This window comes from Triplophysa dalaica, chromosome 13 (assembly GCF_015846415.1).
Source record: "Triplophysa dalaica isolate WHDGS20190420 chromosome 13, ASM1584641v1, whole genome shotgun sequence".
In the NCBI taxonomy this organism is placed as follows: Eukaryota; Metazoa; Chordata; class Actinopteri; order Cypriniformes; family Nemacheilidae; genus Triplophysa; species Triplophysa dalaica.
Genome location: NC_079554.1, coordinates 2,855,075 through 2,916,022, shown reverse-complemented (window position 1 = coordinate 2,916,022; position 60,948 = coordinate 2,855,075). Strand labels below are relative to the sequence as shown.

Genomic DNA, 60,948 nt, shown 5'->3' with positions numbered 1-60,948 from the left:
CGATTTTCTGGCACCAAAGTATTCCAATGCTTTTATAAGATTTCCTGTGGCTCAGTGGTAAGAACATGGCGCAAGCAACTCGAAGGCCATTGGTTCGATCCAGGGTATTGCACATAGTCAGAAACAAATGTAAAGTATAATGCAATGTTAGTCGCTTTCAAAGCATCTGCCAAATACTTACATTATGTAAATGTTCCGTTTGAATTATCTTGTGTATCGAGACAAAAACATGATATTTCTGTATGTTTCCTCACTGGTAAACATACTCCCTAACGAACTTATAGTTTTTTTTGTAATAAAACTGAAGTAATCACGTTTTTGGGGTATTGATAGCAAACCCATGGTTGTACTACAGTAACCAACTGTTGTGAAATAAGGGCTGTATGCTTCATTTCAATTAACTATTATGTCTGCCTTTGAGAATTGTAAATTGTTCATATTGTTTATTCAATGTCTTTGTTTATGTAAAATTGTTTATATGCTATTAATAATAAATAGTAACTAAATGATAAAAAATAGGAGTGAAGGCACGCCCGCAGACTACGTAACGTCACTGTGTAACTTCCTGCCGCTTGCAGAAAACACACCTGATCAAGCGAAAACAACACACCTGAGCGCTGAAGCAGGAATCAAATGAACGCGAAAATAAAGCGCTAATTTTGGGCAAATTTGACAGAACACGACGATAAGCGAATTTCCTTGATCTTTATAATTCAGTATGGTTGTTTAAGTACGGCTGAAGGGATTGACGAATTTTTGAGGACTAACACAAACACATCAGGATCTGTCAGAAATGAGTTCGTGTCGTTTCGGATTTCTCTTCTTGCTTCTCGTCCCGGCTTTTTATGTCGCAGGAACCGAGAGCGATACACCCGATATAGAACAAAAGTGTGATAAAAAGTTTATTTCAGGACGGGAAGGTTTTGTTTTGGATACACAAGCGTCGATCCGCAATGGTGCCACTTTCCTGGCGAACCCGAATGTCTTGGATAAGGATGAATGTACTGCTGCGTGCTGCACTGATGAGGAGTGTAACCTGGCCCTCGTAGAAGCCGTGGAAGAGCAGGAATTTGTCAACTGCTTTCTCTTCGACTGCTTATATAAGCAGGGATATGTCTGTAGATTTATCAAAAATCCGAATTTTACGAGTTATATCCAGAATTCAGTGTATGAGGATTACCTGAAGGGACGCAATGATGGTAAATTTCAAAGCTATGTACCCCTTTTAAGTCAGGGATGGTGAACATAATATGTTATTGCATTAGATTGAGAATTGTTTTTCATACCTGACCTATGAAAGCCTCTGCTGCTTGCATTGATGTATTTAATTCTTTAAATGTGGGAGGGATATGAAACGTTAATTCCCAACATTAGTAACATACATTGATGAACTTCACACTCTTACTTCATCTTTGTTTAATACTACTATCAAAGGAATAGATCACACTCAAAATGGAAATGTTTTCATTATTTACTTGTGGTCTTGTCATTTCAAACCCGTATGACTTTCTTTGTGGAGAACACAAAAGAAGGTATTTTGAAAAATAAGTTGGTACCGAAAACCGTTGGTCTCCTTTGACTTGAATTGGTTTTGTCTACATACATAGAAGTCAGTGGGGACCAATGGTTTTTGGTTAACAACATTTTTCAAGATATTTCCTTTTGTGTTTTGCAGAAGAAGAAAAATTACACAGGTTAAAAATGACAACAGTTTGATTAAATGATGACGAAGCCGAATCTATAGTAGCTTTATAGCTGCTGTTAAAGACATGGGTCTAAATTTTGGTTTATGAATTGACGTATTCTGATGAAATTCTTTGATAAAACACATTGAATCTTGAATTATGGAAGCGAATAGGTAACAGACAACTTACTTGCCATTAGTTATGAAAATATTCATACTTGAAATACCAAGGGGATCACAATAATACTCCTCATACTCATTGTCTTCAGGGCATAACATGGCATGTTTTCAAACATCTAACTAAATTATGACTTCCATTAAGCAGAAATATAATTTTAAAGAAACATTTCTGCTATGAAAATCAATTCACTGTTTTGATTCTCTAACCTATATCCAGTGGTCAATAATCGGTATAACACTAAAATTGTTACTATTGTGATTTCTAACTCTGCTGATAATACCACAATTTTTCAGGCACTTCTAGTTATAATTACCTAAAAATATTCAATTCTTCTTATTCAAATTCTCAGAGTAATTCTATGATCTGGCTGCATGCACACAATAACACTAATCTTTATTCATGACTTGGTCTTTATTGCCCCAGATGAGAAGGACAATCCTCCTATTGCCAATGGGGGGAAGGATGTGGTGGTGCAGTCTCATGATGAGGTCATGCTGAATGGCATAGAGAGTTTGGATGATAAGAAGATCGTAAACTACACATGGACCCTCGTTAAGGGAAACGCATCTGTTGTGATGAAGGTATTACACATACTTTTGGAATATGAGCAATGATTTGGAAGATGACCTTTTGTGTGTGTTTTTTTATAATACGGTTTTCTTTGATGTGGAAGTGTAAAATGTTGTTAAGATAAAATAGGATGCTGTTAGAAAAGACAGAGTTTCTCTGTCATCTTAAAGAAATTATAATGTAATTTAAATGTAGTTTGAAACTAGTTTTGCTTCTTGGCCAACCAGCTCAGTACCTATGATGTTTATTGTATAAATCAAACACGGAAATGCGGCCAATATTTTTTTGTGGCATTAAAAGAAGGGTAAACTTTTTCACAGAAAACAGAGCTGCGGGATCAGATAAGAGTATCCAACCTGTTTCCTGGGCTGTATGATTTCAGACTGACAGTGACTGATTCAGCACAGCAGTCTGATTCAGCTCAAGTCACTGTGCTGGTTCTTTCTTCTGAGCAGTCTGAGCGTGAGTATTACTGTTTGTTTTCACAGCAGCTGGTCTGTCACACTCATAATCATTATAGATGTTATTTCGGTAAACCTTTTATTCATTTTGTGTTGATCACCTTGACAACCCAGATCACTTCACAATGGTTGTAAAGAAGTTAAGAATTTAATGAGCTGTGGTTTTTGCTTGATATCTTTGTGTTTGTAAATAAAGACAAATGAAAGTGTTTAGAAAGGCCATAGTCAAAATGGTTTTATCACTACTTGAAATAATAATTTAAAATTTCACGTATCAAACGGAAGGTCAAAGCTACACAGGAAAAAAACTGTATAAGAACGGCAGCTGGGGCACCCGCCACATGTTATTTGTAACATTTGCTGTATTTTCTAAAATACGTTAAAATTTGGTATGATAAAACGGTAAAATTTTGCAAAGTTACTTACTTTTGCTTACAATATAGGTTTGTTGTCAATTTGTCATTTCCAGACCTTTACCACATGCTTTATCATACAAATGACATTTTAATAGACCGTTTCAGAAACAAACACATAAACAAACGTTATGTGGCCCAAACTTAACCTTACGGTAGGTCTCCGCAAAGAATCGATAACTGTTGAGTATTTTAATTTAATACAATTACTATACAATCAAATAGTAATATAAATGAATATACATATGAATTAAACATAAAATAAATTGTTATATTTCTAGCCAGACGGATAACCGAACACCGACCCGAAGTCTGATGAAACGGTCTATTATTAAAGGCCCCATTTTCCCTTTTTTCAAAGCCTTGATTGTGTTTTTTGGGTGTTTAACAATGGATGTTCATGTTTCTAGTTTAAAAACCCTTTATATTTCACATATTTCGAGTCTGTCGTCCACCGCTGTCTCTCTTCTCAAGAAACGACTGGATTTCTTCCAGTTTCTTCAAAGTCCCGCCTTTCGATACAAACTGATTTGTAAAGCTGATTAGGTCTGTTGTGATTGGTTCCCCTCTTAGAGTGTGTGTGAATATGTCCAACCCATACCATATTGGCGAGTTCTGCTCCACAAGCTGTTGTGATTGGTCGGTTCCCCCCTCAGTGCACGTGAATTCATAAACATTGGCTTTTAGAAATTCACAGTAACAATGGCGTCAACTGCACTTCATCTGTTAAAAACATGCAGATCGATCGGAGTGTAACGAAGGTCTGCTAGTGCATACACAAATTTCAATCTTTATTAGAGATTAATTTTTTTCTACTATGGTGAGGGAAATGACATCAGACCGAATGGCATCAGACCGGTTATCACTAATAACAGAGTTGGATAATAAAACAAACTGATTGACTAGAAGACTGCAAGCAGGACTTCAGAGGACGTTTCATAGACGTGTTTGAGACAGAGGTATGCGCACACACACACACACACACAATATCAGTGTATTACACAGAACAGTTTTCACAGCTGATGTTAAAGTCATCGAAGCTGTTATGTGAGCGTTGGTTATCTTAGAATGTGTGTAGCTGAATTCTTAATACCAGCCGTAGGACTGTGATGGAAGTGAAAGTAGTCCAATGTTTACAATCTCTGATAACCGAACACTACTCCAGTGGCTCTTTCTCTTCTCTGAGGAAGGTCTCGTCCCTTTTTTGGCGTATTCCTTTGGGCAGAGGATATTAAAAGCACTCGGAATGGCGACATCATGTACCCGGGAAATAGAGGGCTGTAGTCCGATCCAGCCGTTCTCTGTAGTCCTTAAAAAACTAATTCTGTTAAAGACAATATCTCGCTTGGCTCTGAACTTTGAGCATTATCATTTTGCAGGTGTTATTTATGCTCTTACAGCAACATTATACACTAACTAAAGGTTGAGATCGCGGGTAACGTGGCCTTTTAAATATTTTTGGATTGTAATAATAATTTGGACACTTTCTTTTTGTCAAACATCTAAAGTTTTTGTGATGTAACTATACATGTGTTTACTGTGATTGAACGGCAGTTTAGCAGACACTATCTTATAGACCTCTTCGCAAGATGTCAACACTGGTACAGAAGCACTTCCGGTTTCATTATATCATTTATTTAAATCTTACATATATACTTTAATCTAATAGATATTCATCTTGATTTGGTTACAAATGTTCTGTTATCCTGTTCAAACGCTTGTGTAGTGTTGAAAAACTGAAACAGGAAGTTGTTCTGGACCAGCGTTGCATGCGTTTTCCGAAGTGGTCTATATCACGTCAAGAACAACTTTCAGACTTCTACTGTAGTCCTTTGTGAGTAGCTCAGTTATCCCAGGAGTCATGACTTGAGGATGGCTTCTATCCCTTTTTAAGCATGTTGTAAGACTTACCGCTCCCTTCACAAATGCGTTGAACCGGTTTGGCACGTCAAGGCAGTGAATCACTGGAGTTTCAGTCTATGGAAATAGTGCCATGTTTGAACAGACAACACCCCCTAAAGACTAGTGACAAGTTACCTCATGAGAACCGAAGACAACCTAGTGTATGACAGGGAATTGCAGTGTAACAGATAAAACAGATTGAATGCATTTTTTTAAAAAGACCCGGCTGTCTGTGAATCATTGTGTAAATGAGGTCAGTTTTAAAAGCCACTGAATCAGTGCTGTTTGGGTGTATATTCATGCTCTCTGAGAGACATTCAAGTCTGGTTTATGACTAAAACATCACATATTCAGTATTTGATCAGCTTTAAAGCATGAATGCTTTGGATACACAATACTTAAGCTTTTGACATAAGATCTTTTCTGGTGTTCTCGTCATACACCAAGATTTGGAAAGTCTTTGTGGGACAAGTTCAATGCAGCAGGAAAAAACAGGCTACCAATAGTATCTTGGTACTAGTAGTAAATCAATCATTTTGTTTCACTTTGAGAAAAATTCCACCTGACCACATAAAATAAAATTCTTGGATTTAGGTCTCTTTTTTTGTATTTCTGTTGTTTTGGATACTTTATTGCAAAAGTTTAGAGACGCAATAATAAATGGGAAAGATAAGAGAGGATGTCCGGTGTGCTTGTACTGCTCCATAATAGATCATATGTTGTGATGTCTTACATCCCTGCTAAAACAAATAATAGAACCCTGTGGAAAATCACAATAGACCTTAATGGATTTAATGGTTATAATGGGAGTTTTATTGGTTTTGATGGAAACTATAACAGTGTCTATTGGTATGTGATGGATTCTATTGCTGGTATGTTAACCATTGGAACACCATTAAATCCTGTTGGAATTATGTCCAGAACACACCAGAGAAAGGAATTTTGTATGGTTTTAATGGAAAAAGCTAACGGTTCATAATTGTATTTTAATGGAAACCATTAGACTGTTTCATTTGGGTCTCTTTTGATTTGATTGCCAAAAAACATATTTTGATCAGCAAAATAATAGCTGGGCTATGTCTTTTACATTGTTTTGGTCTGGGTTTTCATGGATGAGGGCACGTCATGCGAATTGTCCATGCATGCATCTGCCTTATCTGGCTGGAAATCAAGTGGCAGCTGAATTTGTTTGGTTATGCAGCCCTTGCTGTCAAAGAAAAATACATGTAATCTCTCTTTTCAAACCCTGAGCTTGATTATTGTGCTACTGTTATTGCTTAACCACACTAAAGTATGCAAATATGAATTCATCCAAATATTTTACATTGGGGTCAGGTGTTAGAGCATTGTGATTATAACTTTAGTCTTTTGCTTTTTGGTCTTTATACAGAAAGTGTGGAGATCAAGATGTTACTGTATGAAGGATTCTTTAAGGTTTTCCTTTTTTCACTCTTGAGGCTGAATTTTCAACACTATATGTGTGGCGGCACTGTGGGTTTAAGGATAATGAGATTCTCACTGCCCACTTAGTCGAACATCAATTCAGACAATCCCAGAGTCTTTTACAATCTTTGGTTCTGCCCCCGCAGTTTGAACATGTGCCAAATCAGTGATCCCACGTGCGTGATTTCAACAAAAGCTTTAAAATTCCAAAGCACTAACTGAATATGGGGCTTGTCATATCATGCTAACTAGATTACCATATACTACATACTATTTATCTCATCCCGTTGCACATTTATATTTATTTTTGTTAAAGGAGAGTGATATCTATTTTTCCATTGTTGTCTACTCACTATTATTGTTTAGTTAGGGATCTGATTATAACCTTGATTTTAAACTTTGGCATGCATGTCAGAGTAAGTTCACACGATGAAAAACTGAAAATTAGTTACTTTGCGTTTTTGAAAAGTTTCACGCACACACGTCAGCGTTGACAGAACTATCTGCAATTACATGGATCTGGGAAAACAAGGAAAAATTCTGTATTATGCATGCCAGACCAGTGGATGGCGCTGTCTCGCTGTTCTGTAAAGAAACCCCACGTGCCTGCGCACATACGCATACCTTCTTTTAAGCCAAAGGCGGTTTAATACACTTTGTCAGCGTTTATGTGCATTAATAGTTTGTGTATTTAAATATTATGTCTCCACTGGTTGTAGTGGTGCAGTAAATATAGTTTTTCCTGGAGAAATTATAATAAGTTTGTCACACAGTACAACCAAGCAGCATGGAGGCCGCCATTATTGCTCATGCATGCCTACAGACGCAAAAGCGTAACACGCATGGGTATGACATCATCGTTTTTGGAAAAGATCGCCTTCAGAGATTACATAGAAACGATAATTCTGTCATTTTCAAAACTTGCACTTTGAGACCCGTTTTCAAAAGAGCGTTTTCAGTCCCCCTAAACGCTGTTGTCATGTAAATGAACAGCCAAAACGCATAAAGTTTTCGAGTTAAACACGGTCTCGTGTAAACAGCCTCGTAGTCATGCTACAGACATGATTGAGAGATCATAATCTCATGGGAGTTATGCTAAAGTTTTATGGTGCTTTCATCAAATCCATTTTCCTTTGTGGCTCAACTGGTAGTGCATTGTTTTAGAAAAGAAATGAAAAATTGACTCAAATTACCTGACCATCATAACCGTGAGTCTACACTTTATGCGGATCTACACGTCAGGTCTTGTGTCATGAGCAACTGTAAGGCCCTTTAAAGCTATGCATATTTATTACAATTTATTGATGATGTTATTTCTTCACTTGACCATTAAAAATAAATGTTAAATAATTTCACTAATCAGAATGGAGATAACTTACCACGGATTGTTTCCCACTAATAGGTCACTGTCTGACCCCTAAAAAGGTGGGTCCCTGTCGAGGTTCTTTCCCACGTTGGCATTACAACGCTGCTTCCAAACTCTGTGAGGAATTCATGTTTGGAGGCTGTAAGGCCAATAGTAACAACTATCTCAATAAGGAGGAGTGTCTGGATGCCTGTGAAAACACCACGGGTAATGCACATTACATACACTATAGTGTGTGTGGTGATTGAAAAGTTGTACGGACTTATGTTAGTTGATGTTGTTTTACTTAATCCTCAATATGTCGCAGACTATATAATGTTTGTAATGATCGAATGTTGTCTGTCTACAGTGACGGTCAGTGGTGAGGCAAGAAAAGTGTTTATTGAAGGTAAAGTCAATCTATTTGAAAGGGGGATCACATTATGGCCAATGTTTTTCTCCATATACATGCACAATTATTGCGAATTGTTAGGAACACATTGATTCAGCATCTATTTTCCACAATATATAATATAATATATAATACTCTACATATTTATGACATGGGCTGTATCATGCAAACATTACCCCCATCTGACGTTGAAATGTGAGGTCGTGATTGATCGAGGCGTTTGAGGCAGATCTGGATCAGACTTCTCTTTTAGTGAAGAGTAAATCATTTTGTGTAAAACTATGAGTTTTGAGACTTTGGATGACTCTTATAAATGCACAAACTGTTATATAACACACTTAATCAATCGCAAAACATGAAATATTTAGTCATTTGGCAGACGCTTTTATCCAAAGCGACTTACAGTGCACTTATTACAGGGACAATCCCCCTGGAGCAACATGGAGTAAAGTGTCTTGCTTTAATACAACTGAATGCCAAATGAAGCTGTTATAATTGAAGGTTGATGATATCAGACATTAAAACCCTCAAAAATGACATTTTAACCAGCAGTCACTTCTTGAAATTTATAAATGAGTTATAACCATGACATCGTCTGACTAAATCATCATACACCTATGTTAAAGAGTAGATTTTGGTCGATATTTCTTCCAAATCTTAAATAAAAATATTGTTTCTATTTGCATTTATTTGCAGAAAATGAACAAGTCAAAATAATAGAAAAGATATTTCACTTTTCAAACCTCAAATACTAAGAAAATCAAAAAACAAGTTCAATTCACTTTATTCACTTTTTAGCAATACAACAGTAATATTTTTATATGATAACCTGAATTTGTATCTGACTTTTCATGTGTCTTGTCATGCTGTCAGTCTTTTACATTGCTGTTGGATGAATTTGTCCCTCCTGAGGTTTGATTTTGTTGAAATTCAACAGACACTTGACTGGATTTTAATTTGGTGTTAAATATAAATACCTGAATATTTTGTGAGATTTATGTACAGGCTTCTTTTTTTTTCAGATACTGTTTGTCATTCTCAGTGTATGGAAGACCAGTTTCAATGCTCTAACGGCTGCTGTTTAAATGAAGAGATGGAGTGTGATGGCGTGGAGCAGTGCAAGGATGGTTCTGATGAGGCCAGCTGCACAAAATGTGAGACCTGCAGTACCATAATCGTAGACACGCGATAAGATGAGGTTTTACATTAACAAAAATTTTACATTTGTCTTTAGCGAAAGCAGGCCTATCCCGACTTCTTGAAATTAAAGGAAATAGTAAAGGTGAGTTTTAATCACTTCGCCGGAGAGTATAAGCATTGCACACCAAGTCAATTCAGTTATATTTCCATTGCTCTTTTTGCAATTTTGCATTTTTGCAAAGCAGAGTTACATGACTAAAAAATATGTTGTTTAAAAAAAGAAAATATTGAATATTAGATTGTGTACTAGGAATGTTCTTGTAATTATTATGTTTATAAAATATTAATTTGTGCTTCTATCCAAATTGTCATTCTAACCCATTTCATTTCTTTCATTTCATGGTATTGGTATAGCTCACTGTACTGAACCACCAAAGTCAGGCCCGTGTCGAGCCAGTTTTAAATTCTGGTATTATGATGCCTCTAGTGAGAAGTGTCATCAGTTCATCTATGGTGGCTGTGATGGCAACGACAACAAATTTATAGACAAAGATGCTTGCATGGAGGAATGCTCCGGTGTCACAGGTACTGTATGAGTGATGCTAAGTCTAAGGTCAATGATGTTTTAGTAATGATGGGCTGCAGTAAATTCAGATTTGATGTCCGTTCATTCCTTTGTAGAAAATGATGTGTTTGCGAGAGGATTATTTAGTGTAAGAGAAGAAGATCTAGGTGAAAGCCAGTCAGGTAATCTTATAAATTACAAGTTTGCAATAACAACTCGTACAATAAAGAAAAGTCATAAGGCTATGTCCATATTTATCCAGATCAAATGCCAAGTTTAAATTTGTTGTTTTAGTGTCCAAAAATATTTTAAAAGGTTTGTCTTGTTCTTTCAGCCTCTACTGCTTTGGCTGTGGTTTTGGTTGTGGCCATCTTGGCTGTTCTGGCTGTGTTGGGTTATTGGTTCATCAAGAACAGGAGGAAGAAGCGTGAACATCAGCCTGTGGCCAATAGTCCTTCAGTGGGCTACACTGATGATCCAACTCAAAAGCACCTCCAAAGCATCACTCCTTAAAGTCTTTCTGCCACATGGTCTGCTGCTCAGTATGAATGATAACTGACTGTGGTGACTGGTGGCTCATGGCAACTTGAATGCATGAAAAAATTCTCAGAAAACAAGATCCTGACTTCAACATGAAACCTAATTCATGCGTCTTGAGTCACTATTCTGGGTGTTTTGTCTCAGCTGTGTAAATGCTAAAGGCATTTTTTCTTCGCGTTTTAAATCAGGGCCCAAACACTATACAACAAAAGTAAAGACAGTAGTGTGTTCGTTGGATGAATGTTGAGAGAACGAGTGAGAAGATTGTAAAATGTTGAGAATTTTAAATCCTGCTTTTCTAGGAGAACTCAGGTGAGAATAAAGCCATGTTCAGTGAGGTTAAGGCAGAAATGTTCTTACGGTTGTTGACCGTTTTTTTATACAAAGATTTGTTTAACTTACAGCCATATTTTGGCATATTAACGGCTTTTAGGGGGTGAATTTCTTGAATTACATGTTAATGTTTGTGTTGTAATTTTATTTCCATGACAGTGATACATATATTATGGCGTGACTTAATTATGTTTCATACGAAACACAAGTAATGTGTTATATTTGAACCACAAGCACGTGTATCTCAGAGAAGTTGGCTGTGGAGTTGTTTAATGTTGTGTTCTTGATGGACTTGTTTTGAAAATGTCCGTTTTTCTCTATATGTGTAATAAAGATAATCCATTTACTAGTACCTTAATAATATTACAGTGATATATGTTTTAAACGTTTACTTTGTCAAATTAAGCATATGGTTTAACGTGAATGTAAAACATCTCGAGAGCAGCATCTATCGGCAGGACTGATGAACTGTATGTCTCCCTCAATTCATCACCGCGGTTACACAAATGTTGCTGTTTAAAGATTACACGAAATACTAAGTAATTCCTTTAACCACAAAATATAGCATTTTTATTCCGCCGATAGTCTAGATGTGATCCTTTAGTTTAAGGTTCACTATCCCTTTTCAAAGTGGGCGGAGCTATGCATTGTGCACGTTCTGTTTAAAAAGTTTCAAGGAGTTGTCATACAATATAAATTATCCCTGATATTATTCCTATCCATTCACTACGATATCTAACTTTTACGTGTGTTTATTACAGTAAATGTGTTTATTAAGCTTTTGGTGAATTGATGTGTATTAACATAGTTTTACTACAAATATCAAAATACGTGGTTCATTTTCGTCGACGGATAATAAACATAACAGATGTTTTGGAAAAAGAGATGAAAATTATTTTAAGCTATTTGTTCTAGCCAGTCATAATAAAATCACATAATATCACCTCAGCAACTTATACAAGTCACGATACCTATTTTTGTATTTAGCTCTATAATTACTCGACAAACATCTACTCAAAATGTGTCCATGGTAGCGGCTGTTACTTCTAATGTCTGGAATACACTGCAAGACTTTTAAATCTGAACAGATTTTTTTTAACTAGACATCATACACTCGCAAACTTTAATAAAGTTTCAGATAGAAACACACTAACTGATCTAATCTGCAGGCTGGCAAAGACTTTCTGGAACAAGTCCAGACTGAAAATATGAGCAAAAGTCTTGTATTGTATTTTAACCTTAAGCAAGTTCGGTCTTGTATGAATATTTTAGTTTCGGCCAATCAGCTCTTTGAGGGAAACTACTGCATAACAAAACACCTTAGCTGAGGGGGGAAGTTTGGCTGTCAACTTAAATTTCAAGGTTATGGCTCCACCATTCATAGGCTGTGTCCGAAATAGCCCCTATACCCTAACATATTGCACTATTTGAGAGGACATCCATTAAAAGTGGCGTCCGAATTCATAGTGGACATTATAGAGTGTACTCATTCAATCTCACGATGCATCCGATGTACATTCACGGCTAGCTGTTGCTAGCAATCTATCGTGATGCTCGCGCTGAATGAGTTCCCGCGTCTCGGCACAAGATGGCGCCCGCACCATTCCCAGTGCACCGACTGTCCGAATTTACTCACTCGTTTTTTACCCGCTCCCTGAAGTGGACTTTATTAGTGAACTAATGTTGGGAAGAGTAAACGAGAGTATAGTTGCGATTTCGGAAACAGCCAGATTGTGTGTGAACCAAACTGCGCCATTTGTAATGCAAATAAAGTCGTTGCGAAATTGGTCGATCTGTATTGTGTTTGACAAGGAATGCATAGCTGTTCCTTTACTGAAACACGAGTCTATAATCTCGCCCATTCTGTCACAAGGAGAACAATGTCTCTCAATGGCTTTCAGCATAACGTTAGCTGGTTCTGGTTAGGGCGGTGGTATTGTCACAGATAACGTTACCTGTCGTGAAGGTTGAGTTGGGTGATCAGGATGTCTATGGCATGTCTTTGCATGTTTTGTTGCAATCTTGATAATGGCAGGTTTGTGGCAACGTGTGAAGACGTCTATATTTAATACCTGTTGCAATGGTCTCGTTGAATATGTATGAAAGCAATCGTCAAACTAATTTAGTATTCTATTTGAAATTTTCATGAATTCCGATGCAATATACATATTTAATTTTTTAACCAAAATGTATGTCGGACGCAAACACACGCACGCGCCTGCTCACACACAGGGAGGACCGAACTCATTGCTGCGCATGCGCACTCGCTGACATTCGAAAAAAGCGGTGGGTTGTAGGAGAACATGATCTTGCCTGTCATAATGACTGCAACAAACGGCTGCGTTTGAGCAGAACATTGTTTTCATTGGACATTTTTAATGCTAGACTGACTTCGCTGACATAAATGCATCTTTGTCTGGGACTGCCGCTTTTACGTCCTCTGAGGTTTTAAACTGTATTATCTTGTCTTGGTAAGTGCTTGCTAGAGTTAACGCTTCTACTTTATTCCAGTTCAAAAGTTTACTCTTTGCATCTTTTTGTGTGCGTGTAAGTTAAATGACATGCATGCATAATGTTTTTGGTGGTGGAATGTGAAGAATTTGGACACTGTCTTCACAAGCAAACTATAAAAGTTTAAAGTTTGAGCTAAATACCATATAACTTAACTTACCCGTCATCTGGACGCGACGCGGCAACTACAACGCTACCAAGCTGTCAGTCTCGTTTCTTGCTGTATTTAGATGAGAACTCAACTACCCCTATTCTGTCTACACTAAATGCAAATACTAATTGATAATATAATCAGATCAACATCTTGTTAATGGCTATAAATCAAATAGCCTATATAGGTATTTAGTTCTTCCAATAGAATTTAACTTTGTTTTTAGAGAATACTTGTAGGATTCCATTTGGATTGGTTCTAAACTATGACAGAAGCATTTCATTAATATTCAGGTAAGAGTTTTATTTGTCAAAACAAAGTCACTTTTTCTGTTTTAGTATCATCTGTATGTTAACCAAAAGGAAAGAGGCAGAATGACGACTAACCACAGTCTGTATTTGATAGGGTAAAAAATAACATGTTAAATGCAGTGGTCTGCTTGCAGACCCTCGATGTTATAACCAATGTTAAAGCTGTTATTCAGCTGAAGGATTGTGAAAGAAGCAGGAGGATATATGACTTAATCTTTGAGGAATGTTTCTAGCTATTAGAACAACTTTACAAAAATAAAGTTCTTGCCAGATGACATATCATGTCACTACATGCTTAGATTTCATCAGGCTTTTATCTAACGTACACATACACAAATCTTATCTAAAAATCTTGTCAACTGACTACCGCATTTTTAAGAAGCACGGATGTGTTCAGATCAAAATGAGTATGAGGTTGGTTACTCTGAATCTGTTTATGAAGTCACCAGGGTAGGATTTTGTATATGCAGCAAGCCTCTGATTGTTTGGGAAGTCATTAGGTCCCGTGTGAAATTGATCCTGAGATAGAACACAACACACCCAGTTCCTTTTCCAGTCAGGCCTGTGGCCAACCCCTCACGAGGTAATTTCCTGATCTTAGATAGATAAGGAAGAACCGCTTTTCTTTGAAAAATGCCAGATTTCTAAATAAGGAGTCATGTTTTTTTTATGTCAATGTTTGTTTATATTTCAAGTTACCACTTCATTGTTGCCAGGCTTTCAGCATGGGACCTTAAACTAGCTATGGGTCAGTGTTCCAGATGATGCAGTCCTTGGTTACTTATTACCAGAGTTCCTGTTTTGTTTTAAAGGAGACTCAACTCGGCTCACAGACGCAAATTTGCCTTAGCCTGATATTGGAGGCCGGTTATTTGACTGTTAAATCTGCTCCTCTGGTACACACAACCAGTCAAACATTTTGGACACACCTACCCATTATGTATTGTTACTTATTTCACATTTTAGAATATTAGAAGTTGCTCTACGCATTTTCTTGTGTGTTCTAGAGTCTTGTTCACCAACGTTTCCATTTTAAATATTATTGTAAAAAATCAGTCAGTTTATAACTGAGCAATTCATTCCATCATTATGGATGTGACGTTTTCAATGAAACCTCCAATATAAATTCTCAGATGTATGTCTTATCAATATATTGAACAATTTGGTTTTTTTCGAAAATTGCTGATAGAGTCCATTTAAACCACCAAATATTGACATCTGACCTATCAATACTGCAAAACGTGTTTTTTTCATCTAAGGTTAACATTTGCATGGATTTGCCCATCTGTAAAAATTTTTTTTTAAATAAATGAATTCAAACAAGCATTTAACAATATGCTATTATTTTATGTATATTATTACTGTAAGTAAATTAAGTAAGTAATTAACTAAATTGATTAAATAAAATTGTATCCAAATATTTGACTGGTAGTGTGTGGATTTATCATTCATCTGTTTAAAGGAAAGAATTTCACAGTACTTTGACATCTCTCGGATTCCTGAAGTGTTTTTTTCTAGGTGTTTAGAGCAGTCAAAAAAAAAGCAATTTTTCTCAAACTGTATAAAATATTTGTCATTATCAGTAGAATCAATAATGACAGCCTAACACTGGGTTCACACCAAACGCGAATTAAGCATTGATCGAGAGTAAATTACATGCAAAATCTGTGCAAAGATGCGTATGGACGTGAGCTCGTGGCAGCCGGTGCAAATGTTGAGAATCGGGTGGCGCCATTGCAGGAACGCGTGTCAATCTCGTCTTCCGCAAAGGTTGAAAATATTTGTCAGATCACATCACTCACGCGAAAATAACAAACTTTTCCTGCAAACAATGAAGAGCTTGAAACGCGATTGTTCTTGTTTGGTGTAAACCCAGCATAAGGGGAAATCAGACAGAACGCTTTTTTGCTATTATGCTGGGTTCACACCAAATGCGAACAGTTGCTTTGTATGTAATTTACTCAAGCAAAACGCTTAATTCGAGTTAGGTGTGAACCCAGTGTTAGACACACCTCTTTTAAATGGTTTTCAGTTGGCATGGAGCGTTTTGCGCGCTGCTTAATGCGCTATGGGCGCCTCGCGTTTTAAAGTTTAACTTTACAGTTGCTTGAAATGTCCGGAGAGTCCAAATGCAAGGATGAAGTTGAAACTTGTGCCAACGCGGGTTAACCAAGCATGATCAGAGCAAGAGCCTTCTGCTTGAACCTGTTTTAGCTAATATGATAGTTAACAGCAACTAGAGAGCTCGCGCTATAATCTTTGACTGACTGGTGGTGGTTGACTGACTGGTGGTTGCATTGCAGCGTAAAAAAAAACACAGCAAGCTGCTCTTTTCAAAAGGTCAACAAACAAGGCAGAGCAGTGATCTGTGTTTTCAAACAGAAAAAGTGCGTTGTGTGTGATCGCTCACTTACTCTTGCACCAAAGGAAAGATGTAATTTATTTAAATACTTAATTAGCTTTTCACAACTGGGAGTTCAGTGATGAAACTGTATAACAATGAGAATAAATGGGTACCCCCTTGGGAGTAGTTTAGCTGACAAAAATAAATGTAGGATCCTTTGATTTATGGATTCATAGTAATAAAGTTATAGAAGTTATTAGTGTGCATCTTATCATTTTCTTCGAAGCAGCAAGCTCATCTTTATAAGCATGAAGACAGATGCGAATCGGTGCATTTTCAGTTATCGGTTTCAATTTTCTTCTTCAGTAAATCCTTCCTCTTGTAGTCATCATCCTTTCAATGACTAGACAGAGTTACTTTGAGATGCTTGCAGATGCAGACACACCCCATGTGTGCCGTCTGCTGTGCTTTTAGACTGTGGAATGTTAGTGATTAGTGAACTCTCTTATTTCAGCCCCACAGTAGGGAGTGAAATGGGTTTGTCATGCTCATACAAATGAATGTTTACATGCATATTTTTAAATATGAAATAAAACAGACTTCAAATTATAAATGTATTTAAATGTTTTCCCCTAAAGTGAATTTATAATGCTAAAATATAAATATAATGTTATAGTGTGAAAATGTAATTGAATACGGTAATATTATCATTTTAAGATCTGGACGGGATGTTTTTATCTACACTCCAAACTTTCAATTTACTGCCATTTCTTGTGTCCTCCAATCACAAGGCTCAATTCTGATGTCACAATGCTGTGCCAAAACAAATAATAGGCAACGGCATATAAATTGAGATAAATTGAAATGTCACTATTTGGGTTTGTTGTTTGTTTATATTCATAATGTGCAAACTTTTGTGTGCCCAGCCATTGATTGGTAACGCCTCATCTATAGATGCTCTCAGAATAGGCCCTCTTGTATCTTTGATATGCCTGGTCATGTGATGTAGCGCTGGGCTGTGAGGGGCTGTTTGTTCATTGTTGTTCTCCAGCTGTGCCATTAAACACCCTTCGTTCCTTTAAGCTTAGTTTGAGAGCAAGATTTTGTTTCTTAAGACACGATGGAATCATGGCTACTTTAACAAACTTTATGGGACATTTTAGCATGGTGAGTGTTGGAAACTTTTTTTATTGGCTAGAAACTGTATTATCTTTCTTAGTCAACTCATTTTGTTGTATATAAATTATTTGTCTAAGTAGAAATTGTTGTATAGTAGCCTCCATGGTTTTTGACTGATTTTGCTGACTGATAACACATGTAATACAGACATTTGTTATATAAATCTGTGCAAAAATATGGTAAAATGAAACCTTGAATATACCAAGAACTGTATAGGCCAAAATTGATAAAACGATAAATAGAAAATTTTACCATTTTAGTTTCTTAATGTATTTGCATTTTACTGGATTTATGTGGTCAGCTACTGCAAAAAACATTTACTGGTCAATACAATCGAAGCTTATTATTGTTGTGAGCTAACACATATTTAATTTAGACGCATTTTTGATAATGAGACTACTTTACATGTTTGGCATGGTTTGACACACCTTGCGATACAAATACAACCCTATTGAAAAGTGTTACTCATTTTATTTTCTAAGAATTCTGGTTGAAACATCAATTATAAAGTGATGTGTTCTGAATGAACACGGAATTTAGTTTGGGTGGATTCGAGAGGGAGGTTTGCATTGTCGAAATTAGAGGATGTCTAAACGGTACAGCATGAAATCTTTTATTTGAGGAGAGCAAGACAGATCCTTCTGTTATTCAGTATGTCTTAAAGTCAATACACTTACTGCTGCCTGAACGTTGTTGTAGGATAAAACAAGAAAAGCTTTTTTTAACATGGTAAAAGATGAAGTTTGGATGCACTGTTGTTATAAATAATATTATGAATCACTTCCCTTTTAGCTTTTGAGCTTAATAAGGAAAGGGTGTTAACAGTGTCTGTTTCTGTAGGGTTCAATTCTTCCAGTATAATAGGTACATTTGGTTATATTGCTTGCACTTCTTGTCCAGGTGTTTGTTCTTGTTTATAAAACAAGATGATAAAATTTGTTTGGTCTCACTATGGCTGGGTATGATGGTATATCCACCCATAAGATACTGTGTTGTACGTCAGACAAATGAATTGCAATATCATCAGGGTTTTTCCTGGATCAAAATTAGGCGGAGTTGGTGCCACCCTGATCTTGTACACACACACACGTAGGCCTACCGCACCTTTAAGTGGCCTAACCAAAGTGACTTTGACAAAAAGTTCTAATAAAATGTGATGGAAATGACATTTATTAATTTATATAAAACATTCATTTTATTCAACCAAACAGAAATGTTTTTTTAATCAAATAAAGCTTTTTATCATTTTCAACTAACTTTTCAGCCCACTATAGCCAACTGAATTAACCAGTCTTACTAAAGGACTAAAATGTTCAGAGCTCATTCACATCTTGCATTCTCTGTGGTTCACTTTAAATGATTCATTGATCTCTTATATTCGCTAGTGACTGAAAAGTTCAATAGTTTAAATGAATTGGTTAAATTTGAGTCATTCATGTGCGTTCTTACTGGCGAACACGCTGTGTACATATTTTATACAGTCTATGGTCACGACACATGAGCGGGGTAGTGCATGTGAATAAGAAGGGTCGAATGCGCGTTTCATACGTGTTCTAAATCTTAAAGCAACAATGAGCGGTTTTGGTGCATGGTTCCCCCATGTGGTTGATAAGCGCATTTGTCTGTTATTAATGTAGTAAATATTGCCCCTGTTTAAGCTTCCATCTGGGCAGCGCAATATATGTGTATTTGTTGACTAGGCAGAAACTGCTGTTACATCATGTCACTTCCTAAACCATGCATGTACTAAAGCATTCTTTTGGCTCCTGCGGGTTATAATACTGGGCTATACTAATAGTTCATACTAGATTCTGATGTAGCATCTGGTTGAAAGCCATTAGTAAAAGCGTGCTAGCTACATAGCAGCTAACTTGCTAACGTTAGCTACATAACACATTTGCAGTCACGCAAACACAGCGCATGGACGTGAATGTGTTAAGTAACCAACGCAAAGAATTTTCTGTAGTTATATTTTTGGAAACACACTCGCGAACTGGCGTTGCGCTTTTTGTAATGGGTGCAATCCATAACTTACACTCAACTCGCTATGGTAACTTGCCTAGCATAGTAAGTATAGATACCAATAACATTAGTCTACGTGGATGAACTAAGGAATCAGCAACTTTGACCATAACATTTTTTTTGTGGTTTGGTAGTCATCATTTACAAGCATAACACTAAATTTGCACGATCATGCTACATAAGCTATTGAGACCCGGCAACATTACAGTATCTCTAGTCCTCCATTCGGTTATAAATTGTGAACCAGTAACGTTATTGCTCCAATAAACAATCTGATCACATCAAAATTACTAATAAACTCAAAAGTACTGGACAGTAAGAAAAAATGTACATATAAGACTTTCAAATTCAGTAGCAGGAAGGCTAACGTTAGGTCTCCATCCGTTTTGCAACCCGTTTCCTCTTGCAGCTTGAATCGCAGAGTGTAAATCCGTCAGATATTGATTTGTGTCCGGTCACTCTCTTTTTCCTCTTTGTTATATTTGATGCACTGGTTTGGAGACATGCGTAGAACTAGATCGTTCCATCTTATTGTTAGCTGTTGGCTAATTTCTCCCAGGCTACGAGTAAAACGTGACGTATGCCGTAAAGCAGGGAAAGGCGGGGCTTGTACCGGCCCGAACACCAAAGTTACCCGAGGCTGCTTAGGTAGCAATGGCAGTAAAATTTGTCCAGTTAAAAGTTGTCCTACCATTAAAATAATTTTAGCGACATTAATTTAAGGTCAAAAAGTTGCTTGTTGTCGCTTTAAAATCAAAGCGCACCCATCCACGCGTCGGCTGTATGGACTGTATGACGCTAAACCTTATTTTAAAAAAATATAGATGGTAGAGGTTGAACTATCGATACACTAAAAAACATATTGCGATAGTTTTTGCTGTATTGATATAGAAAGAAAATTATATGGTGCTGGAGTTACATGAATGCAAGAAAATTATTTACTGAATAATTTCTCTTTACTTATTTCATTGGTACCAAAGTGTTGAATACTGAAGATAATCCAAGAATAAAAGAATCAGAGAAATCTTCAGATTAGATGGAAGTATTGTAATGGCATAATGATTTTTCATAGCCTGGAACTTTTAGTTGGCAGACGATCATGATGGAAGCTTTTGACCCTGATTATCCTACTCCAATGATAGAACGGGAGGTGAAAACGAAATAGAGACTCGGTTTATAGTAGTTTAAAGCATTGATAGTACTTGAGTGGAGAATTTGAGGCAATGAAATACCCAAATATGTCCTAAAAGAAAGAGACTTTAATGCTTGGGTTGTTTATTTTATTGGCACACTTGCAAATGAGAAGTTAAATGCGTGGACTCATGTAAAAGCTTAGTCTTTAAGACACAATGTGTTAAGTAAAATTATTTATTTACACCCAGATTAAACAAACAGAATGTCTTTCTTCCATCACTGCTGTGTCTATTGGTCAAACAAAGCATGGCACAAAAGGATGAATGATGTTCAGCATTGCTTGGCAGGAGAATTTGTGACTAAGGAAACACTGGCTGGGTGTGGGCTCCTAATGATCCCTTTGTTTTGTGGCCTGTCCTGAATCAAAGGAAATGGATTTGTTTTCATAGGTCCGTCACAGGGTTGGTTAGGTGTGCTCTGTGTTGATGCATTTATGCTTGAATAAGTGCTCTGTCCAGCACTTTTCTCTTTCTGTAATCATTGTTAGCATATATAAAAAACCCAGTAAGACAAAATTATAGTGATTCGAATGTTGAAAGACTTAAATGCTGCATGTTGATTTGAGACCTCAAATAGATTGACAGCAAAACAATATCTATAAATTAGTGGTGGAAAGTCTGTGTGTCATTCCGGTCTAAAAGACATTTGTCTGTGCTTGCACTCTCTGGGCACAAATAAAAATAATTCTTCATAGGCCCACTATAGAAATCCGAACAGAAAATAGACAGTAATATTGCAGATTTTATGTGAGGGAGCTCAGATTAATTTAATCTTTTTCTGATTCACAGGAGTGAGCCCTTTGTGACATGCCAGAGAAATCCCACAGCCCGACCCATGACATCTCGATGGGTGAAGGTAAGACCCCAAGTCTCCTTTGAGTAAATTCTCTATCTCTGTGTCCGAAATCGCCTACTTCCATACTATATAGTAGGCGAAAATGAGTTATGAATAGTATGTTCGAAACCTCAGTATGCAAAAAACACTAGAAGAGAAATACCCGGATGGTCTACTACTTCTACCGAAATTCATGAGTGTGGATCGGATGGACACTTCTCTATCCCATGATGCCACGGGAGCCGAGCAACAGTTAAATTGCAAATTTAAATCAAATAAATTTTCCGGAAACTTTTAGGAGGATGGCGATTTTTAATGTAAGTGCCACTAAATGATTTTCTAATGACTAAATAAGGTTTTTATCGACGCTTACGTATAGGTTGTTGTTAATACGTCATAGGTCAAAGAACATACTGGTCACATTACCATAAAACATGGCGGACGCAGTATGTCTAAAGTGTATTCATACTACTCCCACTCATACTAAATAGAACGTATCGGCCGATAGGTAGGTACTTATTCAAATTCAGTACTGTTACAGTATGCGGATTTCAGACGCAGCGAGTATTTGTGCTAGCTATTTAAAATGTAGCATTACAATTAATATTGCAATGATTTTAATTAGAGATGCACCGATATATTAGCCGATAATCGTTAGCGGTTTTGCACACTTTTTGCCATTGTTTTGAAACATCAGCAGTTTCAAAACAATACAGTCAAAATTAATTGTGGTTATATGAATAATAACAATCAGAAAGTTAAGAAATAATAGCTATTTAACCTTTAGAATTTTAACCTAATATAACCACCAACTATCGTTATCTGTAGATATCACTCTGAGAAATCGTCTATCTTATCGGTAGAATTTAGTATCAGTGCATCTCAAAATTTTTATAGTAGTAGATTATCCAAAATCATCATTCGAGAGGTTTGTAATAAGTGCTAGAGCTCTGTTATTTAGGCCACAGGAATGTGTCATTTTGAAGAACCTCTTTGACTTCGACTACAGGGTATATGAGTAATGTACAATATGTTTCCGAATCTTTTGCTTTTTGGAGGGGGGGTTGTCTGTGAAAATAAGATAGTGGGTATGTTCTAAAGGTTTGATTGATGGACTGCGTTCAAAGGAAGTGAATTTTGTAAGTGATAGGCTCACAAAACTCAGTATAACACTGTCATTGGAAAGAATTTTCCAGAGCATTCGCTTTGTTCTTTAGTTGGCCATGTTTATGACTTTTTGGCCATGTTGAAGAGTTTTGCAGTCACAGTTCAGAATTTGGGACAACACATGTGTTTAAAGGTAGGGTGGTTGATTTGGAATTTTGCTAACTTTAGCCTGCTAGCATTGGATTTATAATCCCACACTCTATGCAAATCGCGTTCCAAAGCCGTGCTTTCTTGAAACACATTAATGTATTTCGTAAATCCACGTAACAAATTACAAACTAAATCCATTAAATTCTTCTCGAAGCATGTGCATACCTGTCCAAAAGATAGAGATCAACCATGGTATCGTCTTTCAGACCCTTTGCCTGCCGGAGCTGTCTCCATCGTGTAAAATCTGAACCGATTTTAATTCCAGTTTTTCCTCATTCATGATCCAGACATTTTTCGTCACTGTTTTTGCAAAAACTGACTTTCGTTTTTTAGATTTACTTGTTGTCAGTTCCACAGGAAAGGTTGATTGTTTCTGATTGTCTGCCATTCTCCCTACATTGACCTAGATGATTGCGTGAACAGGGTGTGCAGTGGTATGCAAATTACATTGGCTGAAAATGTACAAATGACCAGTCACATCGTTCGGCCAGAATGTTTTGATTGGGCGAATCTTTTTTGGTCCTAGGCCTTTCACAGACGATATATAATTATAAAGATATTATTTGACCACTATTCTTCTTGATTGCTATCAGGATGTTAAGAGATTTCCAACCAACATGACAAAAACATTTCTGGACAGGATCGACCACCCTGCCTTTAAGGCGCAAGTATGCAGGAATTTTGATATCCTCGTGTTGAAGTGCGTTTTTTCTAGTTAAAAAAATCCAAAGCATTTTCAAGGCATTTAAACTATGTTAAATCTGCCTTCTTGCAGCCAAAATGAACATTATTCATGTCTATAGGTTTAGGAATGTTTTTGAATGAACAGAATTTGACCCAAAATAAATCAGGGTCATTACTTTTTCTAGTTCAGTTGATAAGGAAACCATAACAGTGATGTGCCATCATGATTGGTTATGAATGTAAGAAGAATATCTGTTTGGTAACCTGTATAACCACTTTTAATTTTTCTAATTTGACAGTTGACGTTCAGTAGTACACTTTGAACTTAACTGTTATTAGTATCAAATACAGGACACTAGCTTATTATCAATTCATAATAAAAAGCAAATATTTTAATGTCCTGTCTTTGTGGCAATGTTCCTGCAAATACATTGTGTCCATTTTGCCTGGATTCAATTTAAAGGAATAGTTCACCACAAAATTATATCCTCATACTTGCTATAGTACATTTGTGGTCACTGTGGTTTTACTACAAATGCTCAAATTTGAAATAGTTCAACTATGGTTACTATGGTAAAATCATGGTTAATTTAAGGGCTTTACATGTGATATCGCAAGTTAAGACATGCACGTTCCCTTAACTCTGGCTGAGTTCACTGTAACACAAATTATGCTTTTTCTCATGTAGCTCAAGGTTTTTGTGATGCCTTTTTTACCATTCAGCCGTTATGCTGATCAATTGTCATCTTAAAAATGTCTTCTGTGATTAATAACAGCGGTTGGCTCACACAAGATGATCGCACCACTCTAAAACAAATGCCTGTTTGGTCTTTTATTATCTTATTTGCGTTTAAGAGTGCTTTCTGCTGTGCAGAAGCGCAGACGTTTACATCAGTTTAGCAGGAAAGGTTGCCAGATCTCCATGTAAAGTCAACCAAAGGGGCATTCAAGGTAATCCAGAAAACTGCACACAGGGAAAAACTGAAGGACTCGCCAACACTGGAATGTCCTGGCAGATCACAGGCCAGATCAATTCTGTGTTTTCAACACTCCCTTTTCTTCCAGATAATCACACTTAACTCACTCCATTGGTCGAGTCTATGTTGTAATGCCCAATGCCCTGTCAATATGCTCAAATATACAAATTGCAATTACATTTAATGCCAGTAGTGTAGCAAAAATTTCACTCTTTATCTTTATGAAGACATGATGATTAAAGTCGAAAATTTGCTCTCCTCTGAGCCTGGTTTTTCATGTTTTATGGAGCAAAGGACATTTGGTATCTGTTTATTTTTATAGAACACTTGTGTATGTTCAACTTAACATTGAATTACAGTATTGAATGCAAACACAAGGGGTTTTATCAGCACAAGATCAAGGGGTAAAATAAGATTAATTTATGATCTTTACCAGCCAGACCTTATGAAATTGGTATGTAAATGTGCACTGTGGTGTGAGTGCGTGAGTGAATGAGTGAGTGCGTGTGCCCTGCGATGGGTTGGCACTCCATCCAGGGTGTATCCTGCCTTGATGCTCGATGACTCCTGAGATAGGCGCAGGCTCCCCGTGACCCGAGGTAGTTTGGATAAGCGGTAGAAAATGGAATGGAATGGAATGTGCACTGTGAGCCGGTTGAAAATCAACTAATAATATGTGAGGATTGAAAGCGTTGAGATGTTAGATGAATCGCAATACATGTTTTAAACAGCAGGGGCCGATGTGTTTACTACAAACTTGGTTCATTTTTTAAAGAAAAAAAAATTCCAAGTTAGGAAAACCACAGACAAAGTCTTAGTTTTTTTAAGTAAAGAAACTTTTGTATTATTCATTTTCATTTGGAACTTGTTTTAAATTTGCAATTTAGTTTTATTTAACCCAAAACATATTTTTAATTTGCAAAGGAATGTGCAGCATTTGAGACAGAATAAAAGAGAAGTTTTTCATTTCTATTTGTCTCAATTTATCTTATCTAATCTATTCAGGTGCTCCAAATGTTACGGATTTATTCAACAGTCTTCTGACTTTGTAGTGTGTCAGAGCCTTTGGCATTTATGTTTACACCAGTTACATTATTTGTCCTGAGAAGTTTTTGTTGACATTTGATTTGCCATGAAACTAGTTTCTGTCTTCAACGGTAGATGTAATATGTTCTCTTGGGATTTCCTGATTTTCAGGTCCTGTAGTGTCGCAATGTTCATTTTTAGCTAAGCAGCCTACAGAATTATGACAGACATTTTTAGTGATCTAAAAATCATTCAATGCATAGACTATTTGTGTAACATTTAAAATGATGAGTCACACTGCAAAATTGACAGTAGAGACTGTATGTGTCTTATGTTGCTGGTGTGTATATCTGTTTTGAGTTCTGCTGTTCTGTTTGACAGACTCTGTTCTGTTTCTAAGGCATGTAAATGGATTAACTAGTTAGATTAGCTGGAGGTGAATGGAGAGAACTTACCCGCTGTCACCTTTGGTCACCCTTAAGCCAAACCCTCACATGGGAGTGCCAGGAGTGAGAAGCGGTAACCCTGTCTGTACTATGTTTTTGAAAGCGGTTCACAAAAAATAGTACATGAAGGCAAATATTTTACAGGAGTTCAAGCTAGCCATTCATAACGTTTGGTTTTGAGACAAATGCATTGCAAAAATCAAGGCAGGAACATAACGTTTTTGAATGTGGCATATTTATATTTTTATGCTTGATGTCACATGATCGATAAAAATTTTGTCTGATTAAAAACATTTATGTCACTTCCTGTTGGTGGTACCAAAGATTTGATCTGAGAGGCTCTTGTAACAAAACACATTAACACACGACATGTGTTGCAACAGAACAGTTTTAATAGCGTTATGTTAGCATATTGAAGTGTTAATGAGTTCTCAGGTGAATAGGGAGTTGTCCCTCTGTGCTGTTGTTATGCTTTGTGTTGTCAGTGTGAGCGTGCCAGGGGGCCATGTTGTCACTTCTGCACAGCTGAGCCGTGAGTGATGTGTTGTTTTGATAGGGGGCGTGACAGCGGCAACTTGAACTAATTGAATAGATTCTCTGTGCAGTCTATGTTCCTGCTGTGGAACATAGCAAGATGGATTTACTTCAAGCTATTAGATTTGTCAGCCGTATGGCAGGAAAGGGTGCTTGTCCGTAGACTTTCTTGGATTTGTTCAGAAGGATTTTCCTTGTCCAGTGTGTACCTTGGAATCTTGGAAATCTTTAATTTGAAAGGCAAAAACTTCACGTAAAGGTGCGTGAACATTTGTTTTTGGTTTATTTTCACTTTAGTCAGGTTGGAATCTTCCATTTATAATCTCTTTATTTGAAAACCGACTCTGAATACCTAGGTGTAATGTATTTATTTTATATTTAAAACGACAAATGAAGACTTGGAAAAAGTGCCATAACTGTTTAATAAACAATTATTGAACATTGCAATGATGTACAAATTAACCATGTCATATCCTGTCCTCTTTTCTTTATCCTGTAATCATAACTGTTGCTTTGAGGTATAGTTACTTTGAGATAGGTCAAATGACTTATAACTCCCTCTTATAAAATAAAAAAACAGTACCAGCTGGACCTTGACAGAGGTAATATCTATTATATTGTTTAACTTTCTCTTTATTAAAGGCCCGGAAAACCTATCATTTCAGACAGTCAGGTGACCATGATAATATTGACACAATTTTGCTATTGCAAAACCATGATATGTATAATATTGTCACATCCCTAGAATGAAGATATTGCGGTAAAAATGAAGATTATGGTTAGATCTGCTCTTTTTTGTCCATTGTCCACAAACAATTTTATGTTATGCATTTATTTTTGATTCTGCGTTTTACAGTATTTTGGGTTGCTGTGAAAGGATTTTACAGACAATTTTAATACGTTTTGCATATTGTATTGTCTATTTGTCTTAAAATGTTGACATAATGATTATGTACTGATACCGATAGCTGATTGTTCAGAGTGATCTCTGCCAATACTGATTCTGAAGATGAATTTAATATTTTTTAACTTTCTGAATATTGTTAATTTTTATAATGACTATTAATATTGAAAATCAAGCTGGTGATGTTTTGTAACAGTTTCTAAATACGGAGCACAAATTCATTGGATTATCCTGTCCTCTTTTGATTGTCAGAATATATTGGCCCTGATCATCAACTGTTTTTAAACTATTGTATGAATGCTTTTATCAACCAATAACGATTATTGGCCGATATATCGGTGCATCTCTAATTTAGATGCTTTTTACACAAACGTCAATGTCTGCCAAATTTTTTATGGAAAATTCCCTTTACATTTGCCTTTTAAATGCCTTGTTCAAAAACCCGTCAATCAACGTTGGGAGTGGGATTTTCATTTTTACAAGTATAAAGCACAATCGCAAATACAACCTGCAGTTTGTTTTTAAAATGTTTCGCAAAACTATTGCGATTCATTTGGTTTGCGATTCATTTATTATGTATAACATTCTGTTGTCATTTAGGTCATTCCAGGGGTGTTGATCAGCCAGTAATGTTCTGCCTTGAAAACAATGCCGTCTCTGTCCTTTCTAGGCAACAATGAATTACTTTAGCAAGATTACTGTGTGCTCTTCTGATGCATAGCAAAAATGTAACCATGTCACCAATTGTTAATTCTAGACGATGACAGATGACTGGATGAGGACAAATTCAGTTGCATCTGATAGTTTAAAAACAAGATCATTTCATTTATGCATTTTTTTCTATTTTTAGGATTCTTAGCTGTTGTTACTGGCAAATGCCCATCTTAAGATGTGTAGCTTGTCGCATTAGAGCAAGGCTGTCAAACTCAATTTAGATTGCTTAGGTCAGATTAGTAAAGAAGTCAGTTTATAGGCAATTCCATCATTATGGATGTGACAGTTTTAGTCAAAACATTAAATAGAAATACTCCTGATGATAGAGTCCAGACACCAGAAAAATATCAGTCTATGCAGGTGTTTTCAAGCAATAATAGCCAACACATGGAGAATGGATGGCTCTTCATAGACCACATAGGCCTATTTTATTTGTCCATTTAAAGATTGTTAATGAAAAATATGGTTTAAAAACTTCAAGAGAGCCATCATTTGGGTATTTAAACCACCAAATATTTACATTTGAGCCATCAGTACGGTAAAACTTTTGGTAGAAAATCCCTCTTTCGCTTATATCGTACATAATGATTGAAATCTTTATCACATACACAAGACACATTATTCTGAAGCTGCAACTATCTATGTTATTTCACTGTAGACATCTGCTCTACCATGACTTCCATTCACAGCCCAGGAATTTGAAGAACTGCTGTACTTTGGCCGTGCTCAGCATCATAGACAAGCTGACTGTTTCATCTGCCCCAATATTTATGAAAAGAAATACTCTAACATCCAAAAATGTATTGCCTATAGCCATCCAAACTCTAATAAGACATGTGCTCATTTTTTAAAAACTGTATTTTGTAAAGTTTATGCAATCACACATCAAATACCTAATCAAGATACTTTATAGAACTTTTTATTCAATGTATTAAAGGGGCCATTCGCTTGCTGTTTTTGAAGCTTTGAGGATGTCTTTTGGCTGTTTAACAGTGGATGTTCATCTTTCTTGTTTCAAAAAACTATTTCAAGTATGTTGTTCACCGCTGCCCCTCTTCTAACAAAACGACAGGATTTTTTCTCGTTTCTATAAAGTCCCTCCTTCAGAAGCGCTCTGATTGGTAAAGCTGACCAGGTCTGTTGTGATTGGTTCCCCACTAAGAGCGTGTGTCTGAAGTTGTCCCACCCACACCATATCAGCGAGCTTCCGCTTCTCAGGCTATTTTGAATGGTAGGCTATTTTGAATGGTAGGTTCCCATCTCAGTGCATGTGAATTCATAATTCGCATTTGCAAGCAGGACTTCAATGGACGTTTCATAAAAGTGTTTTATAGGTATGTGCATGCACACACCCAATACCAGTGTATTACACAGAACAGTTTTTACAGCCGATGTTAAAGTCATGGCAGCTGTTATTTGACCGTTGGTTATCTTAGAATGTGTGTAGCTGAATTCTTATTACCAGCTGTAGGACTGTGATGAAAGTGAAATTAATTAAGCTCAGTTATATGTTTACAATTACTGATAACCGAACACTACTCTTCTCCAAGGAAGAACTTTCCCCCTTTTTGGCGTATTCTGTTGGGTGGAGGTTATTCGAAAACTAGGAATAGTGACATCGTTTACCCGGGAAGTAAAGGGTTGTAGTCCGATTCCAACTGTTCTCTTTAGTCCTTGAAAAGTGAATTCTGTTAAAGACAATATCTGGCTTGGCATTGAACTTTGAGCTTTATCATTTTGCAGATATTGTTTATGCTCTACATTACACACTAACTAAAGTTTGAAAATTGGGATCACGGGGAATAGCCACTTTAATACATAATTCACTGCAGTTAAAGGGGTCATATGACGTGGTTAAAACTAATATTATTCTTTGTTTTAGATGTACTTCATCGTCTATACACCATTTAAGGTGTATTTTTCAAATACTATGCATGTTCGTATCTCCTCTTTGCCCCACCTCTCTAAAACACACATATTTTTTACGAAATGTATCCCTCTGAAAAGAGAGATATGCTTAGATTGACCACTTAATCAGTGCTTAGTGAGGTTCCAAAGCAATTGTACCGACATCAACCAACTTACTTTTCGTATACATTTGAACGGTCTTAGTCAAATCATACGACGAACTGACGTAGATTGGTTGGGGTTTGGTTACACGAGACGTTACAGGCAGCTCTGGGTGAGCATTCGCTTTTAGATAAAATGTTTCTTTTGTTTCTACTCTTTTTATAACTTATACAGTTTTACATGTCTAATTAATGCATGGGCAACTTGTAACAGACCAAAGACACAGAAAAACACCCAATGGCACCATATAACCCCTTTAAAGGGATTGTTCAACAAAACTGGAAACTCTGTCATCATTTACTAACTCTCAAGTTGTTCAAAATTTGTATAAATTTCTTTTTTTTTGTTGAACACAAAAGAAGATGTTTTAAAGAATGTGAAATCAATCAGTTTTGGGAACCAATGAACACCATAGAAGTTTTCTCCTTCTCCTGTTTTTTTCACAGTTATGATGTGTCTTGTCATGCTGCCAGTTTTTCAGATTGCTGTTGGATGAATTTGTCACTGCTGAGGTTGAATTTTGTTGAAAATCAACAGACACTTGACTGGAATTAGCACAATACATCTATAAAGTGGTAGTTGACGAATAAAACGTACACGTGTCCTTTTTTGTAACATAGCAAAATATAGAAAACTTTTAATATTACATTGTTTAATATGATAAATATTTATATTTATCATATAAAACAGCATGAGAGATATTTATCTTCATTGTTAGTTTTTAGGTTTTTTGTGCAACTATTGGACAAATTAGCATTTTTAGTCTGTCAACTACCCAAATGCTGATTTAATGAAAATGTGTAATGGTCTCTTAATTTTTTTATGTGGCTGTATATACTGTAGGTAACACCTTGCCTTTTTGACTCCAATGCCCCATCAAATTCCACCCCCCTGCAGTATACACCAACTCACAAAAACATATAATTTTACCAAATAAAATATTTTAGAGCTTGTCATTAACTAGAAAAAAGGTTTATTTCCGTCTAAAGTCTGGTTACATTTCACTCGAGTGGATGCAGACAATACTCATTGAAACAAGTGCAACAAGATTTTTGCTTGTAAGAGCGGAAACACAAGCAATCTTGCAAAACATCTTTCAAAAGTGCTTAATGTGCAGACAGAGAAATGCAAAGTTTTCGATTGCCTAGCTACTCGTTCATCATCCACGTCCTCATGTACGTGTATACTAGCCTAGCAGTCTTCCTAAATAACCCCGACATAAACATTGCATAAGGTTTCTTTAAATTAGTACGTAATCATTTAATAAACACACATCACATTAAAAAATAGCCTACATATAAATCTTTAAAGTATTTTTTTCTGCAGTAGCCCAATTAAATCTTAAACATTAAAAATGCTTTCACAGTCCATCCATCCATTTTCTACCGCTTATCCGGGGCCGGGTCGCGGGGGCAGCAGTCTAAGCAGGGATGCCCAGACTTCCCTCTCCCTAGCCACTTCCTCCAGCTCTTCCGGGGGGACACCGAGGCGTTCCCAGGTTTCTTTCACAGTACTGCATTTAAAATGGATGAATAATAATAAATTATGCTTAAGAAATTATAAAGCAGAGCTTACCTAAAAATTAATTTGTATTAATGAAATACATAAACTTTTTTGTGTGTGTACTATGCAAGAGGTTCCAAACCTGTATAACTTTTAATCCCAAACAGAGTTAACTACATTATGTGAATGTAAAGCTCCAGTTACAGTGAACCAATCCACTCCAGCATCTGGTCCAATTATAGTTATTATTAAACAACAACAAAAAACACCAACAAACTTAGGCCCACATCCACTTTATTTTAATTCTCTATGAATAATAGGCGGGTATCAGTTATCTTTTACCTGCATTAAGATATGTTAGGGTCAGTAAAGAATGTTTTAAATAGTGAAAACAACTCCAGCTTTAGTTTTGTCTTTTATAAAAATACACAACAAAAAGTACCGGTAAAATACCGGATCGATAAGTCGGTATCGATAAAAGTAGTAATACCTTTAAAACCTTAACGATACCCATCCCTATCTATAGGTTTATCTTTTAGTAACAGCTGGGTGGTCAGCTGCAAAAGGTCATAGAAACGATTGCATAATCCCAGTATCATATCAATCATTAGAACCGAAAACCTTAACTGCACTTTATAAGCCACTTTGGCACTTTATAAACTACATTACCCTCGTAATGTTTTTGTCCCCATATGTTTTTGCTTTTATAGAGCAGGACACTGGATTACACAACCAGTTTTCTCTAATTTCTGTTCCATAAATTTCACTGTAATTTCAAAATAATGTTCAGACAAGTTTGCTGAACACACAACCTAAAAATGTAATCATTTACAATTTTTTACCTTACATGAGTGATTGGGCAAACAGAAAATCCCACCCTAAATTCACAACATTGATTTAGCCATGCGGTGATAAAAAACAGTTATTTAGAAGAGATAGGAGGTGATATTACATATATGTTATATTTAAAGCAAGAGGAAGTCTGGTTGGCATCTGAAACATTCAGTCATCATAATTTTTACAGATTTTGCATCAAATGTTGTTAGGTGTGATATCCAGGTCAGGTGAGGTATACTGTAAGAGCTTTTGATATAAGATTGTTCAATTTGTACAGTTGGGGTTCAGTCAGACTCCTGTGGTCTTCGTGATGACACATTTCTGTCTCTGTTTTTAAATGTACTTTCATTCTCCATCAAATGGTTATATTTACATACCAACACATGCCTTAAAATGTTGAACTTTGCAATACAGGACGACAGTGACATTGGACGATTTTTTTCGACGAACCAGTTTTGTCATGGGTGATAACTTGGATCATGGATTAACATAAGAAAAAAGATTTCAACATGGGTATTGTGGAGGAGGATTTGAAGTATAAAATATTCTAGAGCCTTGGTACCTGCACTGAAAATACCCTATAGTTCATTGATATAAATATGAGAATCTTAAAATTATTGATGTTGTTTTTATTTTAATTTGACACGTTTGACTTCCCTCACGTAGACTGCCATGAATGAACAGAACTTGGCCAAATCAGGTCTTAGCGGAATGGCAGTGACCTTTTAACCACCTACATGTGGTCCACATGCCATTTGTGCCCCTAGGGGCAGCTAGACAGTTCAAAGTCTATTATAGGTCACTAATGACGTTTCTCTGTCAACCCATTGGCCCCAGGAAAAGGTTATTATATAGAAAGCTTGCTTTTAACTCGGAACAGGTGAACGTTACAGTATGTGTCCTACATGGAGAAAACCAGGAGCGTACTTTTAGAGGTTGACTGTTATTTAATATTAGGCTTCATGTATATATATATGTACATTATTTTTTACATTATACATTTTTTAAACAGATATCAAACCCCTGTCCAAATATGAAAATGCAGTGGTTACATGTCATGTCACCACGCTGTATTATTTGAGTCCATCCGCCTATACTTATCCTTGACAAATGTACTATGAAGGGAGATACTGAGACCGGTTACGTACTGCTCCCTTTGCATTCCTTCTGTCTTACTGAGCTACAAATGACGTTCTGGGTTTCTCAACTCTTTTATGAGTACAGCCAAACACAAACAACATACCCTCCCTCCTTAAGAAAGGAGGCGTGCTCTGTGTGTTCACATGAAGGCGTGTATAACAGAAATCAATGCCTTGAAAGCTCACTTGACTTTCGGTCACAGGAAAAGCTGGTACTAGAGCTTTGTGGGGTTGAAACAGCAAAGATGATGACAAAAACAGAGGGAAAACAGATGATATAGAGCTCATTTTAAGCTAGAATCATTGATGAGTTTTCGGGGACAGAACAAGGACAGCTCTTTGGGAATGATTCTCCAGCCGAATGTGGAGGTGGACACTTTTAGGAGTATTTGGGAGGAGAGAAGCCGGTTTACTAGTCTTAATCGGAAGTTATCTAGATGGTTTGGTGAGTCTAGGGGCACTTTTCTCTTATCTATGGGGTGTGGTCATTTGGAAGGATGAATTGTTATCAACAAAGTAGTTTCTGTTCGAAAATGTGACATCTGAAGCAAAAAGTCCTAAGAACTGCATCACCATCCAGGGATGCCAATGGTCTGGAACTCATAATATTGAAACCTACTCCTGTATATACCTGAGACTGGTCATTTTGAAAACCAAACCAATGTGTTGGCGAGCAACTGGTATTGGGGGCATGTCAGAATATCTTAACCATGTGTGGTTCTTATACTACAGAAGTAGTTTCATCTGTCCAGGAGGACCACTTTAATTCATTCTGCTGCAATGTTTTATGGTCTTACTTTAAATGGTTCAAGCATTGCAGAAAGGCGGCACCCATTGAGTTCCATTAATGTTGTGTCCATGCAGTTGACGTGAATGGGTACTGCCGTTATTCAGTCACTAACATTCTTGGTTCTGTTTGCATACAATATTTGTATTAATATCTTGGTATGATTATATTGGTTTTTCTGGCATTGTTTATTTGGGATTTCAAACCTCATTGGCGTATCTTTTTTAAAGCATGTAATCATCGACCACCATAAAGTTTAAAGTCCAGTGCAAATGGGGTGGACCGGCAGTAGACTCCAGTGAATTTGAAAGTGTTTCCTTTTAAAATGCACCCATGGAAAGAAGAAGAAAATGAGTTTCTTAGTCCATCCAGCTTTTGACTTTTGCTTTTAAATGCTAAATGGTAGATGAGACACACCGGCTGTACTTGTACTTTTATTAAGGTTTAAAGTTGTGTATCACAGGCCAAACGGTTCTAAAACGTCTGTTACATGAGAAAAATATACACATAAATATATTATCCTATAAGTAGGCAGGTAACAGACGAAGTTGGGTAAATTAGGGATTTATGATTTAGATTTTCCAAGTACCTTTAGTTCTGTTTTAAGTTCTGTGTTTTCCATTTTTTTACTAAACAATAATAATATATTCGTCCAGGTATACTTTTATGATATTTACAATGGTAAACTGCTGTAAAATTCCTTCTTTTGCAGATACAATGGTGTTTTTGAGATAATATTATATACAGTATGTATATAATGTATATATATATATATATATATATATATATATATATATATATATATATATATATTATAAATATTAGTTTAGTAAATATACAGTAAGTATACTCTAGTGTTTTCAATTTACTGCTAGAATTATAAAAATTACTATAGTAAATATTAGAGTACATTGTTTTTAATCTGGATTTTCAAGTTAAACTAGACTTTTATTTTGACGGGTCATCACAAAGAGTGTGTGGTTAGTTGATTATATCTTTTCTCTAACAGTGAAATGTTTATGAAATAAACTCTCAGATCTGCTCTGGAGATGGAGTTCATGTGTTAATGTCCTCATACAGAGATGCAGACAAATGCATGAGTGTCACATGCGTGAAATAATGCGTTAAACTGTGCAGCTCATTCACATTCATGCAAAACAGGTAGTTTCAATCACTACAGCAGGAAAACAAGTTTTGAAACCAAAAACAACCAAAATATTGATCCAACCATTATTAACAACACACACAAACAAGCACCGCGACAAACACACCTCAGACAGACAAAGATATGTCTAAAATATGTGCAAAACTGTATAATGCTACACTGTTAAATTTATTCTTAGCATACACAGATTTTTTCGTAGCATGTGTGACATATGCACCGTGCAGCCCCATGTATGGATTTATTTCTTTTTAGAAACCATACTGGAGAAGGTGGTCTAGTGGGTTAAACCACTGAACTGGTAAATCAAAGGTTGCTGGTTCGATCCCAGCAGCCACCACCAGTGTGTCCTCGAGCAAGACACTTTACTCCATGTTGCTCCAGGGGGATTGTCCCTGTAATAAGTGACACTGTAAGTCGCTTTGGATAAAAGCGTCTGCCAAATGACTAAATGTAAATGTAGAAGCAAACGAAAATTTGATCATAAAATTTGAGAAATCAAGCCAGTTGAGATGTTATTTGAATCACAATACATGTCTGAACAGTAGGGGCCGTTGTGTTTACTGCAGACTTGTATTAGGTGGATATGCTGATATTTCTTAAATGTAAATAAATCAGATCTGGAATTTGTTTTAAAATTGCAGTTTAGTTTTGTCATTTGACATAAAAAATTTCTTGGAAGAACTTGGAAGAAATTTTTATTTTACAAAGAAACGTGCAGGATTTGGGAAATAATGAATGGGCAGTTGTTCATTTCCAATTTGTCTCAACTTATTTTGTAAAAATAAATTGTGAATGAATCGTACCGTGAGAACAGTATCGTGAATCACATCGTATCGTGAGCTGAGTGAATCGTTACATCCCTATTTATAAAAAATGAACGTTTTAATAGGGCAAATTCACCATTGGATAGGATTATTTGAATTTGCTTTTTTAGAGGAATGCCCACTTTTGGTAGGGTGTTTTTTATTTAATTTAAATTTACATCGCAGACTGCTCCTGTCCCCAATCCTTTGACATGCATGCTAAAATATATGCCTTCAAGTCGCAGCCAATTGATGTTTAATTTTTTTGATTTAGGGCATGCCTTGTTGTGTCCGTGTATATCTACAACTCTTTTTAAGCTGTGTGCTGGCATGGTTTTGTGTACTGCTTTTGCATACTTTCTGATCATTTGAATAGGCTGCTGTGCCTGACGTAATATGGAAAGAAGAGTCTATAGACCATACCGGACACATAGTTAAAATCATATATATTTACTATTGTAAAGGCATTGGTTTATTTTTTTTAATCTTTTTTCTTTACATGTGCTGTGTTATGTAAGTTATGTAATAAATATTGTATCGCAGTCAAGTGACAGCGTCCCACACATTTTGAGAGATGTCATAAGATGGGTGTGTATGTAACTAAGGGCTTGACAGTAAGGACCGCCCGGGGTCAGCATGGGAGATCTTTGGCCAGTTGACAATTGGACATTTTAATTTATATAGTGAAAACTATTACTGTATTTCTGTACCTGATAACTAGTAGTATACCATCCTGAAAGACCTGAAAAACAATTATTACAATTTTACAATTACTTGTGCTATATTGTCTTTAACAATATTTAATATTTCTGTAAGACAGGCTAATAGTTTTTATGGTATCAGAATGATGCTGCATAGTGGACCCAAAAGGAGCTTTAACCAATTTTTTATATTAGCTCCGAATTGTTTTGATAAATCGTAGTTAATTTGAAAAAAAACATATGGTTGTATAAATTATTTTATTTGATCTTTAACAATGTTTGATATTTCTTTGAGTCAGAATAGTTTTTATGATATGATGCTGCATATTAATACCAATAAGTGCTTGAACCATTTTTCTTATATTAGCTTCATATTATATTTAAAATTTAAATTATTTGATGCCTCCAACTGCAAATTCATATTTTCAAACAATGCATTTAATAAAATACTTTACAATTTAAAGGTACTTTATCTTTAGGTGTCGTTCTAATTTGTCTGAATGCAACTCAAAATAATATGATTAATAAAATGCAATAAAAAATGTAAGATATTTTTTTTAGTTTATAAAATGAACAATTCAAATATAAGTCTGGTATGAATGCAATAGCAGCTGGCCTTTATTTACTTAACACTTTTAACGAGTTAAACAAACAAAAGACTCAAAATAATTGAAGTCATTGTATATAGTTGAGATACACACACCTGTGGCTCCATATCAGTTAGATTAACTATTAACTTTTTGTTTATACTGTGTGTATTGTGAAATTTTTTTTTTTAAACATGTGTTTCTTTCTATAATATGACGTCATTTTACTTTGTTAACAAATGTCATTTCAGAATTAAGCTTTTGGTTCCACACTTGGTTCATTTGGTTCCATAATTTCAGTTTATACTCATACGTTGTTTGATTCACACCTTTCTCCCATAAAACAATCGTCGTTTTGTTGTCACCATTTGCAATTGATGGCTCATTTATTGCTGTTCCAATGGAAAAATAGCTTTAAAGGCAATTGAGTGCAGAAGTGTAAGTGTGTAAACATTAACAGACGTGGGAAACATGGCCCTAGTATAATCATAGCTGTGACGTTAAAAACAGTAACCAAAAATCAACACTTTAAATAATCATATTAGTATAATGTCTAGATTAGTTTTCAGTCATTTTTAATGATGTGATTTTACAACCATCACTCCAAACGTTAATATAGATAATACACATAATAATGTGATAAGCAAATCGAGCAGTTTCAGTTTGATAAATTGATAAATTAATAAAGTTTCTCTTTCTCTTCAGAATCTCCTCGGTTGTCCACTGTCTCCGTCGGCAGTAATGACCGGTCCTCCACGGCCACGCTGTCTGATTGTTCTGACTTCCCAGATGTCAAGAGACCCGTAAGTGGGGTGTCCACCATCTCATCTGGGTCAGGTTCCTCTCGGGAAGACGTTCCACCCTCAGGCATCTCATCTGCTGGTGCAGCCATCGAGGACAATGTGGATTTGGAGTTGATGCCTGCTGGGAATCCGAGTGAGACTCGGGACACTCGGAACCTTGGCCAAGAGTCCAGTCTCTACTCGGGGCAAAATAGCAGCAACTCTATTAACAACATCCATAATTCTAAACAGCCCTTCTCTCCATTTGCTGCTCAAACCATGGCACCCAACCCTGAACTCACCTACTTGGACCGTGTGGTCATGGAGATCATTGAGACGGAGCGCATGTACGTGAGAGATCTGCGAAGTATCGTAGAGGTAATGAATTACGTTAATTGGCAATTAATTGTTATATATTAATATTTTGATATTTGCTGAGAAAGACCCCTATCAAAGAAAATGTTGACTATGAAACAAAGAATGATTGAGAAATTGAAGACAGTTGTTTGTCTCACTTGTCGAGTAAGAATCAGTTGGTGATAACAGGCAGAATTTGCTGACATATTGGGCTAGACGGACACTTTGTTCAAACAGTGAGCTGTCACAGATCGGTCGTGATGGAGCAATGCCAAAAAGGGCTCTTTAGAAAGGAAAGCAGATTACTGAAGCTTTGGAACATGACAGAGTTGAAAGTAGTTTAGGACAATGAATCGTATAGCATGTTAAATGTCACCGAGAGTGTTGATTACAACCATGATCCGGCAAGTTTTACTATATCTGGTGAACTGTAAATGTAGGTGAAGGCTGAGTCATTAAGATTCTGTTTTCTACCTGAAAGAAAAATCATCAGGAATCTTCCATGAAAGGAACAATTAACCCAAAATTTAACCAAACATTTACCCTCAAGTTGTTTCACACCTGTGTAAATATTATTCTGTTGGACACAAAGAATGATACTTGGAAGAATGTTGGTAACCAAACAGATCTGGGACAGCATAGATTAACATAGTAGACAAAATACTGTGGTAGTTAATGGTGCACCAGAACTGTGCCGTTAACAACATTCTTTAAAAGATCTACTTTTGAATGTATTGTAATTTTACATTGTTGCAAGTATATCCTTAATGCATCTGTATATTATCACTGATTTTACTTTGAGAAAAAAAAATGAAAAAAAAATATTTCACTACATTATAAAAGCATATAATTGTTTTTATCTTTAATACTTAATACTTAAAAATGTAGCTCTAATTTTTATGATGTTGTTAGTATAATATTTGTGTAAAAGTACTAATGTAAGAAAATACTATATTTATTATTTACCTAAGTATTAAAGGTAAAAAACGACACATATAAATGTATTGGAGTAAAAAGTGTGATATATTCAATTTTATTTTATTTAAGTGATATATTTTTTCACAGTTTTGCATTTTTGCAGGGCAGCTATACATACAATTAGGCAGTGGTTACTGTAGTAAAGAGAAATTTTAAGAAATAAATAAATAAACAAACAAATGACACAACTTACTGTATTATATAACAATCCTCATTTTCTCAATACGATGTACACTGAAAAAAATTTGAGTTAAAAAAATACTATGTTGAATTATGCTTGCTTTATAACGTAGTGACGTAAAAATACTATATTGTGCATAAAAGTAAAAATGCTTCACTACTCGGTTAATTATTAGATGGTGTTTATGCTATGTCTAAGCTACTTTTGATACAACAGTTGAAAGTACACTTCAATCGAAACTTCGATAAAAAAACCTGTATTAATTGGATGACTTTGACCAAATAATAAACAAAATACGGAAAAAAGGAGCCCAGAATACAGCAGTGTGAGCTCTTTAAGTACTCTTGAAAAAACATGCAGGGTGAGATTCTAAAGGGAAATGATAAAACTGTCATTAATTACTTAACCTCTACTTTATCCAAACCTTGTACATTTCTTTGTTCTGCTGAACACAAATAAAGATACTTGGAAGAGTGTTTGTAGCCAAACAGTTTTGGGGCACCATTGACCCCGATAGTTGGAGATAAAACTTGTTAGCAGTCATACATCCAGTGTGCTGAGATTATAGTGTTATGTAACATCAGGTTTGACAATTGGATTTTGTCCTGTCCTCCAAGTACAACACAATGTCACAGCTTGAAGCGAGATTAAGAACAGTCATGAGGTGTAAATAGACATCAACATGTGTTTAGAGGGGGAGGCATTTCATATTTGGGTGAACTGATTCTTTATCAAACCTCAGATTGACCCTTTAGTGAACAATTTTAAGTGATTGCATTGCATTTGTTGCTTTAAGGAATGTTTTTTTGCATGAGTGTATCGCGGCACGACACATGGCTTGTTCTATTGGGATTGTCTCGTCGTGCTGCGCCCTGCATCCAGTGTGGACAAAATTTAAAATGATAATGGTTTTTAATACCTCCTTTTGTCGCATCGCCCCACGCTGCGTCCGGTGTAGACACAGTTTGATGAGACTCCTGTGACATCCATTCAATACCTCCTTCTAGCTTTTCAAGACTGGTTTGTTTTAATAGTTGTATGAAGATATTTTGTATATTTGATGTCTACATGTTTTGTTTCTATTAAGTGTTTAGGGTGACCGCATTCCATGACTATTTTTAGTTAGTATCTGTAAACAGTGGCGCAGGATTGATATGAACTGTGAAATGTGAACTTATAGTCGGCTTTGACGGAAATAGACTTTCCAAAGTTCTAAATTGTATTACAGTAGCGAAAAAGCAAATGTTATACATTTAGTAAGACAGGGTTAAAATATTATGTAATTTCTAGTTGATCTTCTATTAATCAGACAGCATTTGTTTGTTTCTTTATAAAAAATAATTTTTAAGAACAACATAAATGATAAAAAAAAATGCTGTTTAACGATTTATTGGCTCTTCAGTGATTACTTAATTCTGAAAGTTTGATGAGAATGTGAGTGATTTGAGTCCATATAAAATTGAGAATGGTTGCTAGGGTGATTCAGTGCAGTTGCTAAGGCATTCAGACAGACTTTTAATCATTTTAGCAAATAACCAAATGCGAATTAAGCGATTTGCATGTGTAAATTTCATACGGTACAAAAGGCAATGGAAAAAACTTGATTGCCACGAATGTGCGTTGATCTTATCTTCCACGCAAGTTGAAAATATTCGTCAGCTCACGTTACTCACGCGACAATAACAAACCTTTCCCACAAGTAATAAAGAGTGTAGAAAGCAATTGTTCGCGTTTGGTGTGAACCCAGCATAAATCTCTTTTTTTCTTCACTATGCAAAGTAAGAAGTGTAGTTAAACCTTATTTGAACCTATCTTGAATCAGGACACTAGGCATCTAAACTCTATGACTGTAATGTTTGTGTCGGCACATTTTCAGCCCTGTGTCATTTCAGTCGGCAGGATTACACTTCTGGAGTAACGTGTGTCTGTTGCCATTGAGGCCTTAAGCACCTGCCAAGAGAGTATTTTACATTGAGACCTGCTTGATGACGAATAGCATTAAGGGCTTGTGTCAGCTCTACTTATAGCCACGGCTTATTTCTGTTCACAGCTTAAAATAAACAAGAGCTTTTTAGGTGGACTAATGTCAGTCGTAGTGATGTAATTGCTTGTATTTGTCATGTGGCATTCATAAATAATCTATAAGAGATGTCATGATCCTTTTCATAGTGCAGTAAAAGAAAAGTAACATAACATGAAGATATGAAACTGGTATCTGCTTTTTGTCACGATTGGTTAAAGAGCCAACATAATGCACCCCTTTTGTTTTAACTGTGACTGACATTCTTAATGATATAGAATTTATAGATATAGAATACTTTAATATTGTTATATAAGCCAGGCAACTATGTATTTGGTCATACGATTTTTGACTGTTGGTTTATCACAAAAAGATAATTTTATGAATAGTTGGGTGAAATCCAACCATAAACACAAAAGCAGTGATACTGCTTTTACAAGTTTATATGTTTTTCATTCCGTAGGACTACCTTGCTCACATTATAGACACTGATGATCTTCCCATCAAGCCAGAACAGGTGTGTGGTCTTTTTGGAAACATAGAGGACATCTATGAATTTAACAGGTAAGAATTAAATTATTATAAACCAACACTGGCACCCTTTTATTATATGGGTTCAACTTAAAACACTGTAACTTACTGACATTTGATTTATTTTAAATTGTTATTGATGACAGTAGGTATTACCAAATTGTTACAGTTTTATTTTATAATCTGTATGACAATTTTTCAATGGTAGTTAGTGTTGTAGAAGTTCAGATAGGAAAACCACACAAAAAAAGCTGTTTGGCCTTCAAGTTGATGACATCATTTTAATCTTAAAATGACTGACATGTTTTTATTGATTAATTAAGTCCAAATTATAGATTTATGTGCTTGGTCATTTTCTAATAAAAGTTGATTTGCAGCTCAATATTCTGTTGCTACTTATGTGTGCCAATATATTTTCCATGATAAGATTATTTATTAAAAAAATGTATCATTTTGGCATCAGTTCAAATACTGTTCAGTATTTTCACATTAGTTACTTCAGTGCTCTCACATGTAAAAAGTTTTTTAAAGGCCCCCTTGTGGTCGATCATTTTATCCTGTCTTTAAATAGCTTGAATGTTACTCTACATGTCAGCTTCATTAAGTATACACAGACTCATGAATATGCGAATTCACATGGTATACTCTTAAAGCACATTAAAAACACCACATGAACATAAAAAAAATATCAAAAACTAGATTTTTACCACAGGGAGTCTTTAAGCAGCATACATAAATATGCATTAGCATACATTAAATCATAAAAAAACATAAATAAATATCTTCCTTAGCTATTACTCAGTCTATTATATAGTCAAAATCAATCAAATATTATTTTGTTATATAAGGGAAAATAATAATAAGTACAGCAACTACAAACCAACATTTGCTCCCTAGCTCCTTTACATGCTTGTTTATGTAAAACAGGACAGTAAAATATATTGCTAAAATAATAATGGCACTATATGGGAAAACGCTATATTTAATGCTGTCAGCCCACTAGTTAGTCTATACATTTGAGGGCCCTATTTCATTTAAAGTCTGTTTTGTTAGCTTTGACCACATTTGTTGTGTTATGTTTCATCCATTCACACGGCGCAATTTTAGTATGTACAAAGGCCTGTCTGTGTACACAAGAGTGTCTTTGTTAGATCGTGTGCTCCCTGTATCTGCAAGAGAAAAAGTGAAGAGAGAAACCCTGAAGCAATCTTAAACAGTAGCTTATGTCCACCCTAACAATATGCTTTTTTGTTTTGTTCTTGAACTTGATTATCATTTCACTAAAAGTTAATAATATAAAATTCTTCATATATTTTGTTAGGAATCAGTTTCCTAATTAAAGCCAACCAGCTGTCAGCACACAGACATGTACAATCTCTCAGAACACCTGTGAACAAATAGGGACCCTTTAAATACCTAACCTGTCATCTGTCGATTATTTTAAACATTGTTTGCTCATTTGTTGTCAGGTGTATGGCTACACCAGAGATAACCTTTTACGTACATAAGGTTCATTGCGTAAGTGAGGGTAAAAATGCCATGGTTCTGTTTGGAGTGGTTTGCCATAAATGCATGACAAAAAATTAGGGATGGGCACGAGTACTCGGATGCGTGTAATCCGTCATTTGGGTCTAAAAATAGTTCTTACATTGCTGATCTATTTATTTAGTCGATTTTGTCATTGTTTAATCAACATAAATTTTCGTATCAGTGTTGTAATTAAAATATTTTCATTATCGCCATGACGCACACGCCCACCAGCCCAACATTTTTTAACCATGTCCAGTACAGTAAAAATGCCCATCCCTACAAATAGTGTGATGTTCATTTCCTTGTTTGCTGTGGTGTATTTTATGTCAGGAAATAAATAATTTTTTACATACAATTGGCATCTGGTGAAAGCCAATTCATTATATCGTATTGCTATTGCTGCCATTTATAAATGGAATACCTATTTGCTCTTGTAATTTTGACAATTTTTTAAGCCTAAAGTATACTTTACTTTTTACACGTACACGAGGGTCAGTGTACAGTGCATGTGTCGCAGATTTTTTTTGTCATCAGAATAGTACTTTGTACGCGCAGGTCGCACATGTGCATTTAACTTTTTTCAGTTAATAGTTTATGCACAAAGTAGCCCATGTGTTTGTGCCACTCATTACACCGTAAGACCTGCTTTGTAATCTTCTTAAGGACCCCTGTAGGCCAATAGAGGTATTGCAATTTGCATGCTCGGAAAAACGCCTGTGTACGTCTAAGAGTCAAACAAAGTACAGTCAAGCTAAAAAACCAATATAGGGCAACCAATTACAAAGCATTGCTTAATTTGTTCAGTCCTGGGTGTAAAAAGTTTACATTAGCATATGAAGAAAAAACACTTAGCAGAACATGGTCAGGTCAAAGTGTGTGTATGAAGAATTGTTGAGTATATGTCACAGTTTATCTATTAACGATATCCTCACGTATATGGACTACAGCATCCTGCACTCACTAGTAAAATAAATAAAAAATGATATCTGATGTCTGAAAATGTTTGGTTTGACTGTATACTTTGCAAGGATGTGCGTTCGACTGCCCACGTAGGCACTCGATTGCTTTATTAGACACAATAATGTGCATTGATGAACCTGATGCTAAAGTGTGCGGACCATGTGACATTTTTATGCTCATTATTTAAATGACACATGTTTGAAATCTGTGTGCATATGTTTTCTTATTTTATAGTGAGCTGCTTCAGTCACTGGACATGTGTGACAATAATCCGGTGGCCATCGCAAGATGCTTTGTACTTAAGGTGAGATTCGGTATTTGCTTAGGAGACTTGCATGTATCACAATATCAACAACCCTTACCCAAGACTTTTTTGGGCGTCAGATCTGATCATATTTCAATAATATTATGTTTATAGATCTAAATCTAAAATATCTGAACACTTCCTGAAAATCTAAATGCAATATCGTAAACAAACATTACTGCGCATACACGCGTTCGTGGACTGCCTTTAACTTCCAGTTCACGTTTGCAAATAATAAGATGTGCTCGTTTCGTTAGGCTGCGTCCTTGTGTCCATCCTCTATCCTCAACAAGTTCCAAGTTGACAATACATTGCACTCGCTAGGATTTTTGGTTACCCTAAGATAAATTACCCTAAACAATGCCAAAAGGTGTAAAAATGTTTTGCCTTACTGTTTTAAAATGATAAAAAATCACTAAGAACTTGCAAACCTATTTAATACATATGCCTGCTAAGATTGAAGAAACATGACACAAATTGTAAACTGTTTACTCATTCGCCGCCAGCCTTTTTAAAAAAAAGTTGCCCGCCTACACCAGCATTTTTTTTAACATTTTGACCCAAATTTAATGGCTCACAGTAAATTTTCTGTAAAGAATGAAAGAACAGAGTCTCAGCTTTTAAATAAAAGAAACCGTATTCTTCTATCTTCATTTGTTCGTTTTTTATCACTCCGTATATGAGGGTAGGTTTCTACAAAAATGCCTCATTTTGATTAAACAGCTGAGATAATTAACTTTTTTGTCAAAGATTCTGCCCAGATTACAGTCAGAACATCATTAAAAACAGCTAAAACATATATGTTGTAGATTTTGGGATTCTGTACTTTTTCCCAAAGGTGTGTAATAGCGCCACCTGCTGTATAACAGTACAAACACTGATTGCCGTAAAAACTTGTCTTTGGCGGGGAAGCGTTTTATTTTAAATGACGAGATAACTCGTCAATGGCGCTGAAAGAGTTAACATGTAAACACCACATATTGGATTGAATGTGCAGCTGCTGCCATTTATTCAAACAACAGATGTTGGCCGATGCAAAAAATTGTAGGTTATCTCCAGCAACGAAGGATACATCTCATGTGTCCTCCGGATTCTGGTAAAGTAGGTCGCATTAGAAGGGTGCATACGGAGTGTCCTACCTGCTTCTAAGAAACAAGACCCTTGATGACTTAGCAGGATACAAATGAGACCTCTGGAGGAAGCAGCCTTCCGAGACACAGCCATAGAGTGCCCGTAGATTATTTCTGTTAACAAGCGAAAGAAACCGTAAAGGACTGTTACTTGGCTGAACTTGCTTCTCCAATATTTTGAATTTAGACCGCGATACCTAGCTAAATGTCCCATAGGGTTTCTTAAAATGTGACAAACCTACAGGACCCATTCAACAAATTGTATATTTAATAAAGTTTACATACAACAAAATTAAACAAATATTTTATTTAAAACAATTATTATACAATAAAATAATAACATAAATTAATGGTAACATAAAGTAAAGAACATATAAAAAGTTGAATTACAAGACACTAGCCAGACCGATAAACAAACACAGTTTACTGCAGTCCAGGCATTCACCTCCTATGAAACATTCTGTAGAATTATTTGCTTCCAACTATGTGGCGAACATTTGGGAAGGGTCTGTCTGTTCATACCAATGCCCCTGTGCATTCATAAATAATATTTACCAATTTGACTGTATATGTTGAAGCAGAACAGAGGGGCGAAAATCACAAGTAGTTCCCATGTCTTTTGGTGTTTGCATATATATATCATTAAATTCTTTAGTATTTAAAAACAACTTGATTATACTCAAAAACGTCTTGAATAATAATCAATGATATTGATTCTGTGCATGGTAAAATGTGACTGTGTTGTTGGGAAAGGCATTACTAACTTTAGTTTCCTCCACATTTTAGCGTGAATATTTTGAAATCTACACACAATATTGCACCAACTACCCAAAGTAAGTATAAACTTAACAGTACGGTGAAGAGCTTTTGTATGGATTAGGCCTGGCATGAATAATACAGCATTTTTATTCATTTTCTGAGGCCTAAGAATCTTAGAAGATAGAACATCCTAGAAACATGAAAGCAGTGGGGAAAACTTTCCATTGGTTAAACCCCTGTTGCCGTGTCGGAATGGTCAGAATACTCAGACAAACAAAGTGACGTTTTGATTACACCACAGAGCCACAATGTACACTGATTCCCCCATTAAGTGTAAACAAATGATTTGGTTATAGTTGTATCTGATACATTACCTCTGTGGGGGTGAAGTGCAAACAATACATACAGTTGAGTCTCTGTTTTCAACCTCATTTGAATGTGAACTTTGAACAACAGGAATATAGATATTACACGTATACAGGTTCAATGTAGAAGTAAGACTTCTTTGTGAATGATCCGATTAATGTTTAAAGGGGTCATATGCTGCAAATACATGTTTTTCTGTGTCTTTGGTGTGTTATAAGTTGCCCATGCATGTATTAGACATGTAAAATTGCAAAAATGTAAGTGTCGGAACAAAATATTTTTTCTATCTAGAAGTGAATACTCACACTGACCTGCCTGAAACGTCTCGTTAAACCACACCCCAACAAATCTAGGTCAGTTGGTGGTCTGATTTGACTAAGACCGCCCAAATGTATACGCAAGTAAGGTGGGCGTACCTGTCAGTACAATAGCTTTGAATCCTGATTTTCCAAATTTGGTAAGAGGCGTTACATTTATGTCACACGCTTACAGTATTCGACCAGTCACTACGCACTGGTTAACTGGCCAATCATAGCACACCTCGCTTTTCAGAGTCATGAACTTGGTAAGAAATCTGTGCGTTTCAGAGATGCGGGGCAAAGAGAAGATACAAACATGCACAGTATGTGGAAAATACAGCGCGTTTGAACCTTAAATCGTGTATTCACATTGCATTACGTCTCAAACAAATGATAATTTTCATTTTAGCCATGTCATATGACCCCTTTAATGTTTTGTTAATGTAAAATCTTGTATACCTATGAGTTTTGACCGTTCATCTTCTCCTGTCAGCTCTGTGGCTGCTCTTACGGACTGCATGAGAAACAAAACTCTGGCCAAGTTCTTCAGGGAGAGACAGGCTACACTAAAACGAACTTTACCTCTGGGATCTTACCTGCTCAAGCCCGTCCAAAGGATACTCAAATATCATCTCTTGCTTCAGGTTAACCAACTGCTACATGAACAATTTCTTTTCTGGGTGTACAAATCACTTTTTTTATGGTATTTAATGTGTAAATAATTATTTCTATACTGTTAGTTTGGATCACAAACATGACTCATCATTTCACACCTTGTTTTCCGTTTACTTGAAAATGTTGTCATGAGAAAAATGTTTGTGTATTTCTCAATCTCTGTACTGGTTAGATCCAGTTTTACATTGAATAGGCTTCACCCAACACAATCTCATGGCAGTTTGGAGCTATTTTACATGGTGGTTTTGTACAATCTGCTTTCACCCTAGTGATGGTTAAGTTTGGGGTTGGGAGTTTATTCTTGCTTTTTTCTAATAATCATATTTTTTAATCAGACTGTACAAATAGTTATGTCTTCCCATGAGGTCAGATTGGTTTAATCTTTTAAAAGAACATGAAACGTTTCTCAAAAAACTGACAATTAGAAGTGGTCGGTGCTTTAGCAGCTAAAGAACATGATTGCATTGCATGTTTTCAACGTTATTAAATAACATGTTTCAACTGTCCAAAGATTGACAAAAAACTATATCATCTAAATGATTTCAAATTTATGAAGGTTGGTGTATGATGAAGCTACTAGTATTTGTCTTATTAAGCTTATGGGCATGTTGTTTTGTAGGAGATCGCCAAGCACTTTGACCAACGAGAGGAAGGGTATGAGGTAGTAGAGGAGGCCATATACACAATGACAGGTGTGGCGTGGTATATAAACGACATGAAAAGAAAACATGAGCATGCAGTGCGTCTCCAGGTAGGCTAACAACACACATGCAAATGTTGTGTGTGCAATATGTGGACGACTGAGTCTCTTGATTACATTCTGTTCATAATTATCTCAACAATTTGACTATATCTGTACCTTCAACTTCTATTGTAGGAAGTCCAGTCTCTTCTCATTAACTGGAAGGGTCCTGATCTGACCACTTACGGAGAGCTGGTACTCGAAGGCAACTTCCGTGTCCATCGCGCTAAGAACGAGCGTACACTCTTCCTCTTCGACCGTATGATCCTTATCACTAAACGTAGAGGAGAACATTATGTATATAAGACAGGCATCTCGGTAGGACATCATCGTTCATCATATCTGAGGAGTACATTATTGCTTATTAATATATCATCTGAAACATCAGCATTTATGGATTAATAAATGCTGGTTTGCCATGGGAATGAAGATGTTTTTTGTTTTTTTTTCTGCAGTGCTCAACTCTGATGTTGATCGAGAGTGCCAAGGACCCACTTTGTTTCAGTGTCACTCATTACAAGCATCCCAAACAACCTCATACTGTCCAGGTGTGTCCTCGTGGTCTATTGATCAGTTATTTTTAAAGGAACGCTGTACCTGATTTTGTAATAAGAATTATTAACATTCGGTTTCCATTAGGCCAGGACAGTGGAGGAAAAAAAGTTATGGGCTCATCATATTAAACGACTCATTTTGGAGAACCATCAGGCTGTCATACCACAGAAGGTAAGCAAACTTCAAACAACTTATGTTTGTGTTTAAAAGCATCACAAATTCATTTTGAATGTTTTGGTGTTTCACTTTTAGGCAAAGGAAGCAATTTTGGAGATGGATTCTATTTGTAAGTGTTGTTATCAGATGAGTTTATAGTGACAGTAAGAAAACAAAAGTTTGGAACTGTTAATTGAAACGTTTAATTTTTTTAACATAACTTTAATTCAATTATTTTCTACAGACTTTTTATAAATGTATACTAAATTTATATTATATCATGTGTAGTTTAGTGTGTGAGTTGCAAAGTAGTACTAGTAGTAAGTTGCTTAGAAATGATATGCTTTAAACTTTATACCAATAATAAACATTTTTTGTCCATTGTTTTATTCTGTCAGATAAAAAGTACAGGTACAGCCCAGAGAAACTAAAAAAGTCAATGTCATGCCAAGGAGACGAGTTCACAAACTCTGGACAGGGCAGAAGACGGTCAGGTAGGTTCTCATTCTTATTCTGAACATGTTTTCTTTATTGACATGTGATGTACAAAGATGGTCTACTTCTTTATCTGTCAACAGAACCATCCAAAGAGATTTTAAAGACCACCAAAGGTACATTTAAAACCTGTCTCTCAGAATATTTTTGGTGTCTTTGGCAGCATTAATTTTGGCATTAAATTTGTGCAAAACCTGATAATCCAAATAATCCCAGCATGATTTGAATGTTCCAGACAATCTGTTGTGTGTCCCAACGGAAGAAAGGAAATGTGACCTTTTTTGCAAAAGAGTAATACAATTTTACCCCACAACTTTTATTTTACCTGTTTTATTATTAGGGCCCAAGCCCAGACGCCGTATTTGCGAAGCTCTTTTGTTTTTCTCAGGATTCTTTTTTTCAATGTTTAGGGCATTTTGGGGCCCTTAGAGGTCCAGTGTGTAATTCTTTGGAGGATCTATTGAAAAAAATGCATATAATATACATAACATAAAACTATATGTTCAGAGGTGTATAATGACCTTACATAATGCAGCATTATCTTACCTTAGAATGAGCTATATCTATCTACATACAGCACGGGTCTGCTTGCATGGCATGTTGTTTCTACAGTAGCCCTAATGGACAAACTGCTCTACAGAACGCGTTTCATTAATATGTTATCTCATTTGGAAAAGAAATAAAAACATGACGACATCTTAGTCCTCTATCAGCCTCCGTGGCGCTTCGAAAGGGAGGGGGGAACGAGCCGCTGGTTGCAATTCGCAACCTCACCACTAGATGCCGCAAAAATTACTCAATGGTCCGTTAACATGCTCATATACTCTTGAAACTTGTTAGTAAAGTCAGAGATATCGGCCGTTAGGCCTGGGGGAACTTTGGCACGCAGGCATAGCAGGGGGCTCTGTAGTGAGGATTGTCATGATTTTAAACTGTGGTGGCACAGCGGTGCTTGGGCCCTTCATCAAAGCTTGCAGTTGTATTTATTATTCTTTTTCAAACCCTTAAAGTTTATTTCCGTATTCCAAACTTTATTGTGCTTTCATACTTCTGGAACTTATGCTATTTATTTACACAAATATATCAAACTGATGCTGATGGACTAAAACTGTTTTTTATACCAAACACACAAAAACCCTGCATTTTTTCACTGTTGTTAACATCGATCGTAATAATTTATTCAAAAAAATCATGAAAAATGGAGATACGGGGGTTCCGTCCAACATCAACAAAACGGGGCCTGTCTGTGAAATGTAATAATGAAATGACAAAAACAATAGACAACGTCTGTTCATTGCTGTAAATGTTAGATTATATGATTTTATTAACACTTCATTTTATTAAAAACATTGACTTCAGTCGTTCACATGGCTTTAGTCAATATTAAAGATCAAGTAAATATGATTTACAGAATGTCTTGTACATTATGTAGAATTATTTCATGTAGAAAAGAGTCAATCGCAAGTAAAAGGTTTTAGGCAGGTTTTTACGGCAGGGTCTCATATTTTTTTTTTTTTAAATGTTCACATACTAAAGAAGTTGTCTAGCCGTTGTGTAGTCTTAAGATGTTCAAAAGTTGTAAATTAAGTATTTATCTTCAATACATATTTTCTGTATAATCTTCCTTTAAATTGACTAACATTCTGTTTCTTCTTGCTTTGATGGCTGATCTGCCGTTTGGAAAATGTATCAGCAATACTTAAGGTAAGGAACCAATAAATCAACCAATTTGATTTGACGCAGTTGTCAATAATAATAATAGTACAGAAATGCGCTACTTGTTGAAGGAAGATGGTTTTAGGTTTAGAACGAAGATGAAAAATTCTACTATTCCCTTATGGCAATATAAAAGGGCAATTTTTTCATCTAATGTTACCAATGCTGTGTTTGGGCCATGTCCTGTGCTTTATTACATGAAGAAATGTTTTTATAACTTCATGCCCCAGCATTCAGACAGCGAGGGGGCTTTGCCTGCTGACACAAGGCCTTTAGAGGCTACGGCTAGCGTCAGCACTCTGGGTTCAAACATAAGTGATTCAGACAGACCCGCTGTAGACGAGGACTGCACTGAAGCCAGCCATAATGAAGGACAGGCCTGTAGCTTGACTTCAGTAAAGAGACGCTTGAATCAGGAGGAAGAAGCTGAAGGGGAGGGAAGTGAATCTGACGATATTCTAATGGAGGACAACCAGGTAGCTGACTTCGCAAGCACCATGTTGGCTGCCATTTCCTGTTGGCACTATAAAGCCACGGCTTTGCTTTCTATGGGCTTCCCAACGGTGAGGTTCTCTACCACCACCGGAATTTTGTCTATACTTCTGGCTGACCTTCATTGTGCCTACCAAACCTCCCTTCTACGTTGCATGTGCCGTAACAGAATGCTTTAACAACTCACCAGAATCACCCGAAGCTAACGCTGTACCTGTCCCGGCGCCAGAATTGTAACATGGAGCATGAATCTCACCTTTCGCTTTTTGCCGTATTGAAAAAATATATGGATCACAGAGAACATGCGCTTATTACTAATTTCATGTGAACTAACGGTTTGCTGCCGTTCATTTGTTGAGTTGAGAGAAATGTCTAGTTATGGTGTTGTTGTGATATACAATCAAAGCAATTGATGCTATATTTTACTATTTCAGAATGGATTTTTTTTAAGGGCTGTCAAACGATTAATCGCACCCAGAATAAAAGTTTGTGTTTACATAATATATGTCTGTGTACTGTGCCTATTAATCTTGTACTTATAAACGCATACATGTATACATATTTAAGAAATATTTATTTACTTATGTTTTTTTATATTTACCCATAATTAAAATCTTAAATAAATCTTAACAAATTTTTTAAATATATACATGTATGTGTATATTTTTATAAATGCAAAATTGATATGCACAGAATACAGATATATATTATGTAAACACAAACTATTAATCGTTTGACAGACTTCATTTTTGGCAATCATACTTTTACTATAAAAATGTGTCTTTTGATGTATTGGCACTTATCATATAAAGATTTTGGGGCTTTTGGTTGTTAAAGTCAGCATTACCAGGAGAACATGAAATATTGTTTAGTTTTTAAATCATCCTCGTGATCATTACATTATGACCGAGATATGCATGCAATATGAACCGTTCTCTTACTACATTAACGTTTTTATCAATTATGAAAATAACTTGCTACATTTTTTGTGACAGTAACTTGTGTTTAACCTCCATTATTTTTATTATATATTAATTAGGGCTGTCAAACGATTAATCGCATCCAGAATAAAAGTTTGTGTTTACAATAAAAGACTAACTTAGACCATAACTAGAATATTCTTATATAGAATAATTACCCTATGACTTGTACTGTTGCATTGTTATATTAATGCTGTAAATATACAGATCTGCTTGTTTGACATGTTCTTAAAGCATGTTTATTTTTTACGTAAGGATGAGGAGGGATGTGTGATCACTGAAAACTTCAATAAAGAAAATGGCCCTTCATTGAAACAGGAAGAGAATAATCCGTCTGATGATAAGTCCGCAGAACAGGTGAGTTATGACACGTCTGCTGTTGTGACTTCATTTTCTGATTTGTGGTATTTGTATTGATTCTACTGTGAAGGTCTTTAATAAGTAATAGGCTAAAGAACAATAGATCTAAGTAGTAAAATGCAGTAAATTTGGTGGTGCCAGTCTGGTATAATTTTCTATTTAAGAATCTACTTTTAAAAAACTATTATTTTAAATTTAAAAGGATTACTTTGAACAAATGCTAATGTTAGATGAAAATCCATTGGGGTTCATGCTGTCAAATCAATCATAATTAATCAGGATTAATCGATTCCAAATTAAATGTTTGTGTTTATTTAGTATATGTTTGTGTGGCTTATAATTACACACACACACATACATGTGTATATAAGTAATATAATTATATTTATTATTTATTTATGTATATATTATATTTAAATATATATGTACGGAATACTGTATATATATTTATATGTAAATATTTGTTGTATATACATTTATGTGTGTGTAATTATATATACATATAAATATGCACGTCACACAAACATATTATATAAACAATTGCGATTAATCGATTTGACAGCACTAGATCTGGTATACTTTTGGTTGATCAAATGCACACTTTGTAATCAAAGTCTAGCTCAAGACCATTGCTCTATTTATAAGAATTTGTACTATTTGGCTTTCTTTTCCTAGACATGCGAGAACAAGTCGCAAAACCTGAACGTTACACCAAACTGGGGTTCCATTGAGAAACTACAGCAGGACACCTCTTCTGATCCAGAATCTTTTATGATGGACCAACAGGACACAGATATTCATGAAGTGGAGCTTGCAGTGGACAAAGATGACCAGGAAATTGCCAAAGAAGAGGTAGAAGAGATTTCACCTCTGTTACAGCAAGACGATACACCCGGCGAGTCTTCAGAGGAAGAGGAAGACACAGAACATAAAACAGACTCCAGCAGCATCCTACCATCATCTGTGCTCGACAAGGCCAGCGCCATCGCTGAGCACTTCGTCTCCAATGCACGTTGTAGTAGCGTCAGCGCAGATGAAGTAAAGTCCCTTGGATGCGCATCTCCACATCTTCCCAGCAGAACTGGAAGCATGTTAAGTTTGGGAGACCCCCAAGAGCGCCTGCTTCGTCTAACTAGCACCTGCTCGGAGACGCATGGTGTTCCGTTGACTGAAGAGGCCTTTGTGTCAGCCGACCTTATATTTGCGTCTCCAACGGATGACGGTCCCTTCGATTTAGACCAAAGCGTCCAGAGAAGAAGGGATTCCGTGCTTTCAAGGCAAGACCAGCTTCTTATCAACAAGATTAGGAGCTACTATGAAAACGCCGAACACCAGGATGCTACTTTTAGCCTGAAGCGTAGAGAAAGCCTCAGTTACATTCCAAGTGGGCTTGTGAGAAGTTCAGTTAGTCGTTTCAACAGCATTCCTAACGATAATAAAGTTGCACAAGAGAAAACCACCAGTTCGTCTGAAACCGTTCAGGTGTATACCTCAGACGGAGAATCTTCTTTGGTTACATCCGCTCTATCAGAACCTGAAAGGAATACAAACGTGCCATTTCTGGAAACTTCTGTCATGAGTGCTTCTTCAGATTTCTTTATTGGTTCTGATGTTGACGGTGCCATGAAACCTCAAGAAGAGGTTTTCCGCCCCTCCTCTGATATGATCAAAATCTGGCAGGATATGGAAAGAGAGGTTACTAAATGTCAAGGGGACCTCAAGACATTGAGATCCAGAGAGACTCCTTATTTTAGAGGGGCGAATCCTGGCCTGCCAAGGAATGGTCAAAATCAGGGTTCAAAGCCAGATGGTGGACATAGACTGAGGTTACTTGAAGGATCGGATCTTAGTGCTATAAGAGAAGAGTCCTTGACACCATCACCTCCTAGAGAGACTGGAAAAATCTTGGACAGAGCAGCCAGTGAGAATGATGCCCTTGTACTCAGACCTCGGGAGGATGATGGAAGACCCTTTAAACCTTTAGCCCCCCGAGTTATCCAGCTGAGAGCAGAAGCTGATAAAGAGAAAGATTCAGATCCTCAGTCGGCGGAAGATGAAGATGAAGCAGAAAACAAAGTCCTCCATCTCGCAAGAAAATACAGTCAACGCATCAAGGGCCCACAACCTTTGTTGAGGCTCAGAAGTCAGGACTCGGGAGATACATGGTCGGTCAAGAGGAACCTGCCATCGGTGGTGGAGGAAAAGTCGGAGGAGTTGAAAGGTAGGATCAAACTTGACCATTAACTACTTGATTCTAATTCAATCCTATTTGCAACCAATTTCCCTTTAAAAAAAAATTAACAAGACAGTTTGCTTAAACAATAGTGGGGCAATTCCAGTGTTATGGATGTGATATATTCAGGCAAATCTTGAAATATAAATGCTGAGAGAATGTACAGTATTTATAATCAATAATTTAAATCATTGGTTTATATTTGACTAAGATCAGTGTTTGAATTGCGAGGGGGTTCGGCAATCCCATAAGCATGAAAGGACCTCCCATAAGGTCTAAAATAATGAACTTGGGGGGTCCCCTGGTTATTCATTAAAACTAGTCTGCTAACTACTAAAAGTTATTTTGGTCAAATTATCACGCTAAAACAAAACACTGTTGTCTGTAATTTGTCAAAAATTAGGACACTAATTAAAATGACATTTTTATCAAAAAAAATGATGCTTGTACTGGCATCTCCGTCAGTTTTTTTTCTTCTTCTTGGGACCCCCAAGAGCTTTCACACAATTCAAAACAGTGCCCCTGATAGAGTCCATAAAGGGGGAAAAATATCAGTCAATGCACAAGTTTTCTATTTTAAATGGGGGACAAATGTATGGGTTGTGGATGTGACAAAAAGGATGCATGTTTAGAGACTTTGTAGGGTTAAATGATAAAACAAGAAGCAATAATAGCCAACAATAGTTTTATTGTCAGTTTTTATGAGCCTATTTACGAGGAATATAGACTGTTGTGGATGTGAAAATTCTGTCATGGATGTCCCTTAAAGATAAGACATGCATTTGTCATGTTTTTCCACATGTGTACAACCTTTGTTTTACATGTGCAAAAACCGAGCCGCAACCTTCTGGTCTCTCTCGTGAAACCAACACGGAAGTGACTTAAACTGCAATTCATTGACTGGCTGCTAGGGCTGGCACCAAAACAGAGCAGACTTTATAACAGAGAGAAACATGTTTATAGCCTGGTACAAAAAATATTTTTATATATAGTTATAAAGTATGTAGTATAGTATAGTATAAAGCAAATTTTGCCCTTCATGACAACTGTGAGGGGGGTGATTTTTTTTATAACTCATCCGTTTAAATTATATTAAGCCTTAAAATGCTGCATATTTGCTACTTGAGTGACAGGTGGTTTCACCTTATCCGGGATTGAAGCACTGTCAAGATGGCGATGACCGGCTCCGCCCACTCTGGCCTTAAAATTGCTCTTCACAAACCTTCAGGCGATGCCACGTTACTTGTTTTATACAGTCTATGCCAAAAACACATGTGAAACGTGTCTTTTTGGAACATTTGTGTGTGAATCCCATGTGAATTCCCATGTAAAACCCATGGGATCACATGTAAAAACCCATGGAAATACATGTTGTGACATTTTTGGTAAAAGCTTGATTTTTTAATCATAAAGTTGACATTTGCATGAAATTGCCCAGCTAAATAGCTATTTACTACATGTTTTTATCGTAATAAGATTGAAATGTTACGATTGTATGTATATATGGATAGACCTACAATATATTCATATTTGGCATTCTGATTAACAGGTCCTTCGAACCTTATGCTGTCCCTGACTCCAAATGAGCAGACCGATGGAGACCAGAAGGCCCAGGATATGACTCCCAGTCCAGTGCACACTCCTAATTCTGTCGGCACCCCGAAGGGATTGTCCCCACGACAGCCTCGTTCCAGAAGTCCTCATAGTCCACCAACATCTGGGAACTTCAACTGGCCAGACGTCCGTGAGCTTTGTTCCAAATACTTGAGCACCTCTTCTACGCAGCCACCGGTAAACCAAAGTCGTCTGGCATCAGAGAGGATGTTTGACAGTGGGTCAAGTAGACGGTCTAGCTGCAGTTCCTCCCCTAATGGCTTTTCAGACCCGTCAACTCGCAACAAGGTCTGTCAAGGAAGTGAAGATGGGCTATATAGGACCCAGCGTTTAGGTTCTTTGGACCGTAAATTGGGAGATTTGTCTTTAGGTGATTTACAGAATCTTCAAAGCAGAAACGTTAGCAGTGGTTACTACGTCTCAGCCAAGGCCACCCTCCCCAATGACAAAAGCATAATAGTGATCGAGAAACTTCCAGGAGCGACCCCAGAGACAGAACAACCGGATAAACCGGAAATGATTACAGATGGAACGAGTGATAGCTATGTTCAAATACGTTCACCAACATCTCATGAGAAGCTGTCATTCATGGCTGTCTTTGACCGCTGCCGGGCCTATCAGGAGTCAGAGGAGTATCGTCTGAGACAAGAGGGTGCGGGGTCTAGGCCAGAACAACTGCCTAAGACTGAGAGGCGGAAAGAACTAGAGAAAGCGCCGTCCTCTTGCGAACACGTAGACAAGGCTCCTAAAAATGCAGTGGATTCTGGAAAAAAGGCGGATGCTAGTCAACAGAGCGTTGTCAAGAACCTCCGAGAAAAATTCCAAAACTTAAGATAGAGACAGTTTATATTTGTATATTTTGGCTCTTCTTTACTTTCATTTTAAAGAACGTGTTCTTTATTTGCCAAAAATATTGGCTGTGAAATATTCTTTCTTTATTTTATTTTTTTAAGTAATTTACCACTGAAGATATGGTCGGCGTATAATGTACTGTAGCATAATGAATCATATTTAAAACTGAAAATTAATTAATGTTTTACTGGTATTTCAGACACTGCATAACTGCCTACTGTTGTAGAAAAACCTGAAGTGTAAATAAGGTTGTACATGCATTTTTTTCTGTTTTCCCATTTTCACACTCGATTGTAGATATATATGTATAAATGGAAGTCACTTTACTTAATTGTAAAGGAAATGTTTTTAAAGCAGTTATACTGTATTTTCAGGCAATCTAATGCGACATCACTTATCTAGGGTTTCACTAACAAGGGATAAAATCTACTCTTTACTACAATATTAAGCCCTGGCGGAGTAGTGGGATTCCAGTCTAACAAAGACTCTTAAATGCGATAAACCACTTAAATGGGGTGTTATTTTCACATTTAATCTTTGGCACCTTTACTCTCTAAACCTCTTTTGATTTAAATCGTACAAGTGGGAAAAGACACACGTATAGCTTTATAGGTCAAACAAGGGACAACTGTTGCTTTGACCCTAAAATTGCACTTTGATTTCATATGGCATTAATTGCAGTCATTTGTGCTTACAGTAGCATTAGCGTTGGGCTGTAAAGAAAAACACATCTTTTAATGAAACGCTTTTAACCACATGAGTTATGCTGATTTGCTGTGTATTCTGTACTTTTCTAAATGTCTGCTAAGGTCAGATTCATCATGTGTCTTTGTGTTATTTATTATGCTGTAAATTTCCATACTGTACATGTCTGACTTCATAAATGCATCAAACAATGATTAAACCGTGCAATTTTAACTCTGCCTTTGGATTTATTGTGCTTGAAATATAAATGACTTTGGTCAGATCTTATGTGGTTTCGTTTTGTCTGCCGAACCCCTTTTGACCATTATTATTTACTTGAAGTGCCTTCCCCCTTGAGAGGTTAAGGATAATCTGAAGTGGTTATTACTTGTAGTATTTTAATAGCTTTTAATAGTGGTGATTGCAGAATGCAATGCATCACTATTACAATCTTGCGAGCGTATTATTCTTTTTTGACGCTTAACTCCCGCACCGGTTGTCATAGCCCCATGAATAGGGGGTTGGAATTGAGCACCTTATTGAGGAGGGGAGTGCTATGCATTTCTCAGGGTTTCTCTCCGGTTGATCCAGAACAGTTTTTAAGCTTAGACTCCTAACGTAGAAGTTTTTAAGCTTTCTTGGAGGTTTCTTAGAAGCTTTAAGAATACGGGCCCTGGGGCATGAGAGCCACCGAAGTTCCCCATAGACTTACAATGGGGAAGAAAACATGTTTGCATCACAGTGTCTTAGACACAAGGGGTGGGTTCATTTAACTCAGGCAACCAAAAATCACAGGATCATAATGATGCTACGAAGTCACGCCAAGAACAACAATTTACAGCAACCTAGTAACAAATCCCATAGACTTTCATTATAAAAGCTCCAGACGGATACCTTTGCAGCACAGTATCTAGAAACAAGAGGGTGGGCTCGTTTGACTCAGGAAACAATCAGTATCCCTGGAACTTCATTCACGGCAACAAAGCCATGCCCATAGCAACAAAATATATTAACTTAGCAACCATTTGACCTATATCTCTGCATCAGAACATTATAGAGATATGGGGGCTGGTTAGAATAATTTGTGGGCTTAAAGTGTCATCACCCTAGTGACTGCCCAGTGCCGAGTTTTGCCACGGCAAGCACCACTCACATTTTCTTCAGAAAATCAAGTTATTGTTGTTGTTATTTTTATTAAACTTTCTTTGCCATTTTTTCTAAGTAATATAAACAGCTCAAACAGTATATGCACTGCTAGATAGACACGAACCACTTGCAATTCCCTCGCCAACCACCAGGGCTAGCGAAACCACGCTTGGCAAACCTTATTTTAGACCATGTAAGTATATTCATACAAACACCTCATTCATATAAGTTATGAAACTAAAATATTAAAGTTTCCAAATACGATGATGTTTGTATGAAAGTTTCGTTGATAAAAAGCAATGCAAAAACTTGGTTGTCCTAA

The 60,948-nt window shown here is 36.3% G+C and overlaps 2 protein-coding genes across 5 annotated transcripts; both read left to right on the top strand.

The window, feature by feature from the left end:
- The first annotated feature begins 573 nt into the window (after positions 1-573).
- spint1b (serine peptidase inhibitor, Kunitz type 1 b) lies at positions 574-11,341 on the top strand. Of its 2 annotated transcripts, XM_056765277.1 has the most exons (10): positions 574-1,199; positions 2,289-2,446; positions 2,756-2,897; positions 8,057-8,227; positions 8,370-8,408; positions 9,434-9,565; positions 9,646-9,693; positions 9,966-10,136; positions 10,233-10,298; positions 10,451-11,341. In XM_056765277.1, the coding sequence occupies exons 1-10, from the start codon at positions 794-796 to the stop codon at positions 10,627-10,629; spliced, it is 1,512 nt and encodes a 503-aa protein (XP_056621255.1). In that variant the 5' UTR covers positions 574-793; the 3' UTR covers positions 10,630-11,341. The 2 variants fall into 2 exon arrangements, with proteins under 2 accessions (XP_056621255.1, XP_056621256.1); XM_056765278.1 differs by lacking the exon at positions 10,233-10,298.
- A 1,951-nt stretch (positions 11,342-13,292) lies between these two features.
- LOC130434339 (pleckstrin homology domain-containing family G member 3) lies at positions 13,293-59,714 on the top strand. Of its 3 annotated transcripts, XM_056764442.1 has the most exons (19): positions 13,293-13,460; positions 21,490-21,556; positions 38,435-38,889; positions 42,511-42,611; positions 45,303-45,372; positions 47,289-47,335; positions 48,420-48,570; positions 49,221-49,352; positions 49,479-49,661; positions 49,799-49,891; positions 49,983-50,069; positions 50,151-50,184; positions 50,453-50,548; positions 50,633-50,665; positions 52,243-52,253; positions 52,496-52,828; positions 53,993-54,094; positions 54,773-56,318; positions 57,880-59,714. In XM_056764442.1, exons 2-19 carry the CDS (start codon positions 21,508-21,510, stop codon positions 58,779-58,781), a joined length of 4,425 nt encoding a protein of 1,474 aa, XP_056620420.1. In that variant the 5' UTR covers positions 13,293-13,460; positions 21,490-21,507; the 3' UTR covers positions 58,782-59,714. The 3 variants fall into 3 exon arrangements, with proteins under 3 accessions (XP_056620420.1, XP_056620421.1, XP_056620419.1); XM_056764443.1 differs by lacking the exons at positions 13,293-13,460; positions 21,490-21,556 and adding an exon at positions 26,642-26,778; XM_056764441.1 differs by lacking the exons at positions 13,293-13,460; positions 21,490-21,556 and adding an exon at positions 33,895-34,131.
- Positions 59,715-60,948: the final 1,234 nt, after the last annotated feature.

Bases quoted from the DNA above. Each gene is read 5' to 3' on its own strand.
- spint1b (XM_056765277.1), top strand. From the start codon at position 794: ATGAGTTCGTGTCGTTTCGGATTTCTCTTCTTGCTTCTCGTCCCGGCT. The intron at 2,447-2,755 runs GTATTACACATA...ACTTTTTCACAG, and splicing joins ACGCATCTGTTGTGATGAAG to AAAACAGAGCTGCGGGATCA. The intron at 10,137-10,232 runs GTACTGTATGAG...ATTCCTTTGTAG, and splicing joins GGAATGCTCCGGTGTCACAG to AAAATGATGTGTTTGCGAGA.
- LOC130434339 (XM_056764441.1), top strand. From the start codon at position 33,993: ATGAGTTTTCGGGGACAGAACAAGGACAGCTCTTTGGGAATGATTCTC. The intron at 50,070-50,150 runs GTAAGCAAACTT...TTTCACTTTTAG, and splicing joins AGGCTGTCATACCACAGAAG to GCAAAGGAAGCAATTTTGGA. The intron at 50,185-50,452 runs GTAAGTGTTGTT...TTATTCTGTCAG, and splicing joins TTTGGAGATGGATTCTATTT to ATAAAAAGTACAGGTACAGC.